The sequence below is a fragment of the Astyanax mexicanus genome, chromosome 15, assembly GCF_023375975.1.
Source record: "Astyanax mexicanus isolate ESR-SI-001 chromosome 15, AstMex3_surface, whole genome shotgun sequence".
NCBI lineage: Eukaryota > Metazoa > Chordata > Actinopteri > Characiformes > Acestrorhamphidae > Astyanax > Astyanax mexicanus.
The window spans coordinates 39,248,283-39,314,945 of NC_064422.1; the positions used below are offsets into that span (position 1 = coordinate 39,248,283).

General features: G+C 37.1%; 1 protein-coding gene across 1 annotated transcript; it reads left to right on the plus strand.

Annotated features, from left to right (window-relative positions):
- The first annotated feature begins 39,571 nt into the window (after window positions 1-39,571).
- Window positions 39,572-59,280, plus strand: fshr (follicle stimulating hormone receptor). The gene is given in 11 exon segments (XM_049464557.1): window positions 39,572-40,252; window positions 48,233-48,304; window positions 52,088-52,162; window positions 52,745-52,819; window positions 53,086-53,160; window positions 54,230-54,310; window positions 55,065-55,133; window positions 55,245-55,319; window positions 56,494-56,679; window positions 57,870-58,921; window positions 58,924-59,280. Coding segments are annotated over 11 exon segments (2,043 nt in total). The 5' UTR covers window positions 39,572-40,067; the 3' UTR covers window positions 59,022-59,280.
- Window positions 59,281-66,663: the final 7,383 nt, after the last annotated feature.

Below are 66,663 nucleotides of genomic sequence, written 5' to 3' on the forward strand. Positions count from 1 at the left end.
TCTGATTTAGCTATTTATAAGTATACATTTGAGTAAAATAAACATTGTTGTTTTATTCTACTACGAACAACATTTCTCCCAAATTACAAATAAAAATATTGTAATTTAAAGCATTTATTTGCAGAAAATGAGAACAAATAACAGATTAAAGAAAGTTCAGAAATCACAGTTTTTAATCACAGTTTTCATGCATCTTGGCATGTTCTCCTCCACCAGTCTTACAGACTGCTTTTGGATAACTTTATGTCACTCCTGGTGCATTTCAGTTTGGTTTGGTGGCTTGTGATCATCCATCTTTATTTTCAATTTGGTAAAATCAAAGAAACTCATCATTTTTAAGTGGTCTCTTATTTTTTTCAGAGCTATATACTGTATTAATAATAAGAACAGTGGTCTGGTTGGTTTTTAAATAAGTTTTTTTCTGGCTATGACACTTTTTGCTGATTATCTGAGCAACCATGGTGCTACTAATGGTGCTGATTCAAGATCTACTGCGAACATGGAGATATCAGAATGGCAAACTCACTCGTCATCTGCTATAGTCACTCTGAGATGTGCAGTAGAAGGGTTACTTCACCAAATATTGATTTCTGAACTACTAAAACTTTATGAATATGAACTTGTCTGAAAGCTCTGCGTTTTTTTTTTTTTTTGTTGTTGTTATGTCAGAATGATGCTTTAAATTACAATATTTTTATTTGGAATTCGGGAGAAATTTTGTCTGTAGTTTATAGAATAAAACAACAATGTTCATTTTACTCAAACTTATACCTATAAATAGCAAAATCAGAGAAACTGATTCAGAAACTGAAGTGTTCTCTTATTTTTTTTCAGAGCTGTATAGCACTTTTCTGCCTCTCAAAGATACTTACAATTACATTCCGTACACTCAACACAAGCAGCAGCCAATCGTGCACAGCTTACTCTCAACCGGAAACGACTGTCACCTGGAGGACTGCATCAGGCACTGAGGAGCTGACCCAGCACAGAGTACTAATCCATATCAGGATGAATATAGTCGAACACAGGGCAGTTTTTCCACATAGACACGGGGAGAACAAGAAAACTCCACCCAGATGGGGACTTGAACCCAAGACCCCAGCGCTGAGAGGAACAAGCTAATCACTAATATTAATAGCAGCTACTCTGTGGTGGTTTTCTTTCCTGTGTGGTCCTGAGTATTTAAGAACAGGGCAAAAAAATGAGGATAATAATAAATTATGCAGAGAAACAGATACAGGACTACAGTCTGTAATTATTATTCTTACAATTATTATAGAACTACAAACTGCTCTTTTCTGCTCAGTGGAGCTAAAAAAAACTGGATAATAACTGGTCATAGTTTCATGCTTGATCGGTGTATATTTAGCTATTATCATCATCATCATAATTATTATAACTCAATGTCTCCTAATGGAAATATATAAAGTGTAAGCATCCATTTCATTTCAAATGTTAACAGTTACCTGTATCATCTTGAATGGTCTTTATATGCTGGCCATTCCGGTGCAATCAGTAAACCCTGCAGGAAGTCCATTGCTGTCTGAGTGTGAATCCATCCCTGTAAAGCAGGTTAAGATGGACACATCAGAAGTGTGTCTAAAACAACGGGACTGAAGGAAAGGGTGAGCTGATTGTTTATCAGCAGGAGATCTGCTGTTTTATGTTTTATTTCAGTGGCTTTGGTCTCAGTGCAAATACACTATTTTAAACCAATGGCCAATCCCATTTCACCCCTTCGTAGCCCTTTAAATAAAGATTTTTCAGATGCACACTTTAAATTAAGGGGTATGAGAATCACTGGTAAGAAACCCACAAATGTAAATATTTTCTGTGTTAAAAGTGACGATTAACACTATTTTTACATAGCTTAATGTGTAGTTTCAATGTTTTTGGCCAAATTCTTCATAGCAAGCATAAAAAAAGAATGCTAGTCTCAGTAGCTATCTAGCTAACTTTCCCGTTAAACCTTAAATTAATGAATGAATGAAGTTCAACTTATATAGCGCCTTTCTAGAAACCCAAGGACGCTTTACAATTATACACATATACACACATTTACGTACAATCGTTCAAACTCAGCACTCCTCCACACACCGATGAGAAGCGTCAGCCAATAGCGCACAACGTACTCTCAACCGGAAACGACCGTCCACCTGGAGGACTGCATCCAGCACTACAGCATTTACCCAGAACAGAGTGCCAATCCATATCTGGGCACCCAGTCATACACACACATTTACACACACAGAAATTACATACATTCCACACACTTTACACATACACAGAGATCAATTTAGAGTTTAATTTTTTTTTTCTGGGTAATTTAGAGTATCCAGTTGGTATAATGGTGCAATAAAAATAGTGCAACCGATGGCAGGGGCTGCAGCATTTAAGGCGGAATGGAAAAATAAAATAAAAATAAAATAAAAGCTAATCAAAGCTAATTTCAGCTCTGCTTCACAAAGAAATTAAGAAATTTGCAATAATAATTCATTTCTGCACCATCTCCCCCCCCCTTTCTGAAGATCTACGATAAAGCCCTAAAGCCCTAAAGTTAACAAGCTTGCAGCAGCAGCTAGGTTGCTGAACTTTAGCGCTCCTGATGACGTATTGGGTGCTTGAATGAAGGGTTTCCCCAATTCTTATAGTGGAGGATTTAACCCCTTCCTCTGATAACTCTGTTCCCAGGGGAAGGGTCAAACTCAAAAACAAGGGGTAGGTGTGTCCCGATTTCCGTTAGGCTGGAGGGGTAGGTTATAGGAAGGGATAGGGCTTGTTAGTCCTTCAAACAGAGATTTTTCAGATGCTCACTTTAAATTAAGGGGTATGAGAATCACTGGTAAGAAACCCACAAATGTAAGTATTTTTCTTGTTAAAAGTGATGACTATAGTACTATATTACCATAGTTTAATGTGTGGTTTCAATGTTTTATGGCCAAATTCTTCATAACAAGCATAAAAAAAACATAGCTAGTCTCAGTAGCTAGCTAACTAGCTAACTTTTCCATTCCAGCTTAAATGGTGCAACAGACGGCGGCAGGGGCTACAGCACTTAAGGAGGAACTGAAAAATAAAATAAAATTTTAATTTTAAGCTAATTTCAGCTCCCCTTCACAGAGAAATTAAGGAATGCACAATAAAGATTAATATCTTTCCCACTTTCTGAAGATCTACGATAAAGCCCTAAAGTTAACTAGTTTAAACTAGTTAACCAGCAGCAGCAAGGTTACTGAACTTTAGTGCTCCTGATGACGTATCATGTGCTTGAAGGGTTTCCCAATTCTTATAGTGGAGGATTTTACATATTACCTTTCTAAATCTGTTCCAAGGGGAAGGAGTACACTCAACAACAAGGGGTGTCCCAATTTTTGTTAGGCTGGAGGGGTGGGTTAGGGGAAGGGATAGGGCTTGTTAGTCCTTCAAACTGAGATTTTTCAGATTCACACTTTAAACGAAGGCGTATGAGAATCACTGGGAAGAACCCCACAAATGTAAATATTTTCCCTGATAAAAGTGTCTCACTAACTTTCCTGTTCCAGCTTAAATGGTGCAACAGACAGCTGCAGGGGCTGCAGCATTTAAGGAAAAATAAAATAAAATAAAAGCTAATCAAAGCTAATTTCAGCTCCCCTTCACAGAGAAATTAAGAAATGGACAATAATGATTAATTAGCGCAATAATGAACTTTAGCGCTCCTGATGACGTATCATGTGCTTGAAGGGTTTCCCAATTCTTATAGGGAGGATTGTACTTCCCTTACCCTTATAAATCTGTTCCCAACTCAAAAACAAGGAGTAGGGGTATCCCAATTTTCGTTAGTCTGGAGATGTAGGTTAGGGGAAGAGATAGGGCTTTTTAGCCCTTCAAACTGCTTAACGTGTAGTTTCAATGATTTATGGCCACAATCTTCATAACAACCATAAAAAAAAATTCGCTAGTCACAATAACTAGCTAACTAGCTAACTTTCCTGTTCCAGCTTAAAAGGTGCAACAGGTAACAGACGGCAGGGGCTGTAGCATTTAAAGCGGAACGGGAAAATAAAATAAAATAAAATAAAATAAAGGCTTCCCTTCACAGAGAAATGCATAATAATAATAATTAATTTCTGCATCTCCCCCCACCCCTTTCTGAAGATCTATACGATAAAGCCTTAAAGTTAACCAGCTAGTTAACCAGCAGCAGCAGTTAGGTTGCTGAACTTCAGCGTTCCTCTGAACTCTGAACTCTGTTCCAAGGGGAAGGGTTACACTCGAAAACAAGGGGTAGGGGTAAGTGGTAGGGCCAAGGGGTGAAATCGGATTGGGCCCAAAATTAGACACAACAATATGCAACGGTGCAGGAGAACAACATGTACTTCTATAATTTCTATAAAACTAATGTTTCATAAAATTCTGTTGTGGAAAAGTGAACACGCCTCCAGCTGTGAGCAGATGAGGCGGTGGTTAAAGTGTATTGTGAGTGTTTCTCATCCAGAGTAGTGCCATAATTACTGGAACACAAAATACTTATCGGTGCCGTAAAAGCGGTTACAGCCAAACAATCACAGCCGACGGTGCACTCGCGGATATACATAATTTAGCAATGAATCTTCATTGGTTTCAGAGTTATAACACGTTAATGATCCAGCAGCGCCACTGTGCCATTCCACGCTTCTAATTGCGAAAAACGAAATCTCAGAGGTGCCCGACTTTTACAAAAGAGACATTTCTCTCTCTCTCTTCTTTTATCTGCAGGGTATGAAAAAAAGTTGGTTATTAGAAGGCATCTACTGTACGTGCGTGAAAGCGCTCGGTGTACTGGCTCACGAGCACACAATTCCATCTTCTTCTTATTGCCTGCCTCTTTCTCCCTCATGAGCTTTCCATCTTTGTCATTAGCTGCTGTCTTATATCCAATATTCTCCTTTTATCTCCCCATGTCTCCTTCAGTCTTTGTAGGTAAATGGAGGGAATATTGCCTGAGGCATTGTCTGCTCGGAGCTCATGCATTGTGTAAATGTACATATGTCTGTGGTTTCTCTGCTTAAAGTAATATGTTGTATAATGATGTTTAGCATACTCTATATACAGAGTTTTTTCTTCTTTTTTTCTTACCAGTATTTGCCCCCCTACAGATTTATTTGCTTTGAATTTGAATTTTTGCTTTTGCTTTTTGATCATAGTTATCATACTTTCAGATTAACAAACACAACATTTTATCCGACAAAGATACTGATGAACCTAAGTGAATATAAAGAGCTGTTTTTAAATGATTATTAAATGTATTAAGGGACAAAAAATCTATCCAAACAACCCTGTCCCTATGTGAAAACATATCATCGCTGTCCAATGAAAAACACTTATCTCCAAAACACCAACTTTACAGGAGAGAGATAAAACCTTGTAAACTTTTAATGGAAGTCAATGTAAAAAGAGTTTATTTCAGGTCATTTTAAAGAGTTTCTATTGGTTCGTTCATCAAGAAATTTTGGCACAGTGTAAGGGGCAGTTTGTGTGTTCAAATTATGTAGTAAACTAAAAATCGACAAAAACGGAGATAAATGTTTTTCATTGGACAACGACGATATTCGCCTGAATGCAATTTTACTAACCACAACCAGGCCTGTAGAATCAAGGAATAACATAAACAGACCCTGTCTGACAACAGGAAGCAGATAAAAGATCTTAAAAAGCAAAACTTTATGTTCTGATATGAACAAATTTCAAAAACAGATGGAAAAACAAAGTCATTGATCATCTATCAGTCTGGAAAGCTATTATTCACTAATAGAGAAAACATGGAACACTGGTGAACCTTCCTAGGAGTGACCCATCTAATGCAATTACTCCAAAAGGGCATGAACAACTCATCCAGGAGGTCTTATAAGAACCCAGAACAGCATATAAAGAACTGCAGTCCTCACTTGCCCCAGTTAACATCAGTGGTAATGATTTAATAATAACAAAAAAAAGACAGGTCTACATGGGAGAGTTTCAAGGTGAAAGCCACTGCTGCCCAAAAATAACAATAATAAGAAGAAGAAGAATCTTGCAGAAGTATGCAGAGAAACAGATGCAGGACTACAGTCTATAATTATTTATAGAACTACAAAGTGCTTCTATAGGCTCAGTGGAAACAAATTCAAATAGATAATAGGTATAGAAACAACAAGCATGTGGTTCTAATGTTATGCCTGATCGATGCATAAATACAATAGAAAAGGGGAACTAGAATATCAACAGCCATTTAATTACTACAGTATTTCAACTCAGCCAAAGCCATCAATAATGACCCTATAGAAGAGTAAACGTTTAAAGATTTGGGATCCCCTTGTGTAGATGCCATTTAAAAAATAATGACATTTATTGATTTCTTTTCTGAATATCCCCCTGAGAGGTTAGCGCACGGCCACTCCTATTTCCGGCACCGACGACCCAGCTGAGCTCCCGGGCCATCTGTCCACCTGAGCGCTAACCCCGGTGGACTCCGCAGGCCCGTGACATTTCCCAGGCTGGAATCTGAATGCAGGAATCGGAGGAGCTGTCGAGTCTGATAATAGCTGCACACTTCAGAGCAGACTAGGAGTCGCGCAGCACAAAGTCCAAATCTGTTATCACTGAAAACGGAAATCAGTTATGAAATGGAAACACAAGAGAGGAAAATTAAAGCTCTGAAGGTGTGAGACTATTGGCGGAGGAGAACGCCTCGCCGTTCGATTGTATTCCGAGAGAGTGTTACGCTACAGATCTCTGGGAGCGGATCCAGAGAGAGTGCCAAATCTGTCAAATATCTGAAGCAGCCATCATGTCCTCCGCTCACTCCTGCACACAATGCGTATCTCCGTGCTGGATATGAATAAACGCCCTCCCATCAGGCAGCGCGAGGTTACTGAGTCAAACAGCCACCGAGCGCTTCTTATTCACAGAGCGTCGCTGCCAGTCTGCCAGGCTGGCGTGTGGGACACCTCTCCTGTTGGCGGTGATTGAAGAACTAGACTGACATTTTGAAAACAGCTTGACAGATGAGAAGTCAAGGGTGTCTTTCAGCGAGCGTCACAGAATAAATTGGCCTTCACATCAGCTGTAGACCTTTTGATCAGAGCGTGCCTCTGTCCATGAAAGTATTTGGCAATAATCATCTCAGACGGACAGGTGTAGCGGTGCATAAAGTGTACCCAAGGATGCAGGATGCAGGAATCACTGCAATTACACTCAGTGCATATATGCATACATTACTAGTCAAAGTTTGGATACACCTTAAATACAGTGATTTCTCATTATTCAAAAAATATTTACTGAACAAAGAAGTGTTAAACAAACCAGAATATGTTTTAAACTTTAGATTCTTATGAATGGCTTTTAGTTACTGATAAGCTGTCAAGAGTTAATTACTTGAATTTTTTCTTATTATGACAAGAACTACTCAACTAAGTAAAGAAAAAAATGACATTAAGAAATGAAGGTCAGTCAATCTGAAGCATTTCAAGAACTTTGAAAGTATCCTCAAGTGCCATGCAAAAGTGCTATGATGAAACTGGCTCTCATCAGGACCACCACAGGAAAGGAAGAGCAAGAGTTACCTCAGTTGCACAGGATAAGAACATAATTCCTTATGTGTTCCTTCTTAGTCTAGATGATAAGCGTATTCATTTACAATGTAAGAGGAAAATAAAATAAAAAAAGGCCAATTACTCAAGCCCTGCTCATAAGAACCTAAGAGCCTATCACAAGCAACGCTCCCAACACTAGGAGAGTGAAGACTAGACTTTAAACAAACCAGAATATGTTTTATACTTTAGATTCTTATGAGGGAGAGTCATCTGGAATGGATTTCAGTTACTGAAAAGCTGTCAAGAGTTAATCACTTGAATTTCTTGTCTTTTAATGTGTTTGAGACCATCAGTTGTGAAGTTGTGAAGAGGTAGAGTTTGAGTAATGTTCTAATCCAGATTATGAGAAGCAAGAACTACTCAACTTAATAAAGAAAAAAATGACATTAAGAAATGAAGGTCAGTCAATCTGAAGCATTTCAAGAACTTATACTGAAAGTATCCTCAAGTGCAGTCGTCGCAAAGGCCATCAAAAACTGTATGATGAAACTGGCTCTCATCAGGACCACCACATGAAAGGAAGAGCAAAAGTTACCTCTGTTGCACAGGATAAGGACATGATTCCTTATGTGTTCCTTCATAGTCTGAATGACAACAGTATGCATTTACAATGTAATGGGACAACTGCCTGCATCCTTGCTGTTGTTTTTTTTTCTTCTTTGACAAGTCAACAAATCTCCACAGTGGCGACTAGTAGAATTCAATTCCAGGACGACTGGTTGACTAGACTATGCAACAACCCCTAGGGTCCTATTTTAGGGACCTCTTTAGACAAGCTGTGAACCTTGCATCATGCAGTTTGATTTAGGGCAAAACAGTGTGTCTTTGCTATCGTAACAATGAGAAAAGTAAACCTTGCACAGCTCGAAACACGAAAAAGGCATGTACTAATTCTCTTAATAAATCAAGGGTGTGTTTTAAGCATAATGTGAAATAATCCAATCAGGGTTTCACTTGCCATTCCCTTTAAAAGATGTTCTCTGACTTCAGCAAATGGCTATTTTAAAGGTGCAGCTACCTGAACGTGTCCAAATCTTCTCAGCAGAGGAAACTTCCCTGCTCGTTCACGGTCGTTTATTTTGTTTATTTCTGATGCACAAGTTTGCATAGCTGCCAACAGACGAACTCTATGGATCTGTGCACTGCTGCGTGTCCATAACAACAATTATTGTGCACCTGTGTTTTCTATTGCCAAGATAGCAATACACCAGAAATTTACCTGAAGACACCTCACTTCCAGACCACCACAATTTATAATTATATTTAGACAATGCACACAAGAGGCGTGAAAACAGACTGTTTGCGGGGTGTAAGATAGCAATGAGCATTGTTATCCACCATGTTTTAGAATACTTTTCCAGAGGCGAGTAGCTCCTTTCTTTCTGATTATATAATAATCTGATAATAATGTCCATTGTAACCAATGACAGACTGACAGTTCTCAGTGTGAATCATGTATATATATTTGAGTATACTCAACTTTTAACTAATACTTCTAGTCTATCTATTTTACACACTCAAAAACTAGTATTAGTAATAAGTACACAAGTGAAGACATTCCCAGCGGATTATAAACTCCTTTGTGATGCTACTACCTGCCTAAAAACTTGACGTCTAGCAGTGCTGGTAGTAAAAAGGCCTGAGTAAGGAGCACATTGCTCATCCCAGCAGTGAGACTTCACCTCAGCGGCTCCGCTCATCACTCTGTCTCATGTCGCCGGGCACTGGGAGAGATGTCACAGCAGCTGTCATTTGTTTTTGCCCGCCATAATCACATCCTGACTTCATGTTTCTCCCGCTGTGTCACTCTCACTCTCCATGATCATTAGTCACAGAGCCAATCATGCATTATCCCCGTCCCATCAATCACCGCAGCCCCGCCCACCTCGTGCCGGCCACTGGTGTGACAACCCCTCTAATGCACCGTGGACAGAAGCCGTGGAAGCAGAAGACAACAAGTGACAGGTGTGTATGTACAATGTATGTGTGCCGCGTGAGCCGCAGTGAATTATTGAGCGGCCGCCTGTGTATTTATGATCCGAAGCGGCCAGAGTTTTATTAGCCTGCCTTCAATTACGAAACGTGTCAGTGCAGTTAGACAGCAACACACACTGATATGAATTATGGCTGTGAGATGAGACGAAATGGCAATTTTCAATGGAAAATACATATATTTTTCCATTCAGCATTGAATAAAATCAACTCAGTTAACCATCAGTATGCTTTACTAATTAATATCAAACAGATTCAATGTACTTATACACTCACCAGCCACTTTATTAAGTACACCTTGGTAGTACCAGGTTAGACCCACTTTTGCCTTCAGGATTGCCTTTATCCTTTGTGGCACAGATTTAACAAGGTACTGGAAACATTTCTCAGAGAGTCTGGTCCATATTAACATGATAGCATCACGCAGTTGCTGCAGATTTGCCGGCTGCACATCCATGATGTGAATCTCCCATTCCACCACATACCAAAGCTGCTCTATTGGATTACGATCTGGTGACTGTGGAGGACATTCCAGTACAGTGAACTCATGAATTGTCGTGTTTAAGAAACCAGTCTGAGATGATTCGCACTTTATGACATGGAGCATTCTTTTAAATAAAAAAATTTATTGTATACTGCTGAATATTAATAATGGAGTTTTCATTTCTGTATAAATGACATACAGGGCTTTTTATTGTTGGATTCTTGTGTTTTTAAAGTGAAAATATGTTCTCATTTAGAGAACAGTTTGGTTTAGTAGAAATGTATGACTGTTTTACCAGCAGAGAAATTCTAAAACACAATTGCCATAGTACTTTTTATTTGACTAAAATTCAATATATATATTTTCCTAAATTTCCTTCTGTCTGTCTGTCTGTCTGTCTGTCTGTCTATCTGTCTATCTATCTATCTATCTATCTATCTATCTATCTATCTATCTATCTATCTATCTATCTATCTGGACAAATACTGCCATTGTCCTTTATTTCTTATTATCTTATTATTTCCTTTGAATTATGAAATAAAATAAAATAAAAGATTTAAAACACTAATAATAAAAATGAATGATTGGAGCCCAGTCATGGACTAAATGTTTAAATGATATAAAAAAGAACAAAACCTTTCTTAATCATCACTAGGCAGTAATAACAATTTTTATCCCACACTTATTCCATCTATGATACACAGTAACTTGCAATTCTCAGAAGAAATAACTAAAGAAAAAGGGTCTCAACTTCTCCTAATGTAACTCTACTCGTCACTGAATCCACTGAGAATTCCTCACTCATGTATATTAGTAGAGAAGAATGAATGATTTAGTGAGGTGAGGTACAGTGAATCTTGTGGCTGGCAGAGGCGCTTTGAAGTCTCGCACTCTTTGGTGGAGTGGGGTCTCCTCTGGGTAGTTCTGCAGTTGTTTGTTGGGATAAAACTGCTTTGAGGCTGAAACATACAAGGATCAGTGGAGGGAAAAGAAGAAGCTCAGTGAAGATATTTCAGCTAGATATTTCACTTTAACTATAAGTATATACAAGATCTCTGAGTGGTCCAGCAGACTAAGGGCGTTTTCTCAATAGCACTATTTGGTCCGGTTAAAATGAATTCTGGTTCGTTAGTAACTTTAGTGCGGATCGATTGAGCAGGTGTGAAAACAGTAATCGCACTCGGGTGCGGATCAAAAGAACCGGACCAAGACCTGCTAGAGGAGGTGATCTCGGCCCGGTCCCAAACAAACTCTGGAGCGGTTCACTTGTGGTGAGAATGTAATCCGGTCTTAATCCGACCCAGCTATTGAATATAGTCCATTTATTTGAGCTAAACTGCTGATAAGATGCAGTTTAATCTGATATACTAGCCAGATAACACTAATTACCACAGCTATGAATAAATGCTGTGTCCATGAACGCTGCAGGTTCAAACACTATGTTTAAAAGCGCAGCGTTTCAGCGTTCGGTGTTAAAGCACAGATATACATGCTGAAAAACACAATCTTCTCACTATATTTAGACCAAACAAAGGGAGAAAACGCTTCAAGTAAACAAATTCATCAATTGATTCGGACCAGAGAAACAAACTACGGGTGTAAAAACCCTCTTAGACGCAAGAATGACTGTTTCAAATCCTTAATTATGCTGCTTCAGCATCAGCAGCCAGAGTCTGAGAATTGGCTGCCAGCTAGAGGTCCGATTTTACAAGTATCGGAGGAGGCATGCACTTGTCCTTACCCTCCTAGTGTGGGGGCATGACAAATGAAAAGAGGAGTTCATATGAACGGATTGGGTAATTGGCCTAGTAAATTTATATTCTAGTCTAGTCTGGTCTAGTTTATTATATTCTATATTCGACCATTAATCTTTTTTACTTTAGTCTAGCCCAATCTATTAGACCATTAGTCTATCCTAGCCTAGTCTAGTGTATTAGATTCACAGAGTCTACTTAGTCGACCCTATTCTATTAGAATGTTAGTGTAATCAACTGTATTCTAGCCTAGCCTATTAGACCATTAGCATATTTTATTTTAGACTCGCCTAATCTAGCATAGCCTATCCTAGCACAGTGTAGTCTAGTCTAGCCTTATTAATACCATTAAACATCTACAGCACATTCAGAATGCTGCTGCCAGAGTTTTAACCAGGACTTAGAGAACAGAGCACATCACTCCAGTCCTAAAATCTCTACACTGGCTTCCAGTTAGTTAAAGATTAGACTTAGACTTAAATTGCAGCTTTCTATGAATCACTAAACAGTTGTTGCTCAGACTACATTGCAAATCTATTTAGATAACATAGACCCAATAGATCTCGGGTCAGTTAGTTTAACCCAGAATCCAATCTAAACACGGAGAACAAGCTTTTAGTTATTATTTTGTATGTAACTGGAACAGACTACCAGAAGATAGAATTGTTTAAATCCAGGTTTAAACAATCTTGACTCTTTTATCGTGCTTTTAACTAAAGCACTTCATTTCACTATTTAGTATTAATTTTCTTAAATATTTGTTTTTCTATTTAATGTACTTTATTGTTTATTTTAACAATTGTTCTTTTAATTTTAACTGTTTTAATGTTTTTATTGCTTAAGTAAAGTAATTTGAATTGCCATTATGTAAGAACTGTATGTAAGTACTACACAAATAAACTTGCCTTGCCTAGGCTATTAGACCATTAGTCTATTTTAGTCATAGACTATATTTTCCTTTTAATGGAAAATTTCTATTCATAATGTTGTGTAATCCAGGACTAGGCATAATTCCTGTCTAGAAAACTCCTCCTACTAGTCTATTCTATTCTATTATTTTCTATTTTATTCTATTATGTTCTGTTGTATTCAATAGTATTCTATTCTATTCTATTCTATTCTATCATATAATAGTTCCTTCTATTACAATATAATCTATTATAGTCTATTAATTGTTACTCTACTCAAATTGACTATACGTTAAGTCTATTGTATTAACCAGTGGTGTATAGTAATGAAGTATATCTAATTCTATACTGTACTTAAGTACTGAAATACTGTATCTGTATTATTATAGTATTATTATAGTATTATTATTTCTCCTACTTCCACTTTTAGTTCACAACATATCATCCATGAGTTTAAATCTTTAATTCTGATTCTTAAGCACTACATTTTTCAATAAACTACTTGCAATACTTAAGTATAAAAATGTTCAATTAAGTGTGCAGCTTAAAGAACACTTCAACCTCTACTCAAGTCACTTTTTTGATAGAGTACTTTTACTCAAGTCTAGGTCTTTAGTATTTTATTCATGCCTGGTATTGAACTACTAGTCAGTTCAAGTATATTCTACTTCATTCTAGTCTAGTCGATTCTATTTAAGTATTAGTCTATTATACTCTAAGCTAATACAGTCTAGTCTGTTCTAAAGCACTGATTACAATTAAAAGGACATGAGGTCATACTGTAAATGTGCACATGTGCACTTGAACATTCATGGAGGTTTATAGAGGAGGATATGAGATATTTTCACTCATGCATGAATGAGTAAAACTAGGTCTATTTAAAGAACCTTTTCCCATATCATCTCTGACCCAGAATAAGTGACATTCATTTCTGACAGGTTTTTTTTCACTGATATGAAACATATAAACAACTCGTTTTGAAAGCTCTCTCGGGAAGACCTGAGCACCTTTTAGCACCAATATTTAAATGAGCTTCCGCAACTCAAAATAAGTTACACCACAGAATAAAATTAAAATAGAAGATTATCAGGTCTGCATTGTGAAAGCAGGACCGGGTGAAGGGCACGGAGGGCAAAAAGAGGTGGGTGCAGCAGAGATTTGTGTGAGAGAATGAATTAGCACCTGTGACGTGTGAAGAGTTGGAGATTCACCTGCTGCTCTGAGCATGGACATCTGTCAGAAAAGATTTAGGCCTTATCAAACAGCACACAGTCTCTAAACACCCTTAAAGCTGGAGGGACGGCACAGAATCTCTCCTTCAATTGTTCCCCGGCGCCGAATTCAGCGAGATATATCTCCAGTGCCTTTATTTAATCCTGGGGGATACGCGCTTTCAGTGATTTTCTGTAGATAATCTATTCTAGCCCGATCGATTTTACTTATCTGGACTGAGTTTCCCAAAAGGCTTTATTTTTTCCGCGTTAAGATCACTTGTGGCTGTTAGCCATTTAGTGCTTCATACTACAATGGAATCTATTCAATGCTTTATTCTGCGGTACGTATGGGAAATCAGCCCTGACTGTGTAGATATGGCTATTTTGTAAGCATTTAATCAGACGTTCGACATTGTGTAATTCTCATTTACAGCCATATCACACCTTGTTTGGCTGTGTCTGGTTATCTCCGGGTCATTTGGCCCAGCTGGTGGTAACAAGGTCGTTGGGAAAATAAACACATATTTCAGAGCCTACCTGCCCGGGAGATCTGAGGGCTTCATTTTCTCCCTCAGGGCCAAGGAACAAATGAGCACTCCCACAAACTACCGGGTTAACCTGAGAAAAACAAAGAGCAGCTCACATTCAAAAGAGCCTTGTTTTCCATCCTCCTGATTCCCAAAAAAAACCCTAACTAAACACAACAATTCAGTTTCTCTGTTTTAGCCTGTTTTAGTCTGTTGTTTGGTGGGTAAAACAAAAGCTACAACTTCTCAGGACAACAGATAAAGCGGACAGATCAGCAACACACAGTGATTTATCAGTCTACTCATGCTTTAGGAGTGTTCAGTAACACTGAGATAAATACAGCTATGGAAAAAAATAAGAGACCACTTAAAAATGGTGAGTTTCTCTGATTTTACCAAATAAAAACAAGCCATCATAATAACAAGTCATCAAACCAAGGTTGAACTGCTTGACTTTTTGCACCAGGAGTAAAGGCATAAAGTTATCCAAAAGCAGTGTGTAAGACTGGTGGAGGAGAACTTGATGCCAAGATGCATGAAAACTGTGATTAAAATTCAGCGTTATTCCACCAAATATTGATTTCTGAACTCTTAAAACTTTATGAATATGAACTTGTTTTCTTTGCATTATTTAAGGTCTGAAAGCTCTGCATCTTTTTTTGTTATTTCAGCCATTTCTGATTTTCTGCAAATAAATGCTCTAAATGACAATATTTTTAATTGGAATTTGGGAGAAATGTTGTCTGTAGTTTATAGAATAAAACCACAATGTTCATTTTCCTCAAATAAAATAAAAGTATATACTTATAAATAGCATAGTCAGAGAAACTGATTCAGAAACTGAAGTGGTCTCTTAATTTTATTTTAGAGATGTAACTGATGAATACAGTGATTTATCGGTCTACTCATGCTTTAGTAAAGTAAATAAATAACTGATCAGCAGCACAGTGATTTATCAGTCTCCTCATGCTTTAGTAAAGTTCAGGAAAGTTAAAATAAATGAGTGATCAGCAGCACAGGGATTTATCAGTCTACTCATGCTTTAGTAGAGTAGATAAATAACTGATTAGCAGCACAGTGATTTATCAGTCTACTCATGCTTTAGTAGAGCTCAGTAACGATATGAAATATGTGACTTTTCAAAATGTGACGTAATAAATTCTTAATTTCTAAAATTCTGATAACATGGATTTTGATTGCTTGCATTCTGCTGCATTCCAACCCTGAACATATCCATACACCATACTCTATGTGCACAGGGAACTAGGTGTCAGGGAGTAACTTCAGCAGTCCGTGCAACTACTTCAGAGAACAAGTTTACTTGGAAAAAAAAAAAAAACAGCAGGAGAAATGAACCGAACCTTGAATGAAACTCCAAGGGGGAAATTCAGAGCTGGAGTCTGACATGACAGACCATAAATTCAGCAAGAAACCTTCCCAAAGTCACTGTGGCACCTCAAACACCTCAGGCATAAATAGCCGTCAGGGGGAGTTTATGAACATCAAGTCTGGCCGAACGTACGGGTCTTGTAAGATTGCACAAAATAAGGGCCAGATTTGCTGATGCACCACAAGAAAAAACACATTCATTCACTCCTGTGGGAGAAGAGTGGTGCAAGAAGAATAATACATGGAACAATACATAGAACAATAACTAATAATCAGCATATTAACCTCAGTTTAATCTGCATAAAATGCATAAAATAAGAAAAGCATCTGTATTCACGGAGGAAAACTTCATAGGAAGCATGGATGAGATTTATAGCACTGGGATCTACGAGTGGGGAAAAAAAATGCAACGGCAAAATTCTATCTGCAAAAAATATTCTGTCATAAAATATTAAGCACTCCATGTTTGGAATAGCCTTGACCCCATCTGACCTTCATCTCAGATTCATATGATTTATGTATACATTAAAGCCTCTGGATGATGATTGAATCTGGGCTTGGGCTTTAACCCTTTCAGCCCCTCAGAGCAGCAGTTTCAGCATTAGCCTTTCATCTAGCCTCGCTTTAAAAGAACCACCACCATTGATTATCATTCCAAGGCCCCTGATTTCTGCGCTGATGAGCTGATGAGCTCCGCACCACCAATACCACATGAGTGCACACGTGCAAATGCAGAAAAAAAAGAGACAAACTTTTACATATCAGCAAAGACAGCCTAATGTCTTAACAGTCAGTTTCCTAGCAACTGAGAAGACCTGGCAACCTCATCAAACAAAAAAAGGGCAGAGCTTTTTTAGAGAGTTTTTAGCTCGGAATCAGCTCGGACAGTTTTTGGCAAACCGAACTGAATATACTGTACACTCCAAATTAGAGTTTTTGAATTAAATAATATTAATAAATTAAGTTAAAACTGAATATTCTTAAATTTTACGCAACTACTTTGAGTTTGGTGAGCAATTGTGGGTTTTTAAGATATAATAATAACTGAGGTCAATCTAATTCCACTAAAAACCTCTTTTCTATTGACTGCTGGCACCATCTATTTGCATAGTTATTGTATCCTCCAGTCACTGACACTCACCGTCAGTGTGTAGTCATTCCCCCAGGCTACGTATAATGAATAACTGCCCAATCTCCATGTTATAGGCTATAAGAGAAAGTTACTTTTTGAGCTGTATGTGAGCTGTACTGTTCCCTATATGGTATTTTTTTGTATAGCAACGAAATTATGCTGATAGTATTTGGCATATAGCTAATAATATTGCGTTAAAGAATTAAATCAGATTTTAAAATGGAGTATAATGGTTTATTAGATGACATTTAATGTTTTCTGTGTTTCTTTAACATTTATTTTACACTCACTTCCTAACTGTAATAAAACAAACCAAAAAGCTATTCTGTTTAATATTTTATAGAGTTACTTTGCAAAGCAAGTTTAAACAACTCAAATTTTCAGTCAGCATTATTTAACATCACTATAAAATGTTTAAACCAACCTGATTCCCGAAATTCTTTAAGTAAATTCAACTTATTCAGGCTCACAATGTACATTCTACCTAAACCAAGCAAAATAAAACATTCAACAGAAGGCTGAAAACCAAGACTTACATTAAATTTGCCCAATTTTTAAATATATCCTAGTGCAGCTCAAATAAATATAATATCATTGAAAAGTTTTTTTCAGTAATTCAGTTCAAAATGTGAAAATCTAAGAGCTACTGGTGTTTTCTTGATCGTACAGCACTTCATTTTCCAGCAGGACTTGGCACACAGCCCACACTGCCAAATGTACCAATTGGCCTTATATAATATTCTATACGTTTTCATTGGCTGTAAGCCATAATCACAGAATTAAATAAATAAACACTTAAAACAGAACACTCTGTGGTTAATACACCTATATAATATATGAATTTCAAATTAAGTAACTTTTTAATTATATTTTAATGACATTTTTGAGATAGTATAGCATTTTTTTTTTAGATTTTGCTTTTCAAAAAGAAAAAAAACCTCATTTCAAAGCAACAATTTAATGAAAAAATATTTAATGAATACTTAATGTTTTAATATTCCAGCAGACAAACAATTAAAGCACAATACATTTCCCTCAGCAGAAAAAAACGATAGATGCTACAAATACTATGCTAGCCCTGTACAGCTTATAATTTTTAGATGGGAAACAGACAGTTTGTGAAGAGGTAATACACTCACACTAAGAGTGATAAGTCATGATAAATAATTTATTTCATTTCCTTTATGCAGGTAGAGTGTAAAAATGAACTTACACCTGCCGTTTGTAGTTTTTTTTGCGTGTTCTTACAGTATGTTAAATAAATCATAAGGTTAGTGAAAAAATTCATATTACGTCATTTTCATTTTTACTTTTTTTTTTTTTTTGCCATTTTCAACCGAATATTTTTGGTTGCCAAATATTCAGTGCAGTCATTTTACTCTTGTTCTGCTGAGAACTGTACACGGTCCAGTGTTCAGAGTGTGAAATACCGTCGATGCTTTAAGCATTCTCTCTCAACCCGGCTGCCAGTTTGTATTCATTTAACGGCACTGACCCGTTCACTGATGAAATAGGTTTATCTGAAGCAGAAAGGGGGAGCTATGAAGGCCTCCTTCAGACAGAGGTAATGACTGTGAAGGACTCATGTAATGAAGTGAAGGACAGGAGACACTCAGCCATGACTTCAGCACTCTTCAGACCACTCCACTGGCATGTCAGCCTGAACCCAGGCATGGCTTTTACTGCATGCTAGTCTGTACCTTAGAGACAGTAGAGACTGCTGCTGCTCTCGCTCCATCCTGCAGTGACAGGAGCCTGAAGGACAAGGAATAGACCTCAAAGTACCTCAAAAATCCGGTCCTACAGAAGATCTAATCATATCTGTCTTTAAAAGGATAGTAAAACAATTATAGGGGCCATATTTTAGTGATCTATAGCGCACCGCACGTCAATTGCAGATTAATCAGACTACGCAGCTGGATTTAGGGAATGTTGGTGTGTCTTTGGTATCGTGAGGCCACAAAAAAGTATGCACTGAAAAAAAAAGATGCGTAAAATATACTTTAAAAAAGTTTGACAACTTTCTGCATTTGCCTTTTTTTAAATAAAATTTTATTTCACTTTATTTAAGTAACTTCAACTCAGTTTAAAAACTTAAATGTTACATAGAGTAAATAAGTGAACTGAACTTTAGTCAGTCCTTTCTTTTAGTATACTTTACTTCATTTCTGCATACAGTATTACCTAATTAAAATTATTTAATTTATACAATATTACTAACATTCAAATATTTACATAATCTTAAGGATTGTTGAGACAGTGTAATATGTGTGTGTAAAAATATTTAAATTTCAGGAATTATAATATATTATGTATCATAAATAATTTGAGTAATATTGTATAAAATAAGTAATTGTAATTAGGTAATATTGTATGCAGAAACTAAGAAAAGGTTACTAAAAGAAAGGCTTGATTCAGCAAAAATAAATAAAGTAAAGTTTACTAAAAGAAAGGATTCACTGAAGTTCAGTTCACTTATTTACTCTATGTAACATTTAAGTCTTAAACCGAGTTACTTAAATTCATCTGAAATTAAATTTACTTTAAAAAAAGCAAATACAGAAAGTTGCAAAACTTTTTACTCACTATTTTTTTTTTTTTGTGCACTAATTCTGCATCTAAAATGTCCCGCGCTGGAGAGAAGCAGAGGCTAGGCAAGGCAAGGCTTGGCTCCGCTTCGCTCGGCTCCAGCGTGGGACATTTTAGATGCAGAGCCGAGCCGATTCTAGAAACTCGGCTATGGAGGCTGATTGTGTTCAGCTCTGCATAAAAACTGACGCCAGTAAAAAATGTCTGTCCGTGACAGATTTCATAAATAATACATATCGATATACCACAAAAACGATATCACCGTTACTGAAACATTTCTTATTGCGATAAATACTGATATTGAATTATTGTCCAGGCCTATATTAATGGTTAATAAACCCACACTATACCTGATTTGTACTGTTCTTACTCTCTAAGTACACAGTAGGGAGCAGGCTGTATTATGTAGTGTACAGGGTTTTACTGTTCTTACTCTGTAAGTACACAGTACTTACTCTCTAAAACATGAGCTCTATTATAAAGCATTACCAAAAATAAACGATAAACTAAGGGTGCTTTCACACCTGCCTCGTTTGGTCCTGACTTTCGGACTTTTCAGTTTGGTCAGAACCAAAGTAGCAGGTGTGAACCACGGTCCGGACCAAAGGACCAGATTTCTGAACCATGGTCCAGTTCGCCTGCAGTGTGAAAGCGCTTTTCTAGACGGATCAAACTTTCGGACCAATTACAGGAAGCTGAGCAGGCGCTCCTCAACAACGGCAGCAGAAGAAGAAAAATAACCAACTACTACTGAGTGCAGCCTGCGGGAAGGCGGAGTTGGACGTCCAGCGCGTCCAGTCCCACCCACTTTGTCCATGCCACGCCTCGTCAGTCTCACAAGCTTGTAGTGTATACACATTATATTTATAGTCCGCTAACTGCCCTAAAACATTGTTCACTACCGTTCAGAGGCGGGGCTAAGACATGATGCTGACAAAGTGGGCGGGACTGGATGGCATGACGCTAACAATGTGGGCGGAGCTGGATGCACTGGACGTCCAACTCCGCCTTCCTGCAGGCTGCAGTCAGTACCCACTCAACATAACCGGAAAAGCAGAAAAAATGAGCCGTGGATACAGCTGCTTCAGGATGAGCACGTTCATTTGGTGAATTTGAACTAACCTACAGTACTGTGTCTGAAGTTGCTACTACTGGTATAAAAAACACAATAGCAGCAGCACTACTATGGAGACAAAATTAATCTCTTCTTTCATTTTATCCTTCTCCTGGAAAGGCTTTCCACTGAATGATCCACCCGCTGAATTGTCAACACACCAACATCAGACGCACGTCCTTCTAAAACCAATCAGCGTCAAGTTAAGGAAAACACATCGATACGTAAGTGATGATGAAAGCATGTAGGAGTATCACACAAAGGTATTTGGTGCACTCCCTAAACTGCAGTGTGAAAACAAAAATAAGCGGACCAAATATATACAATGTAGCAAAAACATGAACCTTGGTTCGGACCACGGTCCGGACTTTCAGGTCTGAAAGCACCCTAAGATTTTACATGGCTAATTCAATAAAATAAACTTGAATTTGATTGTAATTGATTTGTGTACATAATATCCCAAAAACTCGCTCTTCATCTCTCTACTTTCCTCTCCTCTCTTTTCATCATAACGCTTCATTGGTTCCTGGATGTGGGTGAGGTAATGAGGTTGATGTGTTTGATTGGAGTGGTGGTGGTGCTGGAGAGAGAGGAAGAGAAGACTGATGGAGTGTGAAGGAAGGAGCGTGACGCTCGTCAGAATTTACCGCATGCTCCTTTCATAGCAGAATAATGGACTGGGTAAACAGCGTCGCCGTTTGTTTGAGTACAGCGCGACCAAAACAGCGTGATGTTTTGCCGCACAGCAGTCGCTGATTTCTACAGCTGTCGAAACGCCCATTGTGGATGAGCTCTGCAGCTCTCCTCCAATTCTGCTTTTCTGCTTCACATGTGCTTTACTGTCAACACAATCACGCACACAAAGATGCAGAGCGTACAGCCATTCACAGCTATTCACAGCCATTCTCTAAACACTATGAAGTTGATTTGGTGGGGGGTCCTTTTAAAGTATTTCTCTATAACTGTTCAGACACACCAATAATCATTAAAGTTTCCTTCCGCTGAAATCCACTTTTTCTTGTTCTTTGTGAAATACAGTAGGTCTCTCCAAGTTGTATTTGATGCTGCACATTAAACTGTTACTCAAGCTCCATTGTCTGCAGTAGCTAGTAAAAGAAAATATTCAGAAAAACGAGTCGATCAGGAAAAGCACGGGGCGGAGTGGTCCAGCGATCTAAAGCACTGCCACTATGAGCAGGAGGTCGCAGATTCGAACACCCGCTCATGCAGCTTTGCCATTAAGCTGCCGGCGCTCAGAGGGAGCAAAAATTGGCCCTGCTCCCTCCTAGGGTGATGTTGATCAGCACAAGACATCTGTGAGCTGATGTATCAGAAGCGAGTCGCTGCACTTTCCTCCGAGTGCACTGTGATGCTACTCGGCAATGCTGCAGCAGCTCGAAAAGAAGCGGTGGCCGACTTCACATGTATCAGAGGAAGCATGTGCTAGTCTTCACCCTACCGGGGTGTTGGGACATTACTAGTGATGGGGGGAGTCCTAATGAGTGGGTTGGGTAATTGGCTGTGCAAAATTGGGGAGAAAATGGGAAAAAATAGAAATAAAATTATAAAAAGGCAGAGCTGAAGCTTTGCAGCCAGGCACGTCAGATAGGAGCTAACAGCGCTAGGAACAACATGGCAGTTCATTCCTGTGTTATTTGTGCGAATAACACATCAGTGTTATATGTTTTACCCAGTAAAGCGGAGTACAGTTGAGAGGTAGGTGTATGTTCAGAACAGCTCCAACTGTTTTGGATAACTTTATGCCTGCACTCCTGGTGCAAAAATTCAAGCAGTTCAGTTTGGTTTGATGGCTTGTGATCATTTATTTTCTTCTTGATTATATTCCAGAGGTTTTCAATTTGGTAAAATCAAAGAAGCTCATCATTTTTAAGTGGTCTCCTTTTTTTTCCAGAGCTGTATAATCATGAAATGAGTTGGGGAGCGGTCCAACATCCAACATCCTGATGTTGTAAAATGTATATGCCCTCTCTGGAACATAGAGACAGGTAAAATAAAAGCAGCTTAAACTTTTTTAATGCATTTGGTTTAAGAATAAATGATCAGGTGTCCCAATACTTTTGTCAGTATAGTGCATAGCAGAACTGGGTAACTATCTGATGTAATCTGACTGTGTAGTTGGTATTGTGGCTGTTCATGACTGTTGCTCTTTTACGAAATCAAGCTTTGTTATTACAGCGCAATCTAAGAAAACAAAACCGTGTTAAAATTCAGTCAAAACAATCATCTCGAAGATGAGAAAAGAAAAAAAAAATCAATAGATAGAGCAGAAAATAACCGTGCCGGTTCTGGACAAGATCCACGGTGTTCAGAAATGCAAAAAGAAGGAGTTATAAAACCCTTTATCATCTCACTCTTCCAGACACCTGAGCCCTCTGTGTTTTTTAGCCTCCCGAAGGAGCTGGCAAGAAGAGAATCAGGTAGCTGTCAGAGTGAATCTCACCATGTCTTCACCGACAGACACTCTCTCTCTCTCTCTTTCTCTCTCTCTCTCTGTCTAGTCTCTCTCTCTTTCTTTTTCTGTATGATCACGCCCTGGAAGAAGAAGGACACCTCTTTCTAGGAAGATCACTCACTCTTACACTAATGCATTTCCCCACAGCAGAACAATACAATCCATACCAATTAGAGCCGCGCAACGCTGGCAAAACAGTGCGGCCTCTGTTATTCTGCTACACACTGTGAGTGTGATACAGCAGTGTGGTAAAGGGCACACATCTTTCACTCGTTCTGCTCGTTACTTTCTCTCCCATGAGGTCCACTTACAACACATTTTTACACAAACATCGCCCGACTCCTCTGTAGCTTTTAGAATTAAATATTGGCTACATTGGTTATGCTGTATTGTGACTTATTTTGATCGTTAGGTGCACAACTGTGAAATCCTTTCACAGCACATGTCCAGAAATTAAATCATACGTAGACCAGAGGTCACAAATAGGCGGGCCGTGGTCCGAGTCCGTGTCCGGACCCAGATTTTGTCCAATGCGGACCCAAACCGATAAACTACTGAAACGATAGAATTCTGACAGAGTTTACTTAAAGCGGCGGAACTTTTCTTGTCTTTACGGTTTACGTGCTTTGCGGCGCAATAAACTCACAGACCAATCACATGATCACCAAACGCTCTCCTCTGCCAATCAGATATGTTCAGATGCGGGAGGGTGGAGCACACACAGGCAAAGTACACAGTGAGAAGTTGCATTCGGAGAATAAAATGAGAAAGGCTAATTCAGATGGTGCGCACCAGAAAAAAAAAATTAAAATACTACCTTTATAGAACACACTAACAGTAATAATATTAAATAAAATAAAAGTGCTGTTTTTAAACAAAGCTGATATTCTGGCCAATTCCAACATTTCTCCATATGTTGTACGATTTGTCATTCATGTAATTATAATGAAAGACCTAAATCTAATATAAATAAAATCCAATAGAATAAATATAGCATTGCTATTCACATTAATAGACTTGTTAAGTTAAATTATTGAGGGTGATTCCATTTATTGTATGATTGTATGATATTTAAAACAATAAATATTGTTGAAATATACTGAACGATAAAATACTGACAGAACTACCAGGCTCATTCAGTATACAGGATATAATACTAAATCATAACACAAGTTCAAAATGAGTGACGGTCCGGACCTTGGCCTGTTTTTACCTTTACCAGACATGGATATACTTTAGAGTAGTCAGAGGTGAATGAGTTTTGATGGAAGCCATGATGCTCCTGAACACATCCCATCATCCCGTCCAGAAGGGAGGGGATGGAAAAAACTGCCTGCTCACACTAAAAACAGATTGGCTGACTCACAGAGTCTTTGCAAAGAACAAACCAATCAGAACCATATCTGTTTTGCATGCGCTTTATGAATATGCACATGAGGGGAGCGTCTTTCTCTCATTATATATATTCATTATATAATTATAAATGTAAGCAATAATAATCGTAACTTTAGTCACATTAAGCATACAGCAGCTAGCTTTGTAAGTCATGTGAAAGTACTATGGTAGACCAACAAGCTCTACTTTTATTTTTGCTAATTATTTGCATACATACTGTATACATTACTATATATACAGTACCAGTCAAAGGTGTGAATATGAAACTCCAAGAACCTTGAAAGTATTTTTTGAAAGTGTAGTCGCAAAAAAGACCATCATGCGTTATGATGAAACTGGCACTCATCAGTACAGGAAAGGACACAAATATTTATATTTATCCAAACTATCCACAAAACAATCTAAACAAACTAGAGTAGTACACGATGCACACAGTGTTAGGCGTAGGCGTTTGTTGTATGGAGGGTTCATATTATTTCTGCATATTACAGCATTTTGGAAGATCACAATAGCAAAAAAATATCCAATATCGCAAGTAATAAAACCAACCGTTCTACTCATTTAAATTCCTCTATGAATAACCATAATCAATATAGCACTCCTGACTGTAATATATAAGCCTGCAAAAACAGAGCAGATGCTAATTTCAGCGATTGAAGACGTCTGGCCCTGAAGGACTGGAGATATCACATATCTCATGTCCCCGCTTATGTGTACATTCAGTATCAGAAGATTCATCTACTGCAGCTATACGACCACAAAACTGATCTCATCAACAGGGGAACTCATTCCATCCCCCCACCCCCTCTCTCAGCACAGCACCAGGGATGAGGTGTTTGTGAAGGAGTTCTACACAGTTATCATATTTTTTTGCACTATAAAGTGCATCCTATTATAAGGCGCATTATATCAATAAACGTCTATTTTCTGGTATATTTTCAAACATAAAGCGCACTGGATTATAAGGATTATAATGGGGGGGTAGCTAATTTATGTAAAGCTAAGCTAAATAAACAAAGCTAAAATTTTTAAGTTTAAAGACTTGCTTTTAAAGTCAAATGAGCGCTGAATGTCCTGAAAACAGTGTACTATTACTATTTGCAGTAAGCTTAGATTCCTGAATTTCTCCAGCACTAAGGCTGGAGCATTAGCATTAGGAGCTAATCGCTAGCGGTTAGCGGCTAATGTCGCCCGACAGCACTACACTAAGGAGCCCTGAGTGTGTGGTAAGCCAGAGCTAGCGAGTGGCTTTACTGCTCCTTACAACCTGACTGGTAACATTCATATTTAAGGCGCATCAGATTAAAAGGCGTACTGACAATATTTGGGAAAATTGAAAGATTTTATGTGTGCCTTATAATGTGAAAATATGGTAACAATTCGCTAATTATTCCTTTGTGAATCCAGAATTACATTGCAGATATCTATCATTCTTTTTGACTAAACGTATTATTAAATCAAGTTATCTCTCTCTTGCTGATCAGTTATTTATCACAATGTGGCTGTGGTCTACTAAAGCATGAGTAGACTTATAAATTACTTGCAGATTAGTTATTTATCTTAGTGTTCCTAAACTCCACTAAAGCATGAGTAGATTGATAAATTACTGTGCTGATCATTAATCAGTTATTGATCTCAGTGTTACTGAGCTCTACTAAAGCATGAGTGGACTGATAAATCGCTGTGCTGATCAGTAATCAGTTATTTATCTTAGATTTATTGAACTCTACTAAAGGATGAGTAGACTGTTAAATCACTGTGCTGATCAGTAATCATTTATTTATCTCAGTGTTGCTAAATTCTACTAAAGCATGAGTATTCTGATGAATCACTGGGTTATTTTTTATAACAGTGTTACTGAACTCTACAAAGCATGAGTAGACTGATAAATTACTGTGCTGATCATTAATCAGTTAATTATATCTGTGTTACTGATCTCTATTAAAGCATGAGTAGACTGATAAATCACTGTGTTGATCAGTAATCATTAATTTATCTGTGTTACTAAACTCTACTAAAGCCTAAGTAGACTGATAAATCACTGTGCTGATCAGTTATCAGTTATTTATCTGAGTGTTACTGGGTTCTACTAAAGCCTGAGTAGACTGATAAATCACTGTACTGCTTATCAGTTACTTTTTATCTCAGTGTTACTAAACTCTACTAAAACATGTTGTTTCGGCTACATGTTCCTCAACTGTAGTTGATAGTGAGATGAAAGCCACTGATGTTGAAATGGCTTGCCATACTTAAGGCCCTGGAGGACTCAGCATATCACATATTCCATCCTATGTGTAGATCCAGTATAATAAGTTCTACTGTATCATCTAACACATTCCTAAGAAGCTATGGTACATTGTGTGCAGGCAGACCACAGAAGTACAAAGGCTTTAAGCCATCAAATATGCATCTACCATTCAGCCCAGTGCTGAGTGCTGCCTCAAAGCTCAGCACACCAAAGCTCTGGTGTTTATAAAGGAAAACCATCTGAGAATCATAACTACACTGCCTGACCAAAAAAAAAAATCTCCACCTGGATTTCAGTAAGTAAATGATGTGGGGTTGGTTGATGCTGCAGTTGGTCTGCAGGTTTAGGTTCAGCAACAATATGTGCTGAAAGAATGAGAGCTGCAACGATTAATGGATATAATCGACAATGATGGTTATTTAAACATGTCGACTACAAACTTAACTGTGAACTAATCGTTAATTTGTAACAGTACTGCAGTTCACAAAGTGGGACAGAAGCGAAATGGGAGATGGGTAAATGGCTCATTCACATAGTTTAACTTAGTCTTTGTCTCCAAAAGTGCCTAAACACAACAAATTACATATTTAACCCCTTAATATCAGTAATTTACACATTTTCCCAATATTCAGACATTTAAATGCCATTTAATCTCATGCTCAGCTGTTTCTATTGTTTTTAGGGGTGGAGGACATGGCAGAAATAATATTAGTGTGACCTTTGTTTTCGGTGGCAACTTTTTTAAAGTAGTGTAGTTTTACACAATTAACAGTGGTAAAAAGAACCATGTTTAATCCTGCTCAATGTTTACTCACTGCCCTCTACTCTATTAGACACTCCTACATACAGCTGCTCAACCTTGTAGAGAAAGTAAAGTCAGAGACAGAAGCTAGTTTGCTGTAGGTATTACATTTTCAGATGGTGCATTTAATGCAGATGGAAAAAACACAGTGGCCCACTGTAAAACATCTAATCCAGGGAGACAACTAAGGTTAGCAGCGAGCTAGCTAACTTTAGCAGCGAGTTAGCTAATATATTAACTTTAGCGGTGAGCTAGCCAACATATTAACTTTAGCAACAAGCTAGCTAACATACTAACTTTAGCGGCACGCTAGCTAACATACTAACTTTAGCGGCACGCTAGCTAACATACTAGCTTTAGCGGCATGCTAGCTAACATACTAACTTTAATAGCAAGCTAGCTAACATAGTGATTTTTGCTAGCTAAAGCGAGCTGGCTAATGTTACCAGGGATACAACTAAGGTAAGAAAAGCTAGCTAACATACTAACTTTAGCGCCGAGCTAGCTAACATACTAACTTTAGCAGCAAGCTAGCTAACATACTAACTTTAGCAGCGAGCTAGCTAACATACTAACTTTAGTGGCAAGCTAGCTAACATACTAACTTTAGCGCCGAGCTAGCTAACATACTAACTTTTGCTAGCTAAACCGAGCTAGCTAGCGTGACCGGGGATAGAACTAATGTTAGCAGAAAGCTAGCTAACATTACTGGGGAGTTAGCTAACATACTAACATTAGAAGCAAGCTAACTAACGTTAGCAGCAAGCTAGCTAATATACTAACTTTAGCAGCAAGCTGGCTAAAATACTAACTTTAGTGGCAAGCTAGCTAACATACTTTAGCAGCAAGCTGGCTAAAATACTAACTTTAGTGGCAAGCTAGCTAACATACCAACATTTGCTAGCTAAACCGAGCTAGCTAACGCTACCAGGGATAGAACTAAGGTTAGCAGAAAGCCAGCTCACATTAGCAGCGAGTTAGCTAACATACTAACGTTAGCAGCAAGCTAGCTAACATAGTAACTTTTGCTGGCTAAAGCGAGCTAGCTAACGTTACCAGGGATAGAACTAAGGTTAGCAGAAAGCTAGCTAACATTAGCGGCGAGTAAGCTAACATACTAACATTAGAAGCAAGCTAACTAACGTTACCAGCAAGCTAGCTAACATACTAACTTTAGCGGCAAGCTAATTAACATTTAGCAGCAAGCTAGCTAACATACTAACTTTAGCAGCAAGCTTGCTAACATACTAACTTTTGCTAGCTAAAGCGAGCTAGCTAATGTTACCCGGGATAGAACTAAGTTTAGCAGAAAGTCAGCTAACATTAGCAGCGAGTTAGCTAACATACTAACGTTAGAAGCAAGCTAACTAACGTTAGCAGCAAGCTAGCTAACATACTAACTTTAGCAGCAAGCTAGCTAACATACTAACTTTAGCAGCAAGCTAGCTAACATAGTAACTTTTGCTGGCTAAAGAGAGCTAGATAACGTTACCAGGAATAGAACTAAGGTTAGGAGAAAGCCAGCTAACATTAGCAGCGAGTTAGCTAACATACTAACGTTAGAAGCAAGCTAACTAACCTTAGCAGCAAGCTAGCTAGCTAGTTCTGTACCAGGGATAGAACTAAGGTTAGCAGAAAGCTAGCTAACATTAGCAGCAAGTTAGCTAACATACTAATGTTAGAAGCAAGCTAACTAACCTTAGCAGAAAGCTAGCTAACATATTAACTTTATCGTTTTTTTTTTTTTTTTTTTTACTTTTTAAAAGTAAAAAAAATAAATTATTAATATTAGGATTTATTGAGGTCTTAAAAAGGTCTTAAAAAGCATTCAATTTGACTTATAAATGCTGCAAGGACCCTGTAGCAGGGACTCTGAGGTGTTTAAAAACACAAGCAGCACAGCTGTGCCACTCATAAACATGCCACCACCACCATGTCACCCAAATAATAATAATATCTGCTCAGTGGTGGTTTTCTCTCCTGTTGGGTTCTGAGTTTTGAAGAACAGGTTTAAAGAAGGTAGATAATACTAAAGAATACAGAGAAACAGATACAGGACTACAGTCTGTAATATGAGGTTGGTGGTCATAATGTTATGAGAGAGAAAGAATTAGGTGAATGAAAGCTCATACTTATCTTATGATTGATGCCTTCATGCCAAACTGTTGGTTGAACAGACCAATTTTTTCCAGACAAACCTCTAATACAAACTGTTTCTCTGCCTAGTGCATTTGCCAGTGCTTCCCCCTATTGGTGCACCTGCTTGTCTGTTTTGGTGGCTCTTTCCTGACCTCTGGTGGAAAACAATGAGAGTACCAAACAGTTGGTGCATATGGTCCTATGGTTTTATGAATGCTGAATACTGAATACATTAAGCATCAATTATCGAGGCTTTGAATAATGTGGTTTTTTTATGATATAACAAAAAAAACTTTGGTGCTAATGCATGTGCAATGATTGTAATACTGTGATGCTACAGTAAAAAATACAGGTGCATCTAAAAAAAATAATTTCAATATTTCAATACTTAAATAATTCAGAATGTTCAGAATGTGAAATATATAGATGTATTACACACAGAGTGATCTATTTTATAAGCATTTATTTATTTTATTGTTGATTATTATGGCTTACAGCCAATAATAACCCAAAAAACAGTGTCTCAGACAATTAGAATATTATATAAGACCAATTTGTACTTTTGGCAGTACTGTGAGCTGTGTGCCAAGTCCTGCTGGAAAATGAAATCTGCATCTCCATAAAAGCTGTCAGCAGAGAGAAGCATGAATTGCTGTAAGGTTTTGTGGGAAAAACACTGCACTGACTTTGGTCTTGACTTGATATAACACAGTGGATCAACACCAGCAGATGGCATGTCTCTTCAATATCAATATCAACATCAATACATTTTACATTTCATTTGTAAATCAAGGGAGCAGTCTGGAGGAAGAGTGGAGAGACACAGTCCAAACTGCTCGAGGTCTAGTGTGAAGTTTCCACCAATCAGTGATGGTTTGGAGAGACATGTTATCTGCTGGTGTTGATCCACTGTGTTATATCAAGTCCAAAGTCTTCTAAATCAAAGTTTTTCTACATTTTTAATGGATCTGGTCTCAGTGTGAGCCCTGACCCACTGCAGCGGAGTGATTTACCTCATCAGCAATTATTTATAATAATCCAGTTCTTGAGTTGATTAAGGCCAGATTTATAATCTCAGTAGGTTTTAAAACATGCAGAGTTAGTGCAGCACTTCAACCGAGCACCACCATCCAGCCAAGCACATAAACCACATCAGCTTTTTATGCGTCTCGATGAAGTATTTCTTTCCCTGATGAGCAGAAACTCACAACAGCAAGAACATCAGGAACGGATGTGGTGGTGAGAGGGTTAACTAAAGTTAATGGACAGTGAAAATCTTTATTCAAAAGCAGCATTAATGACTTATTAACAGTCTACTAATTCACAGAGTTAATGAGGATAAAAAGCTTTTAGTTCAGTGAACATTTGCAGACATTAAAAGACAGTACACTCACATGCCAAAAATCACGAGATATCAGTAAGTGAACTTCTCAGGGAATTGCTTGGAAAGACTTAAACCTGCAAACAGCTCTGGACAAAAAAACAAGTGACCACTTAAAAATTATGAGTTTCTTCGATTTTTCCAAATTGAAAACAACTGGAATATAATCAAGAGGAAGGTGGATCACAAGCCATCAAACCAAGCTGAACTGCTTGAATTGCACCAGGAGTAAAGGCATAGAGTACCAGGAGTAAAGTTATCCAAAAGCAGTGTGTAAGACTGGTGGAGGAGAACATGCCAAGATTAGGGCTGGGCGATATGGAAAAAAATCTTATTACGATATAGTTTTTCATATCAGCCGATATCGATATGTATCACGATATAAATCAAATCACTTTCTGTTACACTTAAAGGTTTCTATTTTTACTCAGAAGTGACAGAATAAGGGAGTTATGGACAAAATCACTAGCAGGCTCAGAGCCTTGTGGACAGACACTAGGATGTTAACATCTTGCCAGGTGGGTACAGCTTTTAAATTAATTTTAAAAAGGGGACAAATATATAAACTAAAAAATATGTAAGACCCTTTACATTATATGTCTGTTTAATTTAAATTGCAATAACACTTTATTTATTTTTATAAAATTATATTTAATCAAAAGATCATTCCCCTCCCTGAATGCAGGCAACTACATAAAGCAAAATACAAGAGTATATCACAGTGTTCATTTTGACAGGTGATTTTGATACAGTCTTAGTCTTTTCACTAAAATGTATAATAGTTTTAGTTACATTTTAGTCTATCGGATATTATTAGTTTTAGTCAGATTTCAGTCTAGTTTAATTTTGGTCATATAAAAAGTATGTATTACATATGTTTTACTGTTTTTCTATTTTCTATTTGTTGTAATTTTAGATAATTTACTGCTTATGTTTTTTTTAAATAAGAGCCTTTAGTTTTTTTTACATTTAAATTAAGCTAACATTTAAATATTTTAAAAAAAGTGGCCTATAATGGAGGTGGGAGGAATAAAGTCAAGTTTCTGAAATGATCCACTTCTACTGCAGTACAGATTTATACTAACATTACTGGCTTTCAGTAGACTAGACTTACATTACTTAAGTGTATTTAAAACTCCAGTTCAGTAACAGCAATGTTTAGCTCAGTTCAAATACAGCTAGACAGATTATATAATCTTCTGTATTTAGTAAAATATCCAGCATAACAGACTCTCTATCTGTTAAAAACTATAAAACACAAAGACAGAGGAGAATGCTGCCCTCAGGGTTTTCTAACAGAAACAGTGAGAGTTAGGAAAAAAGATGGAAAGTGCTTCCTTTCTGTGTGTTTATATACTAACCCCTCACTCGTGCTGAAGTTAACCTTAATTTACACGAAACGTGGATTAACACGGCTAACGTGCGTTACCCATTAGTTTATTAGAATGTAAAAAGCAGTGAAAGCATCTTAGCTAATGATGACAGATTGCACAGATCCCTTTTACACCTAAACATCGCTAACTTTAAACTGGAGACAAGCTAATCTAACTAGCAGCAAACAGAGCAGCGTTTACCTGCCTTCAGAAATCTGAACAAGCTCACCTCTCTAAATATCTTGGAGACGCATGCCTCATATTTAAAAGGTGAGTTTTCCAGTGTAGCGCCGCTGAATAGTATAAATGAAGTTTATCCAGTAAATGGGAGAGAAGGAGCCGCTATGTGAGGAGTTCAGAGTGGAGGGGCTCGGGGGGTGGGGCGGAGGGGGATGGTGGAGAGGGGAGGGGAGGGGTTGTACTGGGCTGAGCAGCAGTTCAGCGTGCTGCCTGGTCTCGTGCTGCGCCTTTTCACAACGCTACTTAAACGGGAAATAGAAAATTTAGTTTATCGAATTTCTCGCCCCGACTTATCGCGATATATAGTTTCCTCGATAACTATCGATATCGTTTTATCGCCCAGCACTAGCCAAGATACATGAAAACTGTAATTAAAAACCAGGGTTATTCCACCAAATATTGATTTCTGAACTCATAAAACTGTATGATTATGAACTTGTATTCTTTGCATTATTTGAGGTCTCTAAATGACAATTTGGAATAAATGTTTTCCATAGTTTATAGAATAAAACAACAATGTTCATTTTACTTAAACATAAACCTATAAATAGCAACAAATATCAGAGAAACCTCTTGTTTTTTTTCAAGAGCTGTAAGTCGTGAGATGCTATGTTGTGAGTTTTGCTTCAGTTACATGACCAGTTACATATTTTGGAAAAAAAAATACTTTTTTTAACTTTCTTATTTTTTTGGATATTCACTATGTGTAGAAACAGTGGCTGTGTTCCAAATTGTATACTACACACTAATACTGTAGGGTACACTAAAGTCATGGGAAGTTTTGCTTTAGAAGACAGCTTGGGAACACTCACACCTGTCTAAGCTGTACGGTACTGTACGGTACGGTATCTTGTGAGTTTCACTTTAGTTACATGACTGGTTTTAACACGGTAAACGTGCAGACTACCGTCCGATATATTCACCTCTGAATGGCAACAGAGCTAGTGTTTAGCATGGTAAGTGGCTTTTGCTAATACTGCTCCAGTCATGGTGCTGAGAAACTAAACTGAAACTTCTATATAACTCTGTACTTCAGTGGAGTGGCTTTACTGCTTCTTAATACCTGACTGTTAGAATTCGAAAAAACTCTCTGTTACAGTAACTCTCTGTTTTACCCTCCCTCTCTGTGTTCGTCTGTCTGTCTGTCTCTCCCTCTCTCTCTCTCTCTCTCTCTCTCTCTCACACACACACACACACACCTTTGCTGCTTCTGAGAAGTATTACTCTGTTTTCTCTCCTACCTTCTTATTCCTCAGTTTTCTGGTAAATTCTAATTTCAAAATGCCTAGAACTACACTGACACATTATAATTAAAAATGTAAAGGTTTTCACTAGCCAGTTTGCAATGAGTAAGACACTACACACTTACCTGTTAAAAAAAAATGTAAGCATAAGCAATTCAAATTAATTGTAACTGTAATTAATAACCAATATTTCATGTGATTAAACTAATTTAAACGTATACCACTATTTTAAAATCAAGGTTTCTTTGAAGGTGTATTTTTGAATTCAGATTTATTTTCTTTATTAATATTTACACATGAACTGCAAACATTTAAATGAAGCATATTGAGCAGCACGTGTCTCCATTGCTCAGTTAGCTGCTTCTTATTGGATCTTTAGTGCAGCCTAAGTCCAGCCAGCCCGGCTTTCGTGCCAAATTCATCTAAACGCAGCAGATGCAGTACTGCTACAAGTGCAGCGAGATGGAAAAGGTGATTATACAGGCTCAGTCACTCTGTATGATCAACAGTCCTGGCTCGCCCTCAAAGCTACAGCAGTGTTCCTGCTTTAATTGGGCTTGTAAATCTTTCAAAACTGCACAAATCTGCCGTATTTCACAGGAATTAGGGAGGAAGAGCAGCTATGCTTCTCTCTGTATCGTCCTTTCATTACCTGCCTCCCTCCCTACCTCCCTCTATGTCTCTCTCCCTATCTTTTTCTTGCTCTCTCTCTCTCTCTCTCTTTCATCTACTTTTTCACCTCCTTCTCTTTCTTTCTCTCTCTCGTCCTCTTTCTCTCTCATCTACTTCTTCATCTCCCTCACTCTCTTACGCTCTCTGCCTAACTTTTTCTCTCTCTCTCTCTCTCTCTCTCTCTCTCTCTGCTGAGCTTAATGTTTTGACTAAGGCCAGATAAAACAATAAAACACAACCTGCTCTCTGACTGCCAGCCATGTACAGCTATTTTTAGGGAGAGGCAGACCACAGTGTGCTTAATTACAGGCGACAAATATGCAAAACAACACAGATGAAACAATAAATAGAAATAAATCTATGGGACTTACTCATGCCGCATTCCACTTTAGATCGGATGTTGGACTTTCCCAGATTACATGCTCCTGCAGGTCGCATTAAAAATTCTTGGAAATTCAGGAGAGCCCCATCAAAGTCTTTGCAGGCAAGTGATGTTTCAGGAATAAACCAATAGGGTGTCGAAATGGTATTTGTTTATATTTCTCATCCAACTATGATCACAATTATTCTATCCGAATAATATTCTATCTGAAAGATCTGGTTCCAAGCAGGAAATTTTAACTAAAAAGCTCCAACAGGTCGGATTTCCTGCTGGGAAAGTCAGGAGAGACGCATCAACCCCAAGCTTAAAATCCAAGATGGCATCACTTGACATTAACAGCAGCAAAACCAGTAGTTTTATAGAGTTTATTACCCAATATGTCCATATATTTGTGTCATTAAATCAGTTGTACACAACTTAATTCATTGATGTTTAAATACTGTTAAACCTATTGTTATATCAACTTATATGTCTAGCAGTGCTAACCTAGGACAATCTAAGGGCCCCATTGTATGCTCATTGCTATCTTACATGCCATCAACAGACTATTTCCACGCCTTGTGCCCATACTGTTAAAATAGTGTCAGAGTTTAGGAATAAATCTACACTGATGGGTGAGGTGGTCTGGAAGTGAGGTGTGTTCAGGTAAATTTCTGGCATGTTTCTATCTTGGTGGTGGAAAACACAGGTGCTCCACTGACTGATTAAAACCCTGACAACAGTCAATCATCACAGTCCATTCCTATAGGTTAGCCCAGCACGCACACACACACACACACACAGATGTGTTACAGAGCGCAAAAACACTTTTAACTCAACAATAAACAGAATCAAGAATTAAATAACATTGCTGTTCTCCTAAATAAGCTGCTGGCGTACCTTTACAGTGCGCATAGTGCCACACTGTTAAGATACAAACACGCCAAATTTATAGGGCGCCTGGCTCTCCAAGGGAATAGCAAGTGACACTGATTTAAAACACTGGTTTATTTGACATTAAGCCCAAAGCACACCTATGATTAATTAAGAGAATAAGTTGGTGACGTTTGTGTGTTTCAAGCCGCGCATGGCGTCTTTTTTTTTTGTTCCCTCACGATACCACAACACACCGAAATCCAGCTGCGCATATTGACAATTCAATGGTGCGCTAATTCATTAGGATGGTGTCAACTCCAATATTCGACATTTCAGGGCCTTTCAGACACTATTTACACACACTTTAGCGCAAAAGTGACAAATTAGCAGAAAATCGGCTTTGGGTTGTTATTATATCTAATTATTTCCATGATAAGCATGACTGCTATGCATGTCACTTCACACATCTGGAACTCCAGCTGTGCTGCGCAAATCATTATACTGCTTAAATGCCAGAATTAGAGATTAACCACAAAAAAAAAACGTGTAAACAGGTGTAAAACTCAAAATATGCCATATGCAGACACACACACCCTTACACATCTGCACAGCACCAGCTCTGTTTGACACCGGCACTGTTGGAGTTTAGCTTCAGGGTCTGATAGAGAATTTAAAAATACCTCATTTGAGAAATACTATGAGAACCTCCTCAGCAGTCAAGGTTGCGGTTTTGCACCAGCAGGGGTATAAATTGTAGGCAGACAGGTTTGGCCATAGCTGCCATAGCTGGAATTACTGCAAATGGGCAGAGGAGTGCAGGTGCATGCAGGAGGACTGGACACACATTCGATAAGGAAACACAATCCGATAAGAAGATGAGAAGGGGTTTATATAAAATAAAGGCCTACAGCTGTTAGATGAATACTATCATACTGTACAAAGAGATTTATGAGGTGAAGAGGGTCAATGCTGTCTAAATGAATGCATTCATTCATTCACTCGTTAAGAGTGGCAGGAAGTTATGTGTGTTTTTACAGATAAAAATAAACCTGACCCCTTATAAGCAGATATAAAATAAATCTCTGACCAAATGTTTAGATTAAAATAAATTTGACCCCTTATAATCAGATATAAAATAAATCACATGCCATTTTTTTCTGATTTAAACAAGAGAAAATACAAACAAGGGAAGTACAGGAAAAAAATACTGATCTCTTATAATCAGATATAAAAAATAACATGGCAATTTTTTCAGTTAAAAAAATGTATCCCTCATAATCAGATATAAAATAAATCACATATTTTTTTCTGATTCAAGCAAAAAATCATATCCCTAATTATCAGATATAAAAAAAAATCACAGGCCCAAAGTTTAGATTAAAATAAATCGGATCCCTCATAATCAGATATAAAATAAATCACATGCCAATTTTTTAGATTAGAAAAATGTAAATCTGAAAGAAGAAAGGCCTACAGCTGTTAGATGAATACTACCATACTGTACAAACACATTTATGAGGTGAAGAGAGTCAGTGACGTCTAAATGAATGCATTTATTCATTCACTCGTTTAAGAGTGGCAGGAAGTTGTGTGTGGTTTTTCAGAGGGAAGAAAATAATGATCTCTTATAATCAGATATAAAAAAATGGCAAATTTTAAGATTAAAAAATATATATCCCTAATTATCAGATTTAAAAAAATCACAGGCCAAATGTTTATATTAAAATAAATCTTATTCCTCATAATCAGATATAAAATAAATCATGTCAATTTTTTCAGATTTAAACAAAAAATCTAATCCCTACTTATCAGATATAAAAAAAAATCACATGCCAAATATTCAGATGAACAATAAAATCGGAACCCGTTATTATCATGTAAAAAAAAAATCACATGCCAATTTCTTCTGATTTAAACAAAAAATCTGATCCCTACCTTTCAGATATAAAAAAAATCACATGCCAAGTATTTAGATTAGAAAAAATGAAATCCGAAAGAATAAAGGCCTACAGCTGTTAAGTGAATATTATAATACTGTACAACAAAAAAATATATAAGGTAAAGAGGGTCAGTGCTGTCTAAATGCATTTATTTATTCACTCGTTTAAGAGTGGCAGGAAGTTGTGTGTGTTTTTGATCCCTACTTATCAGATATAAAGAAAATCACATGCCAAACATTAAGATTAAAAAAAAATCAGAACCCCTTATTATCATATATGAAAAAAATCACATTTTTGGATTAGAAAAAGTTTAATCCAAAAGAATAAAGGGCCTACAGTTGTAAGATGAATACTATCATACTGTACAAAAAACATTTATGAGGTGAAGAGGGTCAATTATGTCTAAATGAATGCATTTATTCACTCACTCGTTTAGGAGTGGCAGAACGCTGTGTGTGGTTTTTGAGTGTACTGTTTCTTTCTTTCTACTGTAGAGAGCGAGGGAACACACTGTTCACTACGATCATGTGACTGGATGACAGACACAAACAAAGCTTTTAAGACTAAACAGCTCAGGTCGTCTCTCGTTTTTTTAAGCAGAATGTCAAGCTAAGTCAAAAGGTCTGGGGATGCCGCGTTCTTTTCCTTTTCCGTTTCTTTCCTTCCTTGTTTTATTTCCTTTCCTTGTTTGATTTACTACAGGAACCGTGTTTACTACTTCTCAATCTCAGAAAAAATACAAGTACAAATACAGACTGTAGTTCTGAATCTTTTTCTGTATACTTTATTATTATCCTCCTTTCAACCTCTTTATTCTTCAATACTCAGAACACCACAGGAGAGAAAACCACCACAGAGCAGATCAGGTGAAAATATTCTAATTTATTAATTCCAGTTAAGAGGTATAAAAAGCTTGATGATGTTTAGAGGAAGAGATTGAAACTTTCAGATAAAAAAAATCAAAATATTCTGATAAAATATCAGATCCCTAAGTTTCAGATACAACATCCCTAATTTTCAGATTTAAAAAAATCGGATCTCAAAATTTTCAGATAAAAAAAAAGCATATGAAAAATATTCAGATTTAAAAAAAGCAGTTGACAAATTTTCAGATTTAAAAAAAATCAGATGAAAAGTGTTCAGATTTTAAAAAAGCAGATGACAAATTTATAGATAAAAAAATCAAAAGGGAAAATTAGGAAGATGAAGATCTAAAGACTGGCTAGTTGAATATTTATGAATCTCTGCATTTGTAGTAATTTTTGACTTGCTCTAGGATATTTTCATGATTTGAATAAATGTTATAAATACAAATACATATTTGAAATATATTAATATTGTAAATTGAGAGAATTTGAAGTTTCACAATATCGAGTTTTCTTGCTCTAAAGGGCACATAATCATAATTTATTACAAAAAAGGGCACCTTAGAGGGCACTCTGTCAGTTTTTTCTATGTAAAGGGCAGGCAATAGGTCACCGTAACTCATTTTTGCCACTTTAACCAGCACTTTACTGATGTTTTATTTAAAAAAAATTTCAACCACGGGGTCAAGAGAGTGGGGCGGTTGCACCCCCCCACACACACACACCCGCCCCACTGACCCCCTCTGAGTCCACCAGTGGGTGTGAGTAAACTGGATGTGTCCATCCCTGATTCTGAGGAGCCTGGGAAGAAACAGAAGGACAGAGTGTTGCGGGTGGAGAGAAGGATGATCCTGGGCCGGAGGAGGAGAAGGAGGAGGACGTGAGGGGTGGGAATAGAGACGAGAATAACACAAGTTCGTTATCAGAGCTTCTCTTTCTCAAGGTCTTCAATGGCTTTGGCTGGAGAGATCCTGACCAATCGCACTGCCGCTTAGCCAGAAACTCACCATTCAGCGTTCATCCAGCAGACATCCTGCGAAGCCACACACAAGAAGCTCATGCCTCATAGAAGTGATCACAGACATCCAGAGCCTGGTGATGATGGAGGCCTGCTGTGGTGCTCTGCACTGAGGAAGCTCACCAAAGTGATCTAGATCTTTGTCGATTGTGTATCCAGAGGTTAAAACAGGTCAAATCGAGATTGTATCAAACAAGACTGCAGAGGAAGAAACTTTCTGAACTTTCAGGAACTTCCATGAACTTCTAGGAATTTCCATGAACTTCTAGGAACTTCCAGGAACGTCCAGGAACTTCTAAGAACTTCTAGGAACTTCCAGACCTTTCACCTGAAGCAGCAGAAGGATGAACATGACGATGATCTGGACGATGCTGCTGAGCTTCAGTCTCAGCTGGCTCCTGGCTCATACACACAGTACACACCTGGTCTCCCACACCTGCTCAGCCAATGGCACGACTCGCTCGTTCTTCTGTCTGGGTAGTAAAGTCCATCAATTGTCAAGCGCCATACCCAAAAATACCACATACGTGTGAGTACATGCAGATACACACAGTCTGCTCTCTGTTCAGATGTGCTCAATATTAGTATGGGTATTAGTTAAAGGAGCAGTCCTTAAGGTTGTTACTGTTAAATTAAAAGCAGTAGTGTTTCTGGGTGAGGAGAGGGCACAATATTAATATAAATGGCATCAAAAGGCTTCTGCTACCATTCCTGCAAAACCACATACACTAAATACATAATATGTATTGAGTAACAACCCCAAAAATGTGTGCCTCTCAATTATTCATCAAAATAATAATTTGATCGAGTCTTTAAACTGCTATACAAAAGATTGAGACATGGTTTCTTAAACACACCGAATAAATAGCATGTTGATATACAGAGTTAGGTACCTGTGCACATCATTTAAAACCGTTTATCTTAAAAGCAGGTGCAAGCAAAAATAAATGAAGTAAAGAAAAGTAACAAGAAATTCTCGTTCTGAAGAAAACTTGATATTATTTTATGAAGTTTGTAGACTGACTGACTGAATTAAGGAAATTAATTAAGGAATGACCTCAAAATACTGTATAAAACACTTGTGTTTTAAACAATGGTACCTATTTTAAATGAAATTTGTTAAGCGTAAAAAAAAATCAAGAGATCACTTCAGTTTCTGAATCAGTTTCTCTGATTTTGCTATTTACAGGTTTATGTTTGAGTAAAATGAACATTGTTGTTTTATTCTACAAACTACCGACAACATTTCTCCCAAATTTCAAATAAAAATATTTTCATTTAGAGCATTTATTTGCAGAAAAATGAAAAAATGATGCAGAGCTTTCAGACCTCAAATAATGCAAGAAAAACAATTCATATTCATAAAGTATTAAACGTTCAGAAATCAATATTTGGTAGAATAAGCCTGTTTTTTAAATACGCTTTTCATGCATCTTGGCATGTTCTCCTCCACCAGTCTTACACACTGCTTTTGGATAAGTTTATGCCTTTGCCTCTCCTGCTGCAAAAAATCAAGCAGTTCAGTTTGGTGGTTTGATGGCTTGTGATCATCCATCTTCCTCTTGATTATATTCCAGTTGTTTTCAATTTGGTAAAATCAAAGAAACTCTAGTTTTTGCAGGATGTCATCTATTATCTACTACTAGTTTGGTGCTGTTTGAGCTGAATATTCTGATAATTATAAATTATACTAGACTACACAAGGAGAGATTTGTATATTTAATAAACACTGTGATTCCATTGTTAGTGTTTTATGGAGTAATTTCACACTTACTGCTCTGATAATTCTAATTGTTCAGGTGCCTAAACATTTGGACAGTACTTTTACTATTGCAAATGTCATGCTAAAAACTTGTATCTCCCAAAAAAAAGGAACTTTAAAGGAGAGGTTAATGAAAGTTAATGTAATTGTGGACCATTTCTATTCACCATCAATACCATAATTTCAATCATAAATTCCAGGTCATTTTTGGATATAATATAAAAAACTGTCAGATTCAATAATGAATTCCATTATTAGTGTTGAATTTAACTGAGTTAATATTTACTTACTGCCCTGATAATTCTAATTTCTCAGGTGCCTAAACTGTTGGACTTATATTATATTATCAGTGTCATGCTAAAAACTTGTAGACTACCTTTATAAAGGGTTTATAAATGGATTACAATTAGTTTATTAATGGTTACTAATTAGGTTGTAAATGCCTTAAAAATCATTAGTAACCAACCTAATTAGTAACCATTAATAAACGTATTGTAAACCATTTATAAACCCTTTATTAAGGTAGTCTTGTATTTCATTAATTCTCTTTTTTAATGTAATTTTGGACAATTTCTATTTACCATCAATACCAGCATTACCATCATAGATTCCAGGTCATTTTTGGATATAATTAAAATAAACTGTCAGATTCAATAATACATTTCATTGTCCATTCCTTTAATATATAATTCCATTCCATATTATAGTTATTAGACACTTATTTCTCACATAATTCTAATTTCTCAGGTGCCTAAACTTTTGGACTTTATATTATATTGTCAATGTCATGCTTAAAACTTGTATCTCCAAAATAGCAACTTTAACTTTCATTAAATTCTTTTTTTTTATGTAATTTTGGACAATTTCTATTTACCATCAATACCAGCATTACCATCATAGATTCCAGGTCATTTTTGGATATAATTAATATAAAAATGTCAGACTCAATAATAAATTCCATTATCCATTCCTTTAATATATAATTCCATTCCATTTTATAGTTAATACACACTTACTGCCCGGATAATTCTAATTTCTCAGGTGCCTAAACTTTTGTACTTTATATTATATTGGCAGTGTCATGCTAAAAATTTGTATCTCAAAAAAATCAACTTTAAAGGAGAGGTTAAAGAAAATGTCATTTCTATTCACTCTGAAAATCATAATTTCTATTAAAAATTCCAGGTGGTTTTTGGTTACAATATAAATAAAACTGCCAGATTCACATTACGCCAAAAATTAAAACAAACCAAAAATTGAGATTTTAGTAACGTATCCAAATCTGCACCTAATTATTACCATTTTATTACATTACATTACATTTGGCAGACGCTTTTGTCCAAAGCGACTTACAATAGTGAAGTACAAAAGTGATAGAAGTTAAAGATAAAACATCTTTAGATAGGGCCTAAAGGAGATCAAAGGGAAATTATGGGATAGAGGAGGGGAGTATTATGTGATGCTCATAATATTTATGATTATGTGATGCTCATAATATGATTCTAAAATGTTTATTACATCCATGTTACCCACAATAAATTATGGTCTGGTCATCTGAAAACAATATCCCAGTATTGACAGCCTTCCTCAGCAATAACACTCAGCAACTCGACACTATGTCACAGGCTGTTATTGTTTTCAGGCCTCTCCTGGGTCATGACTGCTTGGAAATTTGACTGACAACAAAAATATGCTGTTGTTGTGAGTCATGAAACATATATTTTAAAATCTCAAGGCCATCACGCTTCACACACACGCGTGCACGCACACACACACACACACACACAGCCTTGAACTGTGCAGCAAAGGGGATTATAATAGCCTGTTTTTCACGCATCACAAGAAATTACAGCTTGTTTTTCACGCATCACGAGAAATGGCTGTCTGCTAGCTTCATCAAGCATATTCAGCATGTTTAGGAGAGAAAGAGAGAAAGAGAGAAAGAAAGAAAGAAAGAAAGAAAGACAAAAAGAGAGAGGAAAGAGAGAGAGAGGGCATACACATGGACATTTCCTATGGAAGACGAAAAATTACGTAAGTATAAATAAATAAATGCACGTATAAATGAATAAATAAATGAATTAAAATACATTTACATTTTTATAATTTTATAATTTATATATAATGTTTATTTAAATACAAACAAAAGTAAAAATACACCAATCAATAAATATATAAATAGATAAATGCAGAAGTAAGTGCTGAAACCAACCCAAAATAAAGGTTCTTGCATGGAAATATGGAAATAGATTCTTGATATAATTTTAAGAGTGTTTTTTTTTTATGACAAAATGTATTTAAAAAATAATTGATTTATCTATGCAATTATTTATGTGCACGTTTATATATTTAAACTTTTTTTTTTTTTTTATTCATGTATTTGTGCATTTATTTATTTATACTTACGCCATTTTTCTTCCTCCCTAAATTCCAAATTTCACTGATTTCCTTTAAGGGTTGTTTTGGGTTCTATTTGGGTCCGTATCAGAATACTCTGCCTTTTGCCGTATTGTAGAATTTTATATGCTAATTCTATGCTAAGTGTAATCACTTATATATAATTAAATGTTATTAATATAGATATTTAGATCTATTTATAACATTTTTATTTCACAAAGCATTTCTAAGCAGTTATCGTATTTTTCAGACTATAAGGCACACTGGATTATATCCTTTGAAACTTATATTTGTTTTAATAAAGTGGTAAATAAACTAGTTATTAACCACTTTAAATAAATGTATTCAACCAGGCAACATTACAGACTGCAGTGGAGAAAAAATACAGTACAGGCCAAAAGTTTGGACACACCTTCTCTTTTTCAATGCATTTTCTTTATTGTCATGACTATTGACATTGTAGATTCTCACTGAAGAATCAAAACTATGAACACATGTGGAGTTTTATGTACTCAACAAAAAAGGTGAAAAACCAAAAACTGTTAACTGAAAATATTCTAGTTTCTTCAAAATAGCCCCCCTTTGCTCTGATTACTGCTGCTTTGCACACTCTTGGCATCATTCTCTCAATGAGCTTCAAGAGGTGGCCACCTGAAATGGTTTTCCAACAGTCTTGAAGGAAGGAGTTCCCAGAGGTGTTTATTAGCACTTGTTGCTCCTTTGCCTTCTTCACTCTGTGCTCCAGCTCACCCCAAACCATCTGGATTGGGTTCAGGTCCGGTGACTTTTGTTAAGTACATTAAACTCCACATGTGTTCATTCATAGTTGTGATGCCTTCAGTGAGAATCTGAAAATAAAGAAAACACATTGAATGAGGTGTGTCCAAACTTTTGGCCTGTACTGTATATAAAAAAAAAACATTGCTATTGATCAGTTGGCCGTGTTGAGTGTTGAGGAGCTGATCTAAAGTCAGTCTTTAAGACATCGTTCCCTCCAGTTCAGCAGTTACTGTATGCACTGTCCTCTGGCTAAGCCATTTTTATCCTGGCCCAGCACTGTCCATCCCGCAGCTCTGGCTCTGAAGCCTGAGTTATTCACAGTGTTCAGAGTTATTTTCTGCATTACTGCATGCCTTTCCAGAATAGGGCTTCAATCTGTTCAATCTGGCTACGTTGTTATTCAGCAGTTTTTGGGGGGAGTACGTGTTCCCTGCAGCAGTGTGGGCCCGGCAGAGTGAATTCGCTACTTGATGAAGCTGGAACAAACAGTCCTTAGCCTGATGGGAACTGATAGAGAAGACACAGTGCTGCAGATGGTTCTCCTCTCCCCAAATAATAACAAATCTGCAACCTAACCCCACACAGTTACAGCAGTAAATGGAAATTTCATCACATTTATATATAACTCTGCACAATTTCAGAGTAAAGAGTATGGGTGGGACAATATATCGATATTGTGATATATTGTATCGTGTTTTTGTTTGTGATACATTATTGATAAGTGGCATCAAATATGGATATTTTTATTGAAACATATGCACTATAAAGTCCTTAAGATTTACTGTGCTATGGGGCTCTGGGTGGTCCTGCGGGCTAAGCGCTGCCACTATCAGAAGATCACCGGTTCGAATTCTGTTCATGCAGCTTGCCATCGGCTACCGGAGTCCTGAGCAAGCATAATCGGCAAAAAAGCTTTGCTCTCTCCTCTCTGTGGGTGGGTACAGTAGATGGTGCTCTTTCCCCTCATCATTCATAGGGTGATGTCGATCAATACAAGGATGTGTCTGTGAGCTGATGTATCAGAACCTCAGAGTTTCCTCTTTTCTCCGAGCGTTAGCGCTGTGATGGTACTCGGTAATGCTGCATTAGCAGCAGTTTAAAAAGAGGCGTAGTCTGACTTCACATGTATAGGAGGAGGCAAATGCTAGTCTTCACCCTCCTGGTGTTGAGGCATCACTAGTGATAGAGGGAGTCCTAATGAGTGGGACTCCCATTTTGCAGACAAAATTGGAAAAAAGGGAAATAAACTGGGTGAGTCCCTTATAGGCTCCAGAAAATTGCACGACCCCAACATCCTTCAGATAATAATAATCAGGCAGAGAACATTTTGTGAACCTCTGTTTCAGGGCTAAGTCAGAGCTCCGAAAATCCATATTCCAAGTACTTTTCATCATATTTTTTCCCTTTCTTCGTTTTTTTAAGTTTCTGAAAGCAGGCATTTTGCATCTCCACATCCAATTTGACCGTAAAAATACTTCATTTTAATCCCATGTGGACTTGCAGAGCCACCGCGCGCATGTGTGAACCTGAATTGAGATTAAGATTGAAGAGTCCAGTAGGACGGCAAATAAGTCTGTTTAAATAAGTGAAGAAAAAAAAATATTTTAGGCATGTGGTACCCTGAATGAAGCCTGAGAATGAGATGAATTTGACACCAATAAAGTATCATTAAATAGTATCGTTTTTTTTTTTAACTGTGCAGAAAATAATTTTACATTAGTGCTGAAGTCTTGGTGTCTACAACAGAAATATGAGAATAATGTATATGATGGCATTTCTAATCTGAATAATATACTGTTAAACTGTAAGGAATATCTTATTTACTATCCAATATGCTTAATTTATCTTTATAAAAAGAACTTGATTGAATTGCATTGAGAACGTCTGCAAAAGAAAGAGTGTGTTTGCACAGATTGGGCAGATAATTATCTTTATTCCCTCTCTTTCTCTATCCCTTTTATCTATTTTCTCTCTATTTCAACTCCACATACAAACCAAACAATATTTATTTATCTATTGTTTTTTGTAGCTGTTCGGCTCTCTTTGTTGTTGTCCCTTTATTGTGTCTTTTTTTTCTTGCTATATTTGGTCTTTTTGTTTTTCTCCCACCTTTTTTTGTCTTCTCTGTTTTTGTTTTTTTTAGTTTCCCCCTTCCACTCCTCCATTTTTGCCTGCTATTTGGCTTATATTATTATATATACAACATAACTCTGTATTGAAACTAATAAAGATTAATAGTCCTCTGAATAGGGAGGGGGTGGACCAAAATAATAAATTAAATGCCTAAGATGCCTCAAAAAGAAGAAGACATCTGAGGAAATCTGATGAAGAGAGTTAGACTTAAGCTCTAATCTCAGTAATCAGATTTGTCAGTGCATGTATACACTTACTCTAATTTCTTTCACTTTTCTTGGTTTATGCATGTATGCAAACATAAGATATGACAGCTGCATGTTTAAAACCAAGCTTTTTTCTGTCGTTGCATCAGTTTTGGAGAAAAACGTAAGAAATGAAGAACTGCAAACTGTTAGAACTGATAAAATTCCACAAAAAAATTAATCTGTGTAAAGTACAGGGAGGTGTAACCCATGTTTGGGTGATGATAACAGGATGTAATAGGGTGCTATAGTGCATTTAGTCACTAATCTGCAGTGTGAAACAAAAAATAACTGGACTAAATGTACACAATGTAAATAACATATAAATTTATCTATGACATCTGTGAAAATGGAGAATAATTGACACTCTATGACCAGCTAAAACAAGTAATTATAGATTCGTCCACAGATTTCCAGCATTATTAGGATGAAGGTAGTGTTCCAAAGCACAGCAGACTGTTCCCCTCAACAATTTCTTACAGTTAACATGACAGACTATAAAAGAAAGAAAGGGAGAGAGTTCCCAGTCATAATGATAATAATAATAATAATAATAATAATAATAATAATAACAGCAGGTTTGTGCTTTAAGTTTAAGAGTTCAGAAATCAATATTTGGTGGAATAACCCTGTTTTTTAATCACAGTTTTCATCATGCATCTTGGCATGTTCTACTCCACCAGTCTTACACACTGCTTTTGGATAACTTTATGCCTTTACTCCCGGTGCAAAAATTGAAGCAGTTCAGTTTGGTTTGATGGCTTGTGATCATCCATCTTCCTCTTGATTATATTCCAGAGGTTTTCAATTTGGTAAAAAATTTTCAGAGCTATATTTATATTATTAAGTTTTGTTAATTATATTGAAAGTGTTTGTTTTTACTTGATCACTATGAACAATGTCACAATGTGTCTCTCGTTTAAGTTCCAAATTAGCTGAGAAATAGTTACATAGAAATAGTTTTAATAATAATTAAATAATATTCGCATCAATGTGAATAAGAAATACAACTAGAAAATAAGACAATGTCAAAACAAAACAAAATGCAAATAAATATTAACAGTGCATAAAAAGGGCTTTGTAAATAAACAATAATTGGCAGAGGTAATGATGCAGTATATATTCCTGCTGTGCAATGTTTGACTTATCCTGACAGGTATGAAGTTCTTCTGATTATTATTCTTCTGATCAGGGAGATTAAGCTGACTCAGATCACTGTGTTTCCACAAGGAGCCATCTCATCTCTTCACGAGCTCAAACGCATGTGAGTTCAAACCATAAACTTTACTATGTGTGTGTGTTGCGTGTGCGTGGTGTGTGTGTGTGTGTGTGTGTGTGTGTGGTGTGTACCCAACAACCTCTGCAAACACAGGAAATTGCATCTAATAAATATTATTTGTAATAATAACACAGACAACTGATAATCACAGACATAATGCCTGGGATTAGGATAAAATTTACTGTTATGTAGTTTTAGTTTGTGTAAAAACACACATAAATCTGCTGTATTTAGTCTTGATGGAATATGTTTTGTCTCTGATACAGAACATGATGTTGAAAAGACGCTCAACTCAGGATATACAAATAATACGGCAGAAGAGGGAAGGGTCTACATTATTTCTGTATTCCTTTATAAAGAGAATTCAATTAAACAAATTATGCAAAAACTTTGTCATTTTTATTTATTCATTCAGCAAAATGAGCCTACATTAAATAGTTTTGCGTGACATGTACTGTATGTGAAGCCTCTATTTTTAAAAGAAAACTACTATTACTGTGTAAACGTTGCTTAAAGGGATAGTTCGGGATTTTTGACATGAATCTGTATGGCATCAACATGACCAGTGTCGTGCAAGTAGTGCCCCAGTGATAATGAGGCGTGACTTTTGCAGACACCGTTTTTTGTTATGCAAATAAATCACTCTTTTGCACTCGTACTGTTTTGGGAAGAAAAACGCTTTCGTTTCGTGACCCCAGCAAACATGCCGGACTACTTTCGGCTCGGACAATACTGGACAAGAACTCCGCTCAGCGGACATGGTCGGGGGTAAGTCAGTGAGAATGCACGACACTGGTCATGTTGATGCCATACAGATTCATGTAAAAAATCCCGAACTATCCCTTTAAGTGGTAAGTTTAGTAAAAAAACAAATGCTGCTTTCCAACATAACAGCCTCATCCCAACTGTGAAGCATGGGGGTGGCAGCATCAACCCTCACTCGCGATGTCTCACTCTCACTCACGATGTCTCTCCCTCTCTCTTACTCAAGTCGTTTCTCTCTCAATCGCGCTGATCTCTCAATCTTACTTTGTCTCACCCTGTCTCTCTGTCTCTCTCTCACTTGCACTGTCTTTCCCTCTCTCTAACTCGTGCTGTCTCTCCCTCTCTCTAACTCGCGCTGTCTCCCCCTCTCTCTCACTGGCGCTGTCTCTCCCTCTCTCTAACTCGTGCTGTCTCTCCCTCTCTCTAACTCGCGCTGTCTCCCCCTCTCTCTCACTGGCGCTGTCTCTCCCTCTCTCTAACTCGTGCTGTCTCTCCCTCTTTCTAACTCGCACTGTCTCTCCATATCTCTCACTGGTGCTGTCTCTCCCTCTGTCTAACTCGCACTGTCTCTCCCTCTCTCTCACTGGCGCTGTCTCTCCCTCTCTCTCACTGGCGCTGTCTCTCCCTCTCTCTAACTCGCGCTGTCTCTCCCTATCTCTCACTGGTGCTGTCTCTCCCTCTGTCTAACTCGCGCTGTCTCTCCCTTGCACTCACTCGCGCTCTCTCTCCCTCTCTCTCACTCGCCCTGTCTCTCCCTCGCTCTCACCCACAATGTCTCTTCCTTTCTCTCACACGTGCTGTCTCTCCCTCGCTCTCACCCGCAATGACTCTTACTTTGTCTCACTCGCGCTGTCTCTCCCTCGCTCTTACCCGCAATGCCTCTCTCTCTCTCTCACTCGCGCTGTCTCTCCCTCGCTCTTACCCGCAATGCCTCTCTCTCTCACTCGCGCTGTCTCCCTCTCTCTTTCTGTCTCTCTTGCTCACTCGCTCTCTCTCACTAACTTGTTTTATCTCTCCCTCTCTCCCACTTGGACTGTCTCTCCATCTCTTTCACTTGTGCTGTCTCTCCAGCTCTCTCTTTCGCACTGTCTTCATCTCTCTCACTTGCGCTGTCTCTCTCTCACTTGTGCTGTCTCCCCCTCTCGCTTTATCTCCCCCTTTCTCTCTGTCTCTCGCTAACTCAAGCTGTCTGTCCTGGCTGATACTGTCTCTCATGGTGACAGTATGAGAATTACTCAATAAATAGGCTATGTGAGAATTACTATTGTTTTTTTGTATTTTTTGCTAACAATTAAAAAAAATATATATTGAAAAAAGTATAGTTTGGGTATCTGTACCGAATTCAAAGTATTTTATCAGTACCGGTATCGAAAATGTTAATATGATACTCTGCTCTAAGCAGCCGTCCTTATTTATTTTTTTTTTTATTATTAAAAACAGTAATTTTCCTGTAGAACATGCAGAGAAGGGTCACAATATTGTAAAAAAATCACCAGATTTATTCCCTCTGAAAAGATACTGCACCACAATGCATGCTGTAAAAGTATATTTGAGACTGCAAAAAAAATATGCATGGTCACTTTAGAGCAGAACAAATATAATGTTTTTAGGTGCAATTACACATTTTTACCAACAACTTACAGACTGTCGCTTTAAAGCCGAAGTAATGTAATGTTTTTTTGTGCAGTTGCATATTTTCACCAAAAACTTACAGACTGTAGCTTTAAAGCAGAAGTAATGTAACATTTTTTTTCCAGACCTTGAACCAATCCAAAAGACCTTAACCTAATAGAAATGCAGAGGGAGGACCTTAAAATAGCAGTTTATAACTGAGCCAAACAGAAATGTCCAAAATTCCTCAACCTACTGCAGAACTGACCATCAGTTTTGCAAAAATACTTGGTTTCATTTAAAACTGATCACTCTGGCTATTGAAAACAAAGGTTTAAGTATAAAAAGGGCATCAGATTTTTGAGGCATCTGCGTAAATTTGGTTCTCTTTAGCTAGTTGAATGTAATGTAGAATCTATTCTAGATTACTTGTTATCTGTTTGGTGTAGCATATGTTTTTTTTCTAGAGTTCCCCAGGGCTCTATTGTGGGCCCAATAAAAGTGATGTTATTAATGGCACTATAATTACGTAGTTATGAATGTATGAATGTGACAAAGTGTTGGCTTAAGTAAAAAGTCTAAGTGGTTAAGATTTACATCTCATGCCACATAAGGATTAACAAAACAATATAAATGGTTCTTATACCTTTTAGCACCACTGTGTTACGTAAAATTGTTCACAGTTGCTAACATTTTTGACAATTTTATGTAACACAGTGGTGCTAAAAGGAATAAGAACCATTTATATTGTTTTGTTAATCCTTATGTGGCATGAGATGTAAATCTTAACCACTTAGACTTTTTACTTAAGCCAACTATACATATATATATAATTTTTTTTCCCAAATAAAACTAAATTTCCATTGGGATAAATAAAGTATCTATCTATCTATCTATCTATCTATCTATCTATCTATCTATCTATCTATCTATCTATCTATCTATCTATCTATCTATCTATCTATCTATCTATCTATCTATCTATCTATCTATCTATCTATCTATCTATCTATCTATCTATCTATCTATCTATCTATAAAAAAGCAAGTACATGGAATAAAAGGGTGTCCAATCTGTAAGTGACTGGTACTGTATATGAAACCAAGGAGATCCTAAAGCATAAATAACAGCTTCTAAATCAAGTAATGAACAAAATAAAAACAATACTTTGTATTATTTGGTACATTCTTCTATAAGCACATCTACAGTACATTTCATCCCTCACTGTCTGTGGTGACAAAGAACAGAAAAGTCCATTTAGTCCGACAGTTCTGCGAACAGCAAATTGGTACAGCTGAATTAAGCTCCCAGCTCATTCATTACTGCTGTTGTTTCTGTAGCAGGACGGATGATGATGTCTGCGTTAAAAGGCTATTACCTCTCTTCTCACAGAATGGTGTCTGAGAACGGAGCCCTCAAGCAAATCAGAGCCCACGCCTTCGCAAACCTCACCAAACTAGAGGAGATGTAAGTTTTACCTCTGCTGGACTTAATATTAAATATAATAGGCTTTTCTAATGCTTTATAATTTACACTATTCAGACAAAAGTACAGGGACACCTATGTATTGAGGAGCTTAAAAGCGGACATAAATATGTGAACTGATTTGACCTGGCTTTTGTTTAAATTGCATTATTTAAATGCATAATTGATATATTTTAATTTGAACATGGTATTTTTTCTGCTTTAAATGTGTGAGGTGGTTACATTTATTGTTGAAAATGCATCTTAAAGATTCATAAAAATGGAGATCCATACATTTTCAGAATGGCATGTGACAAAATTATCCACATCCATGATTTATTAAGATTTGAGCCACGCAAGGTGTACTTTTCCCGTGGTTATGATAGCAAAGGCACACTGACTCGCCCCAAAATCAAGCTGCAAAGTGCACGTGTTAACAGCTTGCCTAAACATTGCTAAAACGGGGCCCATAGTTTATTAAATTCAAAATGACACTGACTTACTGAGATGTATTCCTTTCTAAATTGTACTTTTCTGATTGAATGAAATTAACATTATGTAACTTCTATGCTTTTCCATTAACAGAACTATAACTAAATCTAAAAACCTTGTCACCATACACAAAGACGCCTTCTGGGGACTCCCAAAACTGAAATATTTGTGAGTACAGCTTTTTTGGTATTTGTCTCAGGTTCAATTTTCCTCAGCAATGTAAAAAACGGATTGTGTTCCCACATGAGGTCCTGTCTAAACTGATTTATGCTAAAAGCCCCTGTAAAAAAAAAACAGCAAAAGGCACAATGACCCAAGCACAGGTCATTCATTACTGTATTGCACATTTCTCACAGGAAACAAAGGTCACAAAACACAAAGGGCCCATTAGCAAGCCAGTTTCACTAAATGTGCATCAATGTTTGTGTTTTCAGGACCATTTCAAACACTGGTCTCACAATTCTGCCAGACTTCTCCAAGGTCCAGTCTTCTGCGCTCGAGTTTCTGTTGTATGTATCTACATATATACATGAATAAAGCAAAAAAATAAAATAAATAAGAGACCACTTCAGTTTCTTAGTAATTAGTAAAATGTTTTATTCTATAAACTATGGACAACATTTCTCCCAAATTCCAAAAAAATAAAAATGTTGTCATCTAGAGCATTTATTTGCAGAAAATGAGAAATGGCTGAAATAACAAAAACATGCAGAGCTTTCAGACCTCAAATAATGCAAAGAAAACAAGTTTATATTCATAAAGTTTTAAGAGTCCAGAAATCAATATTTGGTGGAATAACCCTGGTTTTTAATCAAAGTTTTCATGCATCTTGGCATCATGTTCTCCTCCATCAGTCTTACACACTGCTTTTGAATAACTTTATGCCACTCCTGGTGTAAAATTCAAGTAGTTCAGTTTGGTTTGATGGCTTGTGATCATCCATCTTCCTCTTGATTATATTCCAGAGGTTTTCAACTTGGTAAAATCAAAGAAACTCATAATTTTTAAGTGGTCTCTTATTCTTTTCCAGAGCTGTATATCAAGTATATTTTGTGCCAATTAAACAAATAATAATAATAATAATAATAATAATAATAATAATAATTGACAATAAAAAATTTTAAGAATCAAAAGAAAAAACTGTACATTTATGTAAAAATATGTATTTTTAAACATACTTTATTACTTTACTTTATTAATCTTTGCAGTTATTTAGTGGGCGTGGCAAGCCTCAGACGAGGGTTCAGGGTACCCGTCAGTCCAAAATCAGGTGACCAATGGAGATTCAAAGTGAATGCCTTCTTCTAAGCCCCAACCACCCGTCAAAACTGTGCCCAAACTCGGAAGCAAAAAAAATAAAGCAGAAGCAAACGAGAGTCTTTAGCAGCCTCAGAAAATCCACAAAAACACACAAATGAAAGCAAAGACTGGCAAAAAACACATTGTAACTGCAAAGAATAATATAGTAACCAAGTATATTTAAAAATATATTTTTTCTTTTTTTAAGGATTCCAATTTTAGGGTTTGTTACAGTGCAAACTTGCTGTTTTAGCAGTTTTTCACTGCTCTGCCTTTCAGTGACCTACAAGACAACATGCACATAGAGGTGATACCAAGCAATGCTTTCTATGGACTTACCAGCGGTATCATAACTGAACTGTAAGTATATGTTACATATATATGTAATATATTATATTGCATTAAATGTACTGTATATGATGCTGGAGGATGTTTTGTTTATAATATGAACAAAACGAACACACCCCTCCTTTCTGCATTCCTTCATAAGCTCCGTCCTCAAATTTAAAATTAGGAAAACACATTGCCAAGTTAATGACAGAAGGTTCCAGGACCAAGAGACAGCACATGCGAACATAGGATCCTAAACACAATGGAGTAATAAATGTTGGTTAAAAAAACTGTATAAAAAAATGGATGAAAGGGGTTGCCGAATGGTCCAGTGGTCTAAAGTGCTGCCACTATGATTGGGAGATCGCTGGGTCGAATCCCGGTAATATAATGTAGATAGTAGATAATGCTCTTTCCCCTCATCACCATTCATAGGGTGATGTCGATCAGCATGAGGCGTCTGTGAGCTAATGTATCGGAACCAATTTGCTGCACTTTCCTCCGAACGCGCTCCGAGTGATGCTACTCGTTAATGCTGCATCAGCAGCAGTTTAAAAAGAGGCGGAGTCTGACTTCACATGTGTCGGAGGAGGCGTGTCCTAGTCTTCACCCTCCTTGTGTTATGACATCACCAGTGATGAAAAAAAATTGGATGGAAATTGTATAGAGCACCTTTAACATCTTTTATCTGTTGATATATTGTACATGTATGGTTTATATTTCCCTTGTATTTTCTGTTAATCATTTTTTATCTTTTTTATTATTATTATTATTATTATTAAAGGCGACTGACCAAGAACGGGATCACTAAAGTGGACGTTAATGCTTTCAATGGTACCAAAATGGAAAAATTGTGAGATATTTTGTCTCTGATTCCATATATAAAATGTATTATAGCAAAAATTATAACATGTTCTCCTATAATGTCCTTTCTGACATGTCCCACTACCCCTCCCCCCTTCAGGTTTCTCATGGGAAATCAACAACTGAAGAATATCCACAGCAATGCCTTTCTAGGAGCTGAAGGCCCTGTCGTTCTGTAAGCATGTCCAGCTCTCACAGTCAACAACACTCTGATCTGCCAGCTGCATCACGAGATTCACAAGTAGCTCTTACACCACACATCCTCTCTATAAACAATGAGCTTCTTCTTCTAGAAGTGTTATCACACTCTATCTCTTAATCTACACCTATTAAAGTCACACTGAATATCACACAGCCTTTTTTCTGTTCTATTACTTTTACTTTTATACTTTAAGTTTTGAAACCAGTACTTTTACACTTTTACTTAAAAAGAAAATAAAAATTGAGTTGATTCTTCAACTCAAGTATCAGTCGTCTCTAAACTTCTACCTGCAGAGAAATATATGGGAATACATTTTACACCTTCGTTGGTTTCAACACATTTAACAATTCAAACATACTAATATGAGGTTATAGATTACATATATTACTTACAATACATATATAAAATAGAATATAAAATTATGAAATACAAGTTGTAAGATTACTTGTTGTGTTATGTGGTATGGTGTGATTTTAACCTTAAACTATATACTGAAGTCATGTGACCATGTTATCACAATAAGGAAAAACACCAATGGGCTGCTCAATTCATTTGAATTTCAAATTATTTCCATCCATCCATTCATCCATCCATCCAATTAAATGCCAATTTTAAAGGTGTTGCCCAAGTTTACATGCTCTTAAATTGTTCTTTGTGGAATCGATTTACAGAAATGTTTACACAAAATAACATTTAAATAAAAAAGTATCATCAGGCCAAACGCTGAATTATTATTATTATTATTATTATTATTATTATTATTATTATTATTATTATTATTATTATTATTATTATTATTATAAAAAAATATCTACCACGTAAATTAATTTTCTTCAACACTAGAAAGCTTAGGATTTTCAATGTTTTCATGTGTTTATGTGTTATTAAAACAATAGTGTCAGTAGAATTGCACAAATTATTTTATATAATACTGCATATCCTGGTTTGTGTTCATAGAGCAATATTTCTTTTCTGTCTGAGCTCTGGATCTCTGTGCATTCTAGACACACCCCTGCTTACAAGAAAATTAAAAATAAGAATGAGTGCAAAATAGAGCTAATGGTGTTGTGGGCTAATAAGTGAACAGCCAGTTGTCTACATGAACACTGTTGAATGTTTCTAACAGTGGATGTGGGTGTGTATGCAGGGACGTCTCTCGTACTGCCATCAGTTCCTTACCTGAGAGCATGCTGAGGAGTCTGAAGCTGCTGACCGCCACCTCTGTCTACTCTCTGAGATGGTTACCCAGTCTGGAGCTGTTTGCTGAGCTCACCCAGGCCAACCTCACCTACCCCAGCCACTGCTGCGCCTTCAAAAACTTCAAAAAGAACAAGTGGGTTAATCTCAGAGCTATGAAACACACAATGCAGTGTATAGATTACACTGGGCATAACAATCATGAAATAGCTATAAAAAATGCTATAGTACCTTTTTCATACATTATGGGGAGGCTCTTTAATTCTAATAAAACATAAATATACATAAATATATTTTCCTACATAGTAAATGAATACTGAAGTCATCCATACTATTAAGGAATACATAAGGAATCATGTAGTAACTTAAATGTGTTAAACAAACCAACATACTAAACATTTAGGTGGCTTGAGGTTGTGATTAACTTATCCTGTGCAACAGAGGTAACTCTTGCTCTTCCTTTCCTGGGGCAGTCCTGATGACCACCCTATTTCATTATAATGTTTTTGATGGTCTTTTCTTGACGTTTTTCAGAATTACTTTATTAGAGCAAGAAATTTAAGTAATTAACTCTTGACGAGTTCAGCACAGCTGTTAACTGAGAGCCTGAATTCCAGGTGACTCTACCTCATAAAGTTGACTGAGAAAATCCAGCCAAGAGTGGGCAAAGTCGGCATTGAAACAAAAGATGCTATTTTTGAGATTCTAAAGTATAAAACATATTTTTAAAGTGTTTACAAAAACAAATTTTATAAAAACAATTACAATTGCATTCCTGCACACTTTAGATGTCTTCGGTATTAATCCACAATTCAGGAAATATTATAAATAAAGAAAAATATAGTACCTGTTACATTAGTTTCACTGACAAAAGTTGGCCCTGGCATTTTGGACCAGACCAATTCACCACATTTGATAACAGACACCTTTTCAGTCTTTTTGGTCTCATGAATGTGTATTTCAACTGTGCAACTCTTTAAAACCATGTAACATAAGCTATGCAATGAGTTTACAGGAAACTGTAAGAGTGGACACATTAAATACTTTCAAGAACTGTCATTTATTTAGACTCTAAAATGTGCCTATGCATTTCAGGGAGTAAGATATAAAGAACAGAGATGAGAATTGCAGGATCAAATGCCAGTTAAACAATTAACAGGTTAAAGACATTTTAAGTTCAATGTAACGATCAGCATTTAAGAGAGTGTATAATGTGCTGCTTTGTTGTTCATACAAGAATCGCCTTTTTTTTTTTTTTTTTTACCAAAATTCCTTGAGTAGCCCATCCTAAACTTCTGTGTGTCATGTTTCTTTGTTTGTTTGCAGGTCGGAGAAGAACAATTTGTGTAATGACCCCACCCTCCGCAACCAGGAGCCAGGCTTTTTCGAGGAGCACTGTAAGGACGTGATCAAAGTGACCTGTTTTCCAGAACCGGATGCTTTCAACCCATGCGAGGACATCATGGGCTTCACCTTCCTGAGGGTTCTTATCTGGTTCATCAGTATCCTGGCCATTGTGGGAAACTCCACTGTCCTCCTGGTGCTCCTCAGCAGCCGTTACAAGCTGACTGTGCCCAGGTTCCTCATGTGCCACCTGGCTTTCGCTGACCTCTGTATGGGGCTCTACCTGCTGATGATCGCTGCCGTAGACATCCAAACCCGCTCCCACTACTACAACTACGGCATCGACTGGCAGACCGGCCCAGGGTGCCGGGCGGCCGGCTTCTTCACGGTCTTCGCCAGCGAGCTCTCTGTCTACACTCTGACAGCCATCACTCTGGAGCGTTGGCACACCATCACTCACGCCATGCAGCTGGAGAGGCAGCTGCGCCTGCGCCATGCATGCGCACTGATGGCAGGTGGATGGATCTTTGCTGTACTGACTGCACTGCTGCCCATGTTGGGCGTGAGCAGCTTCATGAAAACCAGCATCTGCATACCCATGGACGTGGAGACTGCACTATCGCAAGGCTACGTGATACTGCTCCTGCTGCTCAACGTAGCTGCGTTCCTTTGCGTCTGCGCATGCTACCTGCGCATCTACATGACCGTGCGCAACCCTGACTTTGTGCACGCCCATGCAGACATGAGGGTGGCCAAGCGCATGGCCGTGTTAATCTTCACCGACTTCCTCTGCATGGCACCCATCTCCTTCTTCGCCATCTCTGCCGCACTCAAGCTGCCACTCATAACAGTGTCTCATGCCAAGGTGCTGCTGGTGCTCTTCTACCCAATCAATTCATGTGCCAACCCCTTCCTCTACGCCTTCTTCACAAAGACCTTCAAGAGGGACTTCTTCATGCTGGCCAGTCGCTTCGGCTGCTTCAAGACAAGGGCACACATGTACCGCACCGAGACCTCCTCTGGGCAAAACGGGGCGTGGCAGACCTCTCCAAAGACCAGCGACGGGACGCTCTACTCACTCGTGCACCTCAGTCACCCTCACTTAACCCACTGACCTCCACTGACCCCCACTGACCCCATGGACCCTACTGACCCCAATGACCTCACCATCCCCCAGAGCTTTCCAGAGCTTTGAACTGCAAGCTGCTCTTACGTCTTATGTTCTCCTACATACAATATGTTCATTTTAATCCTGTACCTGGCCTATAGACCTGTTCGCAAATTGGTGTTGGGGGAATTTCTCACTTGAACTGAGTTAATGGGTCCCTAGACATGAAAAATCCCAGAGGTGCTCATCCGCCATAGTGCCACGAATTCCCCAATGGTCACATCAAATATGGCTGCCATCGGCTATGGTGAAAATCCAATGAATGTATATACACATATAATACCTCAATTTACATTAACATTAAGGATCATTTTAAGGATCATTTTGTCATTGAAATGTTAACATATTCTTTTCATTAACACAAATATTTTTTATTGTTTTTGTTTCCACAAAGATTTGTTTAAATTATAACAAGTCATGAATGCAGGCCTTGACAGAGGAAGATGCAGCTTTGGTGAGAAGCACTTGGTGAGTGTTTGGGCTGGGGACAGATCAACAACAACAGCTAAGATATTTGATGAAAGCTAAGACATTTGTAGAAATCTACACACATGGAAGTACTGGAATTGATGCTCGCCCTCCCACAAGTAGTGTGATCAGAGGCCACATCCAACGAGGGGCTTCTCTGGTTCATACAGCATGCAACTTGCTTACAGCCAAGGACACCAAAGCAAGACTAGAGCCAACGGACCATGGATGGAAGGAGCACTTTGGCACACTCCTGCCATCAAAATGTCTGCAGCCTTTACCACCAAGTCTGCTCTCAAAATGTAAGTGTGCAGGCAAGTGTGACAATCTCCGATGTGGCTGTTGTTCTGCTGGAGTTTCATGCGCCGTATTCTGCTATGGAAAAATAGAAAAATCATTCTGTAAAAAAAACATCCCACTAACATGCATGCACGCATACAGTACACTTTGAGAGAAATCACACTACATGGTGCACTTTTAGTTAATTTGGTAAAATGTAATTTGTATCACTTTTATTGCTACATAGTTTTATTTGCACCCAATTGTTTTATTTTATATCATTGTACTAACACTCTGTTAAAATATAAGTTCAAATGGGATGTTTAAAATTGTCATATTTCTTCTCTTCATGACTTGTTATAATTAAAACAAATCATTGCGGAAATGAAAACAATAAAAAATACTATAGAGAAAAAAAAATTGTGTTAATGAAAAGAATATGTTAACATTTCAATGACAAGATGATCCTTAATGTTATATATATATATATATATATAGCAATGGATATTAAATGTCAGATTTATTAGACTTATTGTATCTGGTTTTGATTCCTTATAAGGCCTTCAGAATAGAAAACGACTTCATCATGACCTTTTAATGTCAAAATCACCCAATATGGACATAACAATATCAGAAATGAATTCCTCATACCATAATTAGTCTTAATTGAGGTATTATATGGGTATATACATTCAGAAACAAAAAAGTTGGATTTTCACCATAGCCGATGGCAGCCATATTTGATTTGACCATTGGGGAATTCGAGGCACTATGGCGGATGAGCACCTCTGGGATTTTTCATGTCTAGGGACCCACTAACTCAGTTCAAGTGAGAAATTCCCCCAACACCAAATTGCGAACAGGTCTATAGGCCAGGTACTAGATTATTTCTCTGCTGCTTGGACTCACAAACACAAATAGAAAAGGAAATTAGTACAGCAGGTTCCTGAAATGTATATAGTTTTTGATTGTTGAGTAGATTTCATATATATTTCATATATCGTAAGTTTGGTTAAGAATCAAATGTACAATGTTTTCCCGCGTAAGCCTAAATGAACCCATTGATCCCTAAACAGTTTGGTACCTACAGTATAGTTTACTTTAGCATCTATTAGGGATTTGGTTATTCCCCCCCCCCCCCCCCACCCCCACCCACTGAGAAAATCAGTTATTTGCTTTACTACTGTATTTTATTTTAAGACCAAATAAAGCACTGATATGTTTTGTAAAATGTAAAAAAGTCATTCAAATTAAAGAATGAAAAAAAAATCAATAACTGAATGTGCTATGATTTGGGTTTCTGTAGTGTGTGTATAAGCATTTTAGGCTCTTAAGTTTTCATTATTTAATTTCATTGAATTATATTTTCTCATTCTAGAGCATAAATAAATGTTAAACATAAATTCATAAAAGACACTATATAAGAAAATCCTGAGCAAACTTTGTCTTTTTATTTAACTAGTCTATAAACAAGAAAAAAAAACACATTTTTTATGGGGAACAACAAACTAAATGCAGTACAAAAATACTGAAAAAAATAAATACAATGCTTTAATAATAATATATAGAGCTGAGGGCTCAGCTTTTTTATTAATATTTAGTAGCAGTTTATAGCATTTAGATAAGACCTTTACCACTCTCTACTGTATACTAAAGAAATAAGTACTTCAGGTATGCTCAGTAGTTGGTACACTTGGTTGGTATCAGTCCTACCAATCATGGCTGCTCTAGGTTTATAAATAACTTTATATTTTTCCGGATTAATGTATGATGAGAAAAGGTGAATTGTCTGGCCTGTATTTTTCTCTGGGGTAATGAGCATGTAATCAGTGCAGTTCAATCAGGCCTTACCTTGACTTGAGAAAATGGACATCTACAGTACATTAGACCCACATTAAGCGCTTAACTACTAAAAGGAAGGGTCCATTATCCAGACAGGTATTAGTCTTGGGTTTAATTACATTGTGAGTGGGAGTTGTCAATAGGTGTAAAGCGGAAAGACTTCCAAACTGAGTTATAATTGTTCTTGTTTTTTTTTGTTTTTTTAATAAAAGAATATAGCTGCCATACCGAGTTTCAAATTTTTGTATTATAGACTCTGCCTCTCAGTTATACTGTATCATACCAGATTTCAGAAATTGTAGCTCAAATGTCTATAGGTGATTATAGCTCAGAAATTTGCCTAGGAAAGAGGTCTGACTGTACATTGTCAGTATTAATGGCAGAAGGCTAGACTAGTCCTATGTTCCTTTTCACACTTTAGTGTATAGATTAATCAGCTATAACATTAAAACCACCAGTCCCCCTTGTGCCGGCATGTATAAATTAATCACACACCATATCAGCCAAACATTAAAAGTAATTGGGACTCCAGCAGAAAACATGGAACACTGGAGAACCTTCCCAGGAGTGGCTGGCCTGAAGAAATTACTCCAAAAGGGCATGAACAACTCATCCAGGAGGTCACAAAAGAACCCAGAACAACATTTAAAGAACTGTTTCTCCTTGTACTGCTATGTATACAACAATCAGCTGTACAAGCCAAAACATTAAGACCACCTGCTTAAAATTGGCATCTCTGTAATGATCCCTTTTTTTACAGACAAGATAAAATATACGTAAAATGTAAATGAAATAAAATTGGGCCAGGTGCCCCTTTAGGTTGATATATACTGTATTCATCAATCAGCTAGGGCTGCAAAAAAAAAGGATTATTTTGGTAGTCGACTCATCTCATGATTATTTTTCCAATTATTTGATTAGTTAACAATTATTTCTGCCATGTCCTCCATCTCTAAAAACAATAGAAACAGCTAAACATTTGATTTATAAGGTATTTAAATGTCTAGACGTTGTTTAAACATGGAAAGTATTTATTATTTAGTAAATAAATATGTATTCTGCTGTGGGCACTGGGCACTTTTGCAGACACAAACCTGTGTAAATGAGACCATAACCAATCTCCCATTGCGTATAATGCAAAAGTGTTACAAATAAAAGATTAGTTGCCAATTAAATTTGTAGTCAACAAATTTAAATAATCAACATTGTTAATATATCGACTAATCGTTGCAGCCCTACAATCAGCCATAACATTAAAAGTAATTTCTAAGGCTTTGGGACTCCAACGGAAAACATGGAACACTGGTGAACCTTCCCAGGAGTGGCCGGCCTATTGAAATGACTTCAAATGGGCATGGACAACTCATCCAGGAGGTCACAAAAGAACTCAAAACAATATTTAAAGAACTGTTTCTCATTTTACTGCTATGTATACATTAAATAGCCGTACAAACAAAAACATTAAGACCACCTGCTTGAAATTGTGCCATCCCCCTTTGGGCAGACATGTATACATCAATCAGCCATAACAATAAATCCACCTACTTAAAATTGTGCTGTTTCTCACTGTGCCGCAATGTATGTCAATAAGCTCGACTGAACGAAATGATTTCAAAAGGGCATGAACAACTCACCCAGGAAGTCACAAAAGAATAAAGTATATGCCAAAATAATAAAACTACCTTTTAAAATTGTGGTTGCCCACAAAAATTTGTATAAGCCAGAACCCTCAATCATAATTTGATTGACAGTGTTGCTTACTTCTGTTGGTAGGTGTGCATAAGATCAGAAAACATTACATTAGGGTAGTTTCATAGGATTTCAGGCATTTCTTAATAAAAGCTGCTAAAAGCTGCTGAGAACAAACTGTATATAACACACTCTGTGTACTTTGAGGAAGCTGCTGCTGTTTCTCATCCTCTTACCCCTTTTTCCCAGTTTTTTTTTTCCTGGTTAAGCACATCCAGTGTGTTCAGTGTCACTGTGACCTCGCAGGACGAGCCCAGTCCAGATGTTGCAGCAGTAAAGACACTAGTGTGTGGGACAGAGAGTGAGAAACTGCAGAACTGGACAAAAATAGGGGGATGTAAGGCGGGCAATTTAAGGAGAATTTGAAACATTTTATTCTAAGAAACACAAATTAGGGGCTTATTAATGCCTTATTCTTTGCCTGAATTAATAATAACAATATAATAATACTTTGTAATGCTGTTAAAATTCATGAATGTAAAATAAAAAAATATGCATAAAAAAAGTAATTTTAGAACAATTAAAACAGTACTTACTCAGATGTGTGACGTTCTCTGTGCTAAGCTGTGAAATGATAAACGTTGGATGAGTAGAAACTTGATATAGAATTATAAAAGCTGTTTCTTCATAAAGTAAGAAAGGAAAATAAAAAATAAGATTTGTGCTAAACAAAAATACGATATTTAATGTTTTAATTTATTTCAAAGATACATCAAAGAAATGTACATGAAGTAACATGAAAATGAACGCGGGTGACTTTTGACCCATATTGTGTAATAGAGAGGGGTAGTGAAAAGGGTTAAAGCATTGTTCAGCTATTTATTGCATTAAATATATATTTACTGTATTATTACTACGGCACACTAAACAATAGTTTTTCTCAGTTTACAGTTAAACTGATTTATTGATTATTACAAGCTAAAACTACTGTGTTGTTCTCTCTTTTTATTAGCCAATCTTAAGTTACCTGAATATCTTGCATTAGCTCAAAAGGGAAGCTGCCGATAATCTAACTCATTTATTTCCAAAACTATTTTTCAATTTTTAATTCTAAGCAAAATAAATGTTTAAAAGACTTGTCAATTTAGAAAAAAAAATATTATTAGATCTTAGACAAAGCTTACCGTATTTCTCACACTATAAGGTGCACTTAAAATCCTTTAAATTGTCCCAAAAATCAGCATTAGCATTAGCCACTAACCACGCTATGCGGTAGCTCTTTCACCATTCAGAGGTGAGTGTTTACCGCATTTACAGTGTTTACCGTGTTAAAACAAGCTACATGAGATGAACCGCTAGCTGATATCACCCTGGTTTACCGGAGCACTCAGGCTTCCTCAGTGTAGCACTGTCGGGCGGCATTTACTAGCGCTAACTGCAGCTAGCATTAGCGGTTAGCTGGTAGTGTTGCTGCAGCACCCAGCTTTAGTGGAAATCTGGACATTTAAGCTTACTGTAAATAAACGGAAGCGCTTTACTCGCTCAATAAACAGTTTTTAGGAGAGAAATCTGTGTAGATTAACATTCAGTGCTCGCTTGACTTTAAAATGTATATATATTTTATAATTTTGTTTACTTAACTTAGCATAGCTTTACAGGTCTCAGCACCCAGCGGCAAGAGCTGCTGATTTAGAAGGAATACATGACGACACCCTTGCTAGCCTTATAATCTGTGTGTCTTATGTATGAAATTTTACTAAATATGATATAAAGTACATATGATATATTTGATAAAGTCTGATTGGTTGAAAAGTGTTCTAATCATGCTAATATTTCTCATAACAGGAAGGCCTTCTTACACTAAACACAAGACATTTTTGTATCATCGCTGCCACCAGCAGCTTAGCACAGGCTAGCACCTAGCCATGGCATGCTAGCCCACAGCGCTGGCTTGTCTTTTGTGAAAAAAAGAGAAAGAAAATCCATCAGTTACCTCGGCTGACAGCCGGAAGGGTAACCAATCAGGCTAGGCTAAGCTAAGCTAATGCTAAGCTAAAGCAAGCTACGCTAACCTAACCACTGACCAGCCTGCTATCTAACCAACACCACCCAGACAACAGGCAGAAATGCTCATAAACACACAGCTTTCACATGAAGACGACTCAGCAAAGCAGGATAGGAGAGTTTTAGCGTTATTTCATGGTCCTAACACCCTTAACCCCCCAATTTTGATTTCAAGCTAACCTATAAACCATACGCCTTTTTGTAACTGTTAGTTACAGTTCTGTTACAGAACTTAGTAAGTGGTGCTCACCATTAGTATATTCACTTGCCTGTACCTGACTTCACAGACTACTATGTTTTGCTGTGCTCTGTAACTTGTCCTAAAAATCATATTTTTTAAGCTTCCATTTGTAATCTAATGTAGATTGCTTTTGCAAAGATCTAGCTAGCTAACCTAACGCTAGCAAAGTTAACTTAGCTTAAAGGCTTGCATTGAATCACTCTACAAAATAATACCTACTGCTTTCTGGACTTCTAATAAGAGCTAGCTGGCTAACGTTAGCTCTTGGCTTATAGCTACCTTTAGCTACCTAGCTAAAACGTTCCCCACTGAAATAAGGTAGTTTACATAAGCTAATCTATTTAAAGTTAGACAAAACATTCCACCTAATGTAAAGTAGATAACATTAGCTAGCCTACCTAAAATAAGCTAAAACTTTGCAACTGAAATATAGTAGTTAACATTAGCTAACCTAGCTAACGTTAGATAAAACCTTTCACACTGAAATAAAGTAGCTAAAATTAGCTAACATATCTAGCCTTAGATAAAATATTTTACACTGAAATAAAGTATTTAACATTAGCTAACGTAGCTAGCTAGCTAACAACGTTATTTCACAGTGGAACATCTGTCAGTTTAAACTATAGCCTGCTAGCTTCCATTATCTGGTGCTCACCACTTACGATCTGGTGCTTATCACTTACGATCTGGTGCTCACCACTTAGTAAGTGGTGCTCACCATTTACTATCTGGTGCTCACCACTTTTTACATAAAAAAAGAAATACACCACGTCCCTTCAGGGGCTCCGTACGTATTAAAGCATATTCATTATCATTTTTTTGAGGGTCTTTTATTTTCTTTATTAGTTTTGTAAAAAAAAATAAACAAACAAAAAAAAAACTGCTGTATAACAGCAATAGAACTCGTGGTCGTGTTTTATCGCAAATACAGTCCCTCTCGTGATCTATTGCTTCAGTAAACAATTGGGACGCACCAAAGTGTTGCTGAGAATTCAGAATTCTGAATGAGAAAACCTGCAGAATCA